This window comes from Anomaloglossus baeobatrachus, chromosome 8 (genome assembly GCF_048569485.1).
Source record: "Anomaloglossus baeobatrachus isolate aAnoBae1 chromosome 8, aAnoBae1.hap1, whole genome shotgun sequence".
Classification (NCBI taxonomy): Eukaryota; Metazoa; Chordata; class Amphibia; order Anura; family Aromobatidae; genus Anomaloglossus; species Anomaloglossus baeobatrachus.
Window position 1 is genome coordinate 242,630,508 of NC_134360.1, and position 72,089 is coordinate 242,702,596.

A 72,089-nucleotide genomic window follows, 5' to 3' on the forward strand; every position below is an offset into this window, starting at 1 on the left:
AGTATATAATCACCATATTAGGTTCTGAGTAACCACTGTGATACGGATTGGGGGCTTTTTACCATCTTTTCCTTCCTTCCCAACCATCCATCTATGGTTTCACCGGATTGAGCACCCTGTTGTATGCTTGTCACTGTGCCTTATGTAATGCTCACAATAAATATTTATTATTGGTACTGGAAGTCTGATCGCTTCTTTTCTTGTGTATATATATATATATATATATATAACTAGAACTCTTGACCTGAAGAGGCTGGTGTACTTACTGTGAACATACCGATCCTAATTACTCTTTAATAGTTATATTAAAATGAGCATCAAGATCTGTCACCAGACTTTATAATACAAACTATATATTTTTAGCTAGAACTCTTGACCTGAAGAGGCTGGTGTACTTACTATGAAAATACCTATTCTAATTACTGTATAATATTTATATTAAAATGAGCATGCAGATCTGTCACCAGATTTTATAATACAAACTGGATATATTGTTAATTATAACTCTTGACCTGAAGAGGCTAGCGTACTTACTGTGAAAATACCTATCCTAATTACTGTATAATATTTATATTAAAATGAGCATCCAGATCTGTCATCAGATTTTATAATACAAATTATATATTTTTAACTAGAACTCTTGACCTGAAGAGGCTGGTGTACTTACTATGAAAATACCTATTCTAATTAATGTATAATAGTTATATTAAAATGAGCATGAAGATCTGTCACCAGATTTTATAATACAAACTGTATATATTTTAGCTAGAACTCTTGATCTAAAGAGGCTGGTGTACTTACTGTGAAAATACCGATCCTAATTACGGTATAATATTTATATTAAAATGAGCATGAAGATCTGTCACCAGATTTTATAATGCAAACTGTATATATATATATATTATATATATATATATATATATATATATATATATATATATATATATATATATATAAAACTAGAACTCTTGACCTGAAGAGGCTGGTGTACTTACTGTGAACATACCGATCCTAATTACTCTTTAATAGTTATATTAAAATGAGCATCAAGATCTGTCACCAGACTTTATAATACAAACTATATATTTTTAGCTAGAACTCTTGACCTGAAGAGGCTGGTGTACTTACTATGAAAATACCTATTCTAATTACTGTATAATATTTATATTAAAATGAGCATGCAGATCTGTCACCAGATTTTATAATACAAACTGGATATATTGTTAATTATAACTCTTGACCTGAAGAGGCTAGCGTACTTACTGTGAAAATACCTATCCTAATTACTGTATAATATTTATATTAAAATGAGCATCCAGATCTGTCATCAGATTTTATAATACAAATTATATATTTTTAACTAGAACTCTTGACCTGAAGAGGCTGGTGTACTTACTATGAAAATACCTATTCTAATTAATGTATAATAGTTATATTAAAATGAGCATGAAGATCTGTCACCAGATTTTATAATACAAACTGTATATATTTTAGCTAGAACTCTTGATCTAAAGAGGCTGGTGTACTTACTGTGAAAATACCGATCCTAATTACGGTATAATATTTATATTAAAATGAGCATGAAGATCTGTCACCAGATTTTATAATGCAAACTGTATATATATATATATTATATATATATATATATATATATATATATATATATATATATATATATATATATATATATATATATATAAAACTAGAACTCTTGACCTGAAGAGGCTGGTGTACTTACTGTGAACATACCGATCCTAATTACTCTTTAATAGTTATATTAAAATGAGCATCAAGATCTGTCACCAGACTTTATAATACAAACTATATATTTTTAGCTAGAACTCTTGACCTGAAGAGGCTGGTGTACTTACTATGAAAATACCTATTCTAATTACTGTATAATATTTATATTAAAATGAGCATGCAGATCTGTCACCAGATTTTATAATACAAACTGGATATATTTTTAATTATAACTCTTGACCTGAAGAGGCTAGCGTACTTACTGTGAAAATACCTATCCTAATTACTGTATAATATTTATATTAAAATGAGCATCCAGATCTGTCATCAGATTTTATAATACAAATTATATATTTTTAACTAGAACTCTTGACCTGAAGAGGCTGGTGTACTTACTATGAAAATACCTATTCTAATTAATGTATAATAGTTATATTAAAATGAGCATGCAGATCTGTCACCAGATTTTATAATGCAAACTGTATATACTTTTAACTAGTAATCTTGACCTGAAGAGGCTGGTGTACTTACTGTGAAAATACCTATCCCAATTACTGTATAATATTTATATTAAAATGAGCATGCAGATCTGTCACCAGACTTTATAACACAAACTGTATATATTTTTTAACTAGAACTCTTGACCTGAAGAGGCTGGTATACTTACTGTGAACATCCTTATCAAAATTAATGTATAATATTTATATTAAAATGAGCATTTTAAGAGCCAGCTAATTTGTGAAATATCTTGAAAGGCTCACTCAGCCGACAATCCAGTGTGAATTGGGGTCCCCTGGCTGTACCCTAACAGATGATGTTGGGGGACATAACGATCTGGCATGTCAGATTTCAGACTCTGCCCATCATTTTGTCCTCGGCAAGATAGGCTGCCACTAGAAATATCTGTCAGCAGCCCCCTGTGTAGATAATACAGGAGCATTTTTGAGAGCGAACGTTCCTGTGTATGGGAGAGTCAAGGAAGATAGTTGCTGGGAAATTGATCAGCCAAACCATCATTCGGCTATCTATTGTGTATGGGACACCTAAGTGTATTCAGTCTCCAGCCCACTCAACTTGACTCACATTTACAGCTTATGCTAAGCAGTGTGAGATTTCAGCTGCAGCAGCAGGGAGGAGGGACACTGAGGAGCTGTCAATCAGGCTAGTTGGGTATAGATTCAACAGCTGCAGGGAGGAGGCACACTAAGGAGCTGTCAATCAGGCTAGTGGGGTGGAGATTCAACAGCTGCAGGGAGGAGGCACACTAAGGAGCTGTCAATAAGGCTAGTGGGGTGGAGATTCAACAGCTGCAGGGAGGAGGCACACTAAGGAGCTGTCAATAAGGCTAGTGGGGTGGAGATTCAACAGCCGCAGGGAGGAGGGACACTAAGGAGCTGTCAATCAGGTTAGTTGGGTGGAGATTCAACAGCCACAGGGAGGAGGTACACTGAGGAACTGTTAATCAGGCTGGTGGGGTGGAGATTCAACAGCTGCAGTGAGGAGGGACACTAAGGAGCTGTCAATCAGGTTAGTTGGGTGGAGATTCAACAGCCACAGGGAGGAGGTACACTGAGGAACTGTTAATCAGGCTAGTGGGGTGGAGATTCAACAGCCACATGGAGGAGGTACACTGAGGAACTGTTAATCAGGCTAGTGGGGTGGAGATTCAACAGCTGCAGTGAGGTGGGACACTGAGGAACTGTTAATCAGGCTAGTGGGGTGGAGATTCAACAGCTGCAGTGAGGAGGGACACTAAGGAGCTGTCAATCAGGTTAGTTGGGTGGAGATTCAACAGCCACAGGGAGGAGGTACACTGAGGAACTGTTAATCAGGCTAGTGGGGTGGAGATTCAACAGCTGCAGTGAGGAGGGACACTGAGGAACTGTTAATCAGAATAGGCAGAGGTTGTATTTAACGATGCAGCAGAGAAGGTCCTGCACCACCGCCAGTTACCTGCGGTATCACCTGCGTCCAGGTGGAGAGCTGGAAGAGCCATGTGTCCAGAAGCCGGGTGCTCGTCAGACTAAGAAATCCATAGGTAGTAAGGTGAGAGCAATGAAAGACCGCACTCCGTCCGCTGTGCTGGATATCTTTATTCACATACGTGCAGGGTAAAAGGCTGAAGGCGCACTGTGAGCTGGCTCCTCAAAGGGGGACGACGGCCGTTTCGCTTACTGATTAGGCTTCCACGGGTCCACATGTGGAGCTACGGCAACACCCCTTATTTAAAGGTTGTATTTAAACTTCAAAAAAATAATAATATAGCCATTCCTATACAGATCTTCAAAGTAAGTTTACCAGCCTCATCAGGTCTAAGAGATCTACTGTATTTAATAACGTATGAAGTTGCATTGTGGAAGCTAGTGCCAGATCTCCTTTAGTGCCTTAACATTGTAACACTTCCTTTTGCTGTCAGTAAAATGAATGTTCCTGATGAGATGAGAAACTAACTTTATAGAAAGAAATCTGATACTTTATAACCTGATCACACGCTCTCTTTCCTGCTCTGAAGATTCCCCCAGAGATATCAGTCTGGAGCTTGGACAGGATTTCTCCAGACTGGATACAACTGTGACAAACCTTCAGCTGTGAGAGGCATTACATCTGTAGGGGATACTTTTATGGACCAAGTTACATTAAGAACCATTGACAGCAAGCAGAGGTCTACAAAATAAGGAGAAATAGAGAATATACTATTTGTAAATACACTCCAACTCTATGATGCTCTCTACTATTTTTTTCTAAGAATTCAACAATTTATTCATGATTCAATTAAGAAAGTTTTACATTAGGATGGGGGGAGATTGGGGGGGGGTTCTAGGGGGGGATGGGGGAGGTTAATGAATTCCATGTCAGGAGTTTTCAGTATGAAGCACTGTACATTATACATAGTTCCTCGGTGAGAACATCTGTAGGAGATCTTGGCCTGCGTCCCATCGTGTCGCCCACCTCCACCATTGTGCATTGTGAATGCGTCCTCTGTGCTGCCATCCTCCACCAGGAATATCAGATGGGAAGACTTTTATTTAACCCAACTTTCTACATTTTACCGTTTTGTTCTACTCTTTTTGGAATCCCACTGCATTACTTCTGGTTGCACATTCAGATGTAGGTTTTTAGGTCTGATGACAGAATCTGGATAAGGCTACTTTCACACATCAGTTTTCTGTATTCAGGCACAGTCCTTTTTTTTGCCGTATCCAACGTTTCCGTTTTTGTTGTGCAAACCGGAGCAAACCGGACCTACCGGATCCGTTTTTAAGCGGATCCGTTTAGGACGGATCCGTTAAAAAACGGATCCGGTAGGTCCGGTTTGCATCCGTTTTGCATCCGTTATGTCCGTTTTTTGACGGATCCGTTTTTTAAACACTAAACAAACAATTAACGAGTTCCGTATTCTGATTGGCTATTGGGAACATATAGTATATATACAGTATTTTGAAGCACATATGACAGAATGAAGACAGAGGCAAGCAGAAACCATGGATGCTATTCTTGCAAATTACACAAAGATCGCTGCAGATTTTATATTTGAGGCAAATCGCTTGGCTATCATCGTCAGAGAAAAGGAGCGACAGCGACTGAGGCGTCAGCGACATCGACGCTTTTGGATCCATCCCCTGACTGCACAGAGACTGACACGTGGGGTGTTTTCAACCCTATACCTGGAGCTCCGTGGAAACCATGAAAAATTCACAAGCTATGTCCGGATGTCAGTGATTAATTTTGACGTCCTCCTTGGCCTTGTTGCGGACAACATCCGTAAAACGGACACCTACAGCCGGTTCTCTATAACACCCGAGGAGCGTTTGCTGGTTACGCTTAGGTAAGTTTTTTTTTTTTAAATTGTATCCTCCTGTAAATTGACTTTTAACTGTAATGTGTTTGCTATTATTTTTTGATAATTATTGTCTTTCCTTTACAGATTCCTTGCAACTGGAGAGTCGCTTTCATCCCTCGACTACCAGTTTCGACTAGGAATTTCCACCATCTCGGGAATCATTAGAGACACTTGCCAAGCCTTGTGGGATTGCCTCCATGATGATTTCATCCCCCAGCCCACCAGGGACAGATGGCTTGCAATTGCTGAACAATACTATAACATTTGTCAGTTTCCAAATTGCCTTGGCTCAGTGGACGGCAAACATATAAGAATTGTGAAACCAGCTGCTTCGGGGTCAGAATACTACAATTATAAAAAGTATTTCTTAATTGTCCTAATGGCAATAACGGATGCGGACTACAAATTCATCTCAGTGGACATTGGCGCATATGGGAGATCCAATGACTCTCAGGTCTTTAAAATGTCCCCAATGGGGCGGCGAATCTATGGGAATACTTTTGATTTCCCTCCTGCAAGACCTCTTCCTGGCACATGTGAGCCCCCAATGCCCTTTGTTTTTGTGGCCGACGAAGCCTTTCAACTCTCCCAACATCTATTGAAGCCATATGCAAGCCGTGGATTGACGCAAACACAAAAAATATATAATTACAGATTATCCAGAGCCAGAAGAATGGTGGAATGCTCCTTTGGGATACTAACCAGCAAATGGCGAGTGTTGTTAACAGCCATTAATTTAAACATTGAAACTGTGGATGAAATTGTGAAAGCATGTGTGGTACTGCACAATTTTGTTTTAACAAAGGAACCTTTGTCCTTGGATGACCAGAGTTTGGAATCCACCGCTTTGTCTGACTACACCAGTCCTGGATTTAGGAGTAGTGTTGCCTGTTCAACAATCCGTGACAAATATGCTGACTATTTTGTGTCCCCAGAAGGTAGAGTAGATTGGCAAGATCAAATGGTGTAAGATTTTTGTTTAGTTTTATAACAAATAAAAATAGTTAAAAATAAATTAAAAAATATCTTGTTAACCTTGTTAATTTTAAGCTTTCACTCGCTTTAAAAATTTGTAATTTTTACACCGTCAAATTACAACATGTTATGTTTTTGTATTACCTTTTTATTTACTTAACTTGCAAAATAATATTCCCCCCCCAAAAAAAACAAGAACAAATAAATACTTTTCAACAAAAAACTTTTATTTTTATTACAAACATAAGTTATAAATTGGTATATCTTGGGCTTGGGGTGGAGATAGTACTGGAGGGGCTGACAGGTGGGAACACACGCACAGTTGGAGTATTGAGGGTGGAAAGTGGTGTTGGTGGTGGTGGTGGGGAAGTAACAGAAGGTGAAGGTGTGCTTGAGAAACCAAGAGGGAAACCAGGAGATGGGATGGGATTTGGTAAGGATTGAGGGGTGGAGTGGAGGGATTGGGAGACAGAAGAGGTGGCTGGTGAATTAGTGGCTTGAGTTGTGGTCATGATGGGTGTGGAAGGCGAGATGTGGTAGTGGGTAGGAAGTGTAGGGGCAGATGTGGTTGGGAGCTGGTACTGGGCCGCAGGCTGGTACTGGGCTGCAGGCTGGTACTGGGCAGCAGGCTGGTACTGGGCAGCAGGCTGGTACTGGGCAGTAGGGGGAGTAGGGACAATGGCTGGAGGGGGTCAGGTGGTCTTGGAGGGGTGGGTGGAGGTGGTTGGGAGTCAACCTGCGCCAGAGCCTGCCGTGTGGCTTGCATTACATGCATCTGATGGTCAAGAGATAGCTTTTCCATGCGCTCTAGTACGGCTTGAAAAAAACAATGATTGGGTGATTTACTTGCATCTAAATGCAGCCTGTCCAGACGCGTGCACAATTCGTGCGTATTTTTTTCCATATTGGCATTTATGAAGCTAAAAGATGAACGATTTTGTTCGGCTAATAATTGAATGGCGTTCTGGAAGGCTGCATTTAGATGCAAGAACTCGGGCGCATAGCTCTTTTCCTGACCCCTATGACGCTGACGCCCAGAACCCAAAGGTGTTCTACTGAGGGCAGCAGTGTCAGAGGGGTGGGGTAGGGGAAAAGCTATCTCATCACCAGCAGCTTCAGGTAATGAAGTCTCACGGGAAGCTCCAGCGCAGGTGGATGGGACAGATGTAGATGGAAGGGAAGGTTCAGATGGGTGGGGTCTGTGCATGTGTTCCCCAGTGGCGGACTGTTCAGGGATCGCTCCTGTCGGGTTCGATGCAGGCTCCTGAGTGCTGCAGACGGTGCTGTTAAAAAGAGGAAAAACAAAACAATAATTAATTTAATTGCTATACATTGGCACTGACTAAAAAAAAAAGGCAAAAAAAATCAGACATAAAATATTATACTTTGTACATATTGTGTGGAATATTTACCTTCTGCACACCATAGTTGTCCGGAGGAACGACAACGCTCGAAAGTAACGGTATTTCGATCTGCGTCCTCCGGATCCACTCGGGGCCTGCATCTCTTGATTCAACTCCTTCTTGAAGCGATCCCTGATAGACCGCCACCGCTTCTGAAGTTTGTCACCTGAAAGTGGAAAGCAGAAAGTGGTTAGTATACAACACATTACATCCTGCAGCATAACCTACTGAACTGTGAATACTTACGCGCTTTCTTCTGGCCACGAGAATTGAGCTCCCCCCAACCTTCTACCGCTGCGTGGCATACCTCGTCCCAGAGTCGACGGGTTACGATCGAATCAGCGTGGCGGCGGTCAGCCATGTTCCACAGCGGCTCCCTTTCTCTAACTTCATCGATGAGGAGGTCGATGTTGATAAATCCGGCCTCCTCACCGTCAGAATCGGGAGCACGCTGTGATGCCTGTTCAAAGAAACAAAAAAGAAATTAAAAAAAAAAATAGACAAAAATTCACACTGACATGACCAAAAAAAAAAAAAAAAAAAAACTTACACTATGACCACCGCCACCTCGACGACGACCCTGGGACGGTCTTGGGGGAGCTCTATCGTGAGCCCTAGAAGTTGAAGCCTTTAGTGAAGAAAAAAAAAAAAACATTATTTACTTATGTGTTTGGTGTGCTGTGGTAAACAATTCCTGTATGAAACTTACACTCTGACCGCCCGCTCCGTGTATTTCTCCACCCCTTCCGTCCTCTTCTGGCAGCATCTCCTGTGATGTTTCGGCCACCTGTGTAAATGTCGTTTATTTAAAAAATTTTTTTTTTTTTTTTTAAAAATATAACACCAAAAAAAATAAAATACCTCAGTTTGTGAACCGAAGGACGGGCTACCAGAAGACGACATATTTTTTTTATTACAGGCCACGCACAACAACTTGATGGGCCAAACGTTAACGGCAACACTGCACCTGCAAAAAAAGAAAAAAAAATGTCTAAGTACATGTACGCAGCTCACAGCAGTGATCTGTGGACAGTACTGTGGACATTACCTCTTCCCTGGAGCACTGGACTGGAGGACAGCAGAAGTTGAAGTCAGGATCCGGCAGGAAGTGTGTAGAATGTGCTGGATCCTTTTATAAGTTTTGTGATGATGAAAAAAAAAATTTGCGCATGCTCTGTTTACCAAACCGGATGCGGTCACCGCATCCGGTTTAAACCGCATTGCGCCGGATCCGGCATGCATAGACACCCATTGTATACAATGCCGTATTGCGCCGGATCCGGCAGAATGCGGTTTTTTTAAGGGGACAAAAAACGTTACATGATACGTTCTATCCGGCCGCCGCATTCAATTATTTTGCCGCATCCGGAAAAAAACGGATGCAACGCAAAGCCATCCGGTACAATCCGGCAACAATGCAAGTCTATGGGGAAAAACCGGATGCGGTACCGGATCCGTTTTACCCGTTTTTTTCCGGATTGAACCTGATGGCAAAAAACTGATGTGTGAAAGTAGCCTAACTGTGGTCTGTGTTCAAGGGAAACCGGCAACTTCTTGAATGCAGCTCTGGATGTAACTGGAGTAGAAGACAATTCAAATCAAAACTACAAAAACAGATTGAATATATTGTTACCAATGCTTCCTCAAAGGGGTTCTCTAGTGAAGACAAGTGACAGGTCGTCATTTATTGATCTTTTGGTTTTCTAACGCTGAGCCTCACACTGATGGGTTGAAAGGGGAATTATGATCCTCGATGTGGACGTTTATGCCTGTTTGGGTACGGTTCCACATGCACATAGCTTCCCATGAGAAGCGATATGCTAATGACCCTCTGCTGCGGGTGTCAGTTGAGGGCCATGCGACTGTGATGTGATTTTGCGATCGGATCACAGCTGCAGAGAAGAGGGAAGGAGCACTTTCTCCCATCTGCTCCGCTGCCTGTCTCTATGTACATCACACTGCGGTCTGATGACATGAGAGTGCAGTGCGATGTTTTATCGGATTGCACTCAGCCATGTTAATCACAAGTGGAACCGAGCCCTTAGAATGGCGTTTTTATACCCGGCTGCGACTCTATTCAATTCTACACAGAGGTGTAGGCAAGAGCCATACGCAGCAGTCAACAGCCCCATAGGGAACAAGTGGAACAGCAGTTGAAGTGCACTACGCTCAGTTCTAAGGGATAAAAGTGCCCCTTTTTACCAATCAGTGCGGGAGCAAGTGGGACCCCCCTGATCAGTAAATTATCACATTCTATGGTTAACTTATAACTTGTTTTCATTGGAGAGCAGTTGGCTGACAATTTTCTCTCCAGAATCCCCAAAGGCCAGGCGCTCCTTTGTTCTCTTCAGGAGGGTCTTTAAGAGTCCTCCTTGTGTCTTCCAGACTCCTTCTTTTGTCCTCCAGACTCTTTTGCAACCTCTAGACTTCTCTGCATTCTCCAACTCCCCTGTGTCCTCCAGACTCCTCTTTTTCCTCAGAATTCCTTTGTTTCATCCGGACCCCTCTGTATCCTCCAGACTCCGACTACACTATATCCTCAGGACCCCTCTGTATTCTCCAGGTTCCTCTATGTCCTCAGGACACCTCTGTGTCCTCCAGACTCCTAGATGTCTCCAGACTCATCTGTGCCCTCCAGACTCTTCTGTGCCATCCAGACTCTTCTGCACCCTCCAGACTCTTCTGTGCCCTCCAGACTCTTCTGCGCCCTCCAGACTCTTCTGCACCCTCCAGACTCTTCTGTGCCCTCCAGACTCTTCTGCGCCCTCCAGACTCTTCTGCGCCCTCCAGACTCTTCTGCGCCCTCCAGACTCTTCTGCGCCCTCCAGACTCTTCTGCACCCTCCAGACTCTTCTGTGCCCTCCAGACTCTTCTGCGCCCTCCAGACTCTTCTGCGCCCTCCAGAGTCCTCTGCATCCTCCAGACTCCTCCTGTGTCCTCCAGACTTTTCTATGTCCTCCAGACTCCTCTGTGTTCTCCAGACTCTTCTATGTCCTCCAGACTCTTCTGTGCCCTTCAGACTCATCTGCGCCCTCCAGACTCCTCTGCGCCCTCCAGACTCCTCTGTGCCCTCCAGACTCTTCTGTGCCCTCCAGACTCTTCTGTGCCCTCCAGACTTTTCTGTGCCCTCCAGACTCCTCTGCACCCTTCAGACTCCTCTGCGCCCTCCAGACTCTTCTGCGCCCTCCAGACTAATCTGTGCCCTTCAGACTCTTCTGTGCCCTCCAGACTGCTCTACACCCTCCAGACTCCTCTGCACCCTCCAGACTCCTCTGCGTCTTCCAGACTCCTCTGCACCCTCCAGACTCCTCTGCGCCCTCCATACTCCTCTGCGCCCTCCAGTCTCCTCTGCGCCCTCCAGACTTCTCTGCATCCTCCGGACTCCTCTGCGCCCTCCAGACTTCTCTGCGCCCTCCAGTCTCCTCTGCGCCCTCCAGACTTCTCTGCATCCTCCGGACTCCTCTGCGCCCTCCAGACTCCTCTGCGCCCTCCAGACTCCTCTGCATCCTCCGGACTCCTCTGCGCCTTCTGGACTCCTCTGTTTAGTTTTTGGTTGTTATGAATGGACGCTCATCACTGAGCTCCTGTAAATTAACACAGGAACAGGGGGAAGGTGAAATTCAAAGGAAAAGTCAGCAACAAACTGAACAAGCAGTGCTGCAGGGTAAAGCATGTGGAGAGATTATTTTAACCCAATTTGCATGATCAGAGAAATAAGTAGTAAACATAATACAAGGGGGTACATGTTCCACTGCAGAACCTATCATATACATCACTCAGGAGCCTGGGAAAGCTGGATGACAGTCCCAGAATTACACCAGCTTTCCTCTGAATCAGATTACATTGTCCATTAAACATGAAGGATAATTAATCAGACCTATGGGATAAGCGGCCGCCTCGTTGTTCTGGTCATCTGGGAAAAAGAAAAAGAAGGAAAAAATAAAAGTATTAGACAGGAAAAGTAACGTAAAACAAATAAACCTGCGGCACATTTTCATTAAAGTGTGGGGCCAACCACAATATTATATAAGGGTATTGAGCCCACACCTACTCCAATAATTATAGGAAAAATTGAGTTTTAAAGGTGCAAAATTTAAAATACAATTTTATTATAGCATATTTTTTAAAAGATTATATAGTAAAGTGCAAGTTAAACATGACACGACATATTATAATTTTATAATGTAAATGTACAAAGATATAGAAGCACAGTGGGTAGGCATGGAGTGGTAGCTGGAAATACACCCTTTCCTGGCACAACCCAAATCACAAAAAGCACATTGGCGTTAAATACTGGGAAGGGGTTTTGGAGCTAGCAGGATTATTGCCTAAGGTGCCAGTACACACAGCTTGCTGGTGGAAGGAGAGCTCCGCGTGGAGGACCCGACGTACGTTTCGCAAAGGATTATGGTCACTTATTCATGGGTAGGTCTATATCTTTGTATATTTACTTTGTAAAACTATAATATGTCGTGTCATGTTTAACTTGCACTTTACTATGTAATCTTTTAAAAAATATGCTATCATAAAATTGTATTTTAAATTTTGCACCTTTAAAACTCCATTGTTCCTCCTTTGTTCTTAGGAAAAGTAATGTGTCCATTTTCTGTTTCTGCAGACTCGACTGTCCCAGCATTGCTACAATTGGGGGGGATCATCTTTACGGACCCATATGAGTAATATCCGCTCTCGATAATAACCCCTGATGCCTCGGATCCTGCTTTTTCCTGTAAATACTCACGGGTGTCTCCGCCGCCGCCGATCGCAGCCACAAGATTACAAGTTTGATTAACCCATTTCCGTGATTGACATGACAGTAAGCTGAAAATTGAAGAAATAATTGCCGTTCTCCGGAGCGCTTACTTTGATATACGGAGCTCATCGTTTTTGTGACGGCGCAGTTTGGGGTTTTTTACGGTTTCCACAATTAACTATTTACTGTCTCGCTGTGAAATGACAATGACTTCTGTTTTATCTCTTCGAGGCGTTGCGTGTGCGGCGCGGCCGTGATTAGGCGGTTATTTTATCTAGATTTCTTTATGTGCGTATTATATGGGTTTTATCATGACACTTTACTACGGGCCCTTACTTCATTACGCTTTTGCTCGGATTTCTCATTATGGCCGCGTTGCTGTTTGGCCGGAGCTTCATCCCGTCAGAGGCCATTTTCCTGTGGTTTAACGTGCGCTATTTCAATTTATTGCATCTAGTAAAATTGCTCGGTGCACGGCTCCCGCCTGCACTTGTATATATGAGCTCCTCACCTTCCACAAGCCTGTGGCTTTACACTCAATTTAGCCGGATTTAATGATAGGTGAAGTTTCCTCTTAAAGCAGCGCTAATGTGCGATGGGAGGCGCCGTGTTAACGTTTTAGTGATTGTCAGCAGGGGTGACGCTGAGCAAATACTTCAGGCTCTCACTTCTGCTCAGTGGTGGTCTTCCTGCTACGTCCGTGCGACAGACAAAGCTAATTCTTTTACTCACTTTGAGAAAATGTTCTGCGAAGTGACAAAGTGTCATTCTACTGATATTCAGAAACGAAATAGCCGTCACTTTATAGACGTCCAATAGTCGTTACCGAAAAATAAAAAAGGAAAGTGTTACTAAAATCTACTGTATCATTTACTCTGTTACTATGAAACCGCAAAGTATCAAGACAAAGTGTCAGAAAGTCTACAATGGAGACAGCTGGAAAAATCTGCCAGAACTCAGCGCTCGGAATCTATGGGTTTACTAACTGCGAAAATCATAATATTTATTGTATATATAGAATGTAAGTAAATGATGATCAGTAATGTAATGTATGTATATAGTGACTGCAACAGCAGAATAGTGAGTGCAGCTCTGGAGTATAATGCAGGATGTAACTCAGGATCAGTACAGAATAAGTAATGTAATGTATGTACACAGTGACTGCACCAGCAGAATAGTGAGTTCAGCTCTGGAGTATAATACAGGAGGTAACTCAGGATCAGTACAGGATAAGTAATATAATGTATGTATATAGTGACTGCACCAGCAGAATAGTGAGTGCAGCTCTGGAGTATAATGCAGGAGGTAACTCAGGATCAGTACAGAATAAGTAATGTAATGTATGTACACAGTGACTGCACCAGCAGAATAGTGAGTGCAGCTCTAGAGTATAATACAGGAGGTAACTCAGGATCAGAACAGGATAAGTAATGTAATGTATGTACATAGTGACTGCACCAGCAGAATAGTGAGTGCAGCTCTGGAGTATAATACAGAATGTAACTCAGGATCAGTACAGGATAAGTAATGTAATGTATGTATATAGTGACTGCACCAGCAGAATAGTGAGTTCAGCTCTAGAGTATAATACAGGAGGTAACTCAGGATCAGTACAGGATAAGTAATGTAATGTATGTACATAGTGACTGCACCAGCAGAATAGTGAGTGCAGCTCTGGAGTATAATACAGGAGGTAACTCAGGATCAGTACAGGATAAGTAATGTAATGTATGTACACAGTGACTGCACCAGCAGAATAGTGAGTGCAGCTCTGGAGTATAATACAAGATGTAACTCAGGATCAGTACAGGATCAGTAATGTAATGTATGTACACAGTGACTGCACCAGCAGAATAGTGAGTGCAGCTCTAGAGTATAATACAGGAGGTAACTCAGGATCAGAACAGGATAAGTAATGTAATGTATGTACATAGTGACTGCACCAGCAGAATAGTGAGTGCAGCTCTGGAGTATAATAGAGAATGTAACTCAGGATCAGTACAGGATAAGTAATGTAATGTATGTATATAGTGACTGCACCAGCAGAATAGTGAGTTCAGCTCTAGAGTATAATACAGGAGGTAACTCAGGATCAGTACAGGATAAGTAATGTAATGTATGTACATAGTGACTGCACCAGCAGAATAGTGAGTGCAGCTCTGGAGTATAATACAGGAGGTAACTCAGAATCAGTACAGGATAAGTAATGTAATGTATGTACACAGTGACTGCACCAGCAGAATAGTGAGTGCAGCTCTGGAGTATAATACAAGATGTAACTCAGGATCAGTACAGGATCAGTAATGTAATGTATGTACACAGTGACTGCACCAGCAGAATAGTGAGTACAGCTCAGCAGTATAATACAGGATGTAACTTAAGGCTGCTTTACACCAGAAGATCTATTGTGCGATAGATCGTCGGGGTCAAGGTTTTTGTGACGCACATCCGGCATTGCTGGCGATGCCGGCCTGTGTGACACCTCCTAGCGACGCAGTATCGCTCACAAATCGTGAGTCGTGTACTGCTCGCTAGGTTCCATAATATCGTTTAATTTAGTTGTTCATCGTTTCCGGGGTAGCACACGTCGCTCCGTGTGACACCCCGGGAACGATGAACAGCAGTTCACCTGCGCCACGCGGCCGCCGCCGGCTATGTGAAGGAAGGAGGGGGGCGGGATGTTTACGTCCCGCTCATCTCCGCCCCTTCAGTTCCATTGGCTGGCGAACGTGTGACGTCGCTGTGACGCCGAAGTCCCTCCCACTCCAGGAAGTGGACGTTCGCCGCCCACAGCGAGGTCGCACGAGAGGTAAGTATGTGTGACGGGGGTTACTGACTTTGTGCGACACGGGCAGCGATTTGCCCGTGACGCAAAAAGGACGGGGGCGGGTACGATCGATTGTGAAATCGCACAACCAGTCGTACCATGTAAAGCAGCCTTTAGGATCAGTACAGGATCAGAAATGTAATGTATGTACACAGTGACTGCACCAGCAGAATAGTGAGTGCAGCTCTGGAGTATAATACAGAATGTAACTCAGGATCCGTACAGGATCAGAAATGTAATGTATGTACACAGTGACTGCACCAGCAGAATAGTGAGTGCAGCTCTGGAGTATAATACAGGATGTAACTCAGGATCAGTACAGGATAAGTAATGTAATGTATGTACACAGTGACTGCACCAGCAGAATAGTGAGTGCAGCTCTGGAGTATAATACAGGATGTAACTCAGGATCAGTACAGGATAAGTAATGTAATGTGTGTACACAGTGACTGCACCAGCAGAATAGTGAGTGCAGCTCTGGAGTATAATACAGGATGTAACTCAGGATCAGTACAGGATAAGTAATGTAATGTATGTACACAGTGACTGCAGCAGCAGAATGGTGAGTGCAGCTCTGGAGTTCAGGGTATGTATTTTATTTAAATGGAACCTGTCAGGTCAAAAAAGCGTTATAAGGCTGCTTTCACACTACATTTTTTTAACATGCGTCATGAACGTTTTTTTGCTGTAAAAGCGGATCCTGCTTTTACAGCAAAAAACGCATGCTAACGCATGTGTTATTTTGCAGGATCCTGTCACTGGATGTTTAGGGGCGGGCATTGGAGTCATGTGATCGGGAATGAGGGGAACTAAACGTGCCAGACTGGGAGCCGGCTTCTTACAACTGCGGAGGTTCATAACCAAGGTAAACATCGGGTAACTTGCTTGGATACCCGATATTTATCTTGGTTATGAGCGTCCGCAGCTCTCAGGTGGGAGAGAGAGACAGGAGAGGGAGGGAGAGGGTGAGAGAAGGAGGAGAGAGAGGGACTGATCACCCGAGGCTGGTTTCTGGGCATGCTCAGTAGACAGGATCCTGTCTATCAGCATGCCAGCGTTCACCTGCGTTTGCGTGCTGTTTAGTCAGGATCCAGCAATTTGCAGTATTTGGACGCAGCTCAAAAACGCTACAAGTAGCGTTTTTGAAAAATGTTAAAAAACTGCAACTCACTGGATCCTCACTATAACGCACGCAAACGCAAGTGAACGCATGTTAACGCGAGTCCATTGCAAATGCATTGAAATGAACACGCATTTGCACTGGATCCGCTTTTGCGTTAAAAAAACGTTCATGACGGATGTTAAAAAAACGTAGTGTGAAAGCAGCCTAACCTGCAACCAGGAGCCTGTGTGAGCTATTAACCCCTTCCTACCCATCCCTTTCTTGTAATATTGTGTAATATGAAAGTAATAAAATACGTAAAATAATAAAATAAAATACACCCCTGTGGGCGTGATAGCATGGATTTACATGAGCGATGTCACGTCAGCTCCTTCCTTATCCTGGTGGCACTGCGCATGCTCAGAAGACTCCTGCGGTTCCGGTCATGCGCAGTGCGCGTCAGAAGCCGACTAGCAATCACCAGGATGAGGCGGCGGCGAGAATGGTAAGCGCGCGAGGTTCTGAAGGAGCAGACGTGACGTCGCTCATGTAAATCCATGGTATCATAGGGAGATGCGACATTCATGGGGCTAGAGACCTATGCTATTTACATAGGGAATATGTAAGTAATAAAACATATTTTATTACTTTCATATTACATAATATTACAAGAAAGGGATGGGTACGAAGGGGTTAATAGCTCACATAGGCTCCTGCTTGTAGGTTATAACGCTTTTTTGACCTGACAGGTTCCCTTTAAAACTTTGTAAAGCAGGCGCCTAATAGTGGTCACTGCAGGCAGGCAGCATTTTAGCTCAATGTTGATGGTATTGCAATATATTGTATACAAGTGATCTATCCATGTTCCTGTCCACTTTGGAGACTAAGGAATGAAAAAAAATATATAGAAATGTAATTCCCCTCTTTTTTCCCCTTTAAAAGTAAAGAAAGAAAAAAGAAAAATGAGAGCACATTTGGTGTTAATGAGTCAGGTTTATAAAAATATAGGAATAATGAATCCAAATGGTAACCTATGTAAAAAGAAGACAATAGAAATGATAGAATTGCTTTTCAACGACACTAAAAAATGCAATTAAAACATTATATGAACCACAAATTGTTATAAAAAATGAGATCACCTTGCCGCTGGGTACTCGGCTCACATGCATTGGCCAATACATAAGCTAAGAATCTCTCTTTTTTTTTTTTCTTAAATATTCCTATAACAGTAAAGAAATTCTAGAGTTCACTTATTCATTGTTAGCATTCTAGAGTGCAGCTGTGTGTTTTTGTAGTTATAAAAAAAAGACATCAGCATTCCATGCTCTATTAATGTAACAATACAAACGTAACAAGAATTAAACACAAATAGCGACACATTGAAGGCAGACATTAAGGCACAGTCTACTATATCTGGCTGTCGGCCTACAATAGGCTAAAAATGATGCAGGACAGAGCAGATGGCGACTCTGTCTGCACCATTGTAGTCAATGGTGCTGTGGTGTATACGTCTGAATCCCGTTTTGCGAGGGTTTGGACATAAGCCCTGAATGTAGGAATGAAAGCGTCATTAGAGAACGAAAACCAGGGCTCCATTGATCATTGTGACCTCGCCAAGATATTAGACCGGGGGAGACTTATGTTTGGAGGCCCAGAAGGTGAGGGGGGGAACTTCTAGCTCCGATAATGATGAGATATTAGACTACAAAGGACCCCTATACTGTTCTTGCACTGGGGCCTCTCCTGTCGGTGTCGGCTCCTTTAAGCATAAGAAGATGATCTTGGAGTCCTGTATTTTCCCTGAATTACTGTAATACATGTCCTCCAACAATCGGAGTATTAAAATAGGTCTAGTCCAGGAGCGGACACCGATGGAAGAAGCCCCTATGCTGGAGCACACAACGACGGAAGAGACCCCTGTGCTGGAATGGACACTGATGGAAGAAGCCCCTATGCTGGAGCGGACAAAAATGGAAGAGAGTGAGACCCCTATGCTGGAGCGGACAACAATGAGAGAGACCCCTGTGCTGGAGCGGACAACAATGAGAGAGACCCCTGTGCTGGAATGGACACTGATGGAAGAAGCCCCTATGCTGGAGTGGACAAAAATGGAAGAGACCCCTATGCTGAAGCGGACAACAACGAGAGAGACCCCTGTGCTGGAGCGGACACAAACGGAAGAGACCCCTGTGCTGGAATGGACACTGATGGAAGAAGCCCCTATGCTGGAGCGGACAAAAATGGAAGAGACCCCTATGCTGGAGCGGACAACAATGAGAGAGACCCCTGTGCTGGAATGGACACTGATGGAAGAAGCCCCTATGCTGGAGTGGACAAAAATGGAAGAGACCCCTATGCTGAAGCGGACAACAACGAGAGAGACCCCTGTGCTGGAGCGGACACAAATGGAAGGGACCCCTGTGCTGGAAGGGACACCGATGGCAGAAGCCCCTGTGCTTGAGCAGACAAATATGGAAGAGAGCCCATTGTAGTCAATGGTGCTGTGGTGTATACGTCCGAATCCCGTTTCGCGAGGGTTTGGACATAAGCCCTGAACGTAGGAATGAAAGCTCCATTAGAGAACGAAAACCAGGGCTCCATTAATCATTGTGACCTCGCCAAGATATTAGACCGGGGGCCGACTTATGGTTGGAGGCCCAGGAGGTGAGGGGGGGCACTTCTGCCTCCAATAATGATGAGATATTGGACTACAAAGGACCCCTATACTGTCCTTGCACTGGGGCCTCTCCTGTCGGTGTCGGCTCCTTTAAGCATAAGAAGAAGATCTTGGAGGAGTACTGTATTTTCCCTGAATCCAGGACATAAAGCAGAATATTCTGTTTCTCGGCCGGCGTTATCTGTGCAGGACATAATGTTGTGGCTGATTCATGGAACAAATCTATTATTTACAGTGTCCTGAAGATGGGGACAGGTGCTAAAGGTGACTGCACGGGGAAGATTTGTGCGGCTGCTCCATCCACCTTATGAATTATTTAAGGATAGAAGTCTCCCGGAAACGAAACACAAGTAAAACTACAGAGAGATATTTATTAGGAGGAAGGATATCGCCCCTAACAATAAGACTGTTACTGTGATTTATCAATCTGCCGATCCGCTACTGAAGCCGCGTCTGTTCTCATCAATCAGCACCTTGTGAGGTTCACGGCCAGGTAATATAACAAGACGTCACTTTATATCTCTTACTGCGCAGAGAATAAGAAATCATTGCAGAGGACATCGCTTTATTGGGAAATGATTGGTCAAAGGGGTTGTTCAGTTCTAGAAGAAACATGTCTGCCTTCTTCCAAAATCAGCATTCACACCAGAGAGGAGAAGGGGTTAACGCCGCGCATCAGCCAAATGAAAGGGTAGAGATGTTGATGAATAAATATCTTTTTTTATTTCATCGGTCTATGCGTTTCGAGGTTGAAACCTCTTCCTCAGGACCAGGATATCAACAAAGCAGCAAAATACAAAATCAGCGCACCCCCGTCTACTGGTTGTGTGGGGTGTTGTAGCCCGGCACCAGTCATTCCACTGGTTCTGAACTGGAAGTACAGGAACCACCTGAAGACAGGAAAGTGTTGCTTCTGGAAGTAGGTATTACTATTCTGCAGAATCCCTTAAATGCACAAAAAGTAAAACTGAAATCAATGTAAATGCATGGCATGGATTAATGGGATTTCTTAAAGGGAACCAACCAGCCGGATTTTCATATATAAAGTAAAGCCAGTGCTAGGATGCTGAATGTAACTATACCTCTTGTTCTGAGACTGGATGTTTTATTTCAGAAATATGTGCAAGTAAAGTTCCAGCAATGCACTGCTATTTGATTGACAGGTGCAACAGGAAGTTAATATATGGGTCGGGTCTTGCTATCTAGTCCCGCCCCTGTCTGCCTGCCTGGCCTTCCTCCTCCTGTTACCCTCATAGATGTTAATTCCGGCACAAGCAGACAATTTAAGGCACGATGAGAATATCAGCTGTGCTCTTCGCTGCTGACCACCTGTGCATCCAAAATCCCACAACACACAACTTTTAATGACCACAATTCACACTTCCATACAGGTTGTGTGACTGCCTAGGTCTGCATTCACTTCTATAGGGATGTCAGAAGAATTCTGTATCACTCTGGCCACTTTCAAGGTAGGGAGATACTGGATTTGAAAATGATACAAGTAAAGGGGGGGGGGGGGGCGCGCCGGGCTGGTCCTTTGCCAATGAGACTCTGTGTGCGGATGTGACTTCGGGTGCGATGTGCGACACTTACTGGTTTCTTCAGGCCGGTGTCCATCACCCCGCTTCCAGTCGTCATCGTAGACAGTCAATAACATGCACAACACCAGAGTTCACTTAGCCAACTAGAACCGCTCATTGTTATTCTTCACACTGTCATGGCAGACATGGTCTTATTTTCCTTCCTTCCTCTTAGTGTGGGGTACTTCTCATCGACCTGTCCCCCCGCTATCTTGGATCTCATCCTTAAGCTCCGGTTTCTGTGTCTCCTTCACCCTCACTCCATTCAACTTTGTCCGATTCTGGCTCTCTAGCCGGACGACTCTCTAAGCCCGTCAGGGTGAGCCATAGGCTCCAGACCGTTCAAGGTTATCTCAGGGTTCCCTGACTGGCCCTGCACCGAGACCAGGTCTTCTCATACTTGAAACCTATTCTCTACTTGTCCCCTTTTGAGCCTTCCCTCCTGTTCTCTTTCCCGTCATCAGTCACTCCTCTTTTCCACTACTTTAACCCTATCTTATCCAACAGCTAATCAAAAGTTGACTCACCTCTAGATGGCATCTACAAGCATCTACACCTTATAGTATTCAACAGTCTATAAATCATGGTAAATGTACATGATGGGCCACAGCCCCCCTGCTACACAAGTCATGACAAAAGTACAATAAAGTGCAACTTTTTTTGCAACCTTTTGCAATTCGCTGCGGAAGTCTCGTCTGGCACCTGAAGAAGTGTCAGAGATGCATCGAAACTCATAAATTGTGAATTCCTTAGCTGCAAATGTCAAGTGACAATTACGTATGTCAATGACATAGATCACAGGTACCCGAGCCTAATACCCACCCACGAATCTGACGAGATGGTAAATAACATCCAAAGAGGCAAAACACAGACGTTTTCTATTGCACCTGCAGAAATTCATTATTGCTACAAAGCCCATTGATATGATCCGTGCCTAAACGGTCGGCGTGACACAAAATGACTCTAATAAAACAGTATTACGGGATATTGCACAAATAGACATTGCAACTCGACAACATTGCGCACTTTGTAGCAGAGTCACATCCCATAATCATTTATTACATAGACTCCTAACAGACATCACTGTCTGCAGCCCGGGATATTGCATAAATTACTTTGCCTCCTAGTTCAGCACATATTGCCTAATATTTTGTCGTCGCTCTCACAGAATATATTTCCATCCGCTATAATCAGATTTTTGATAGGATTTCGAGGCAGACCAGGTGCTGAATAACACAATGCATTCCACCGGAGAGATGTATATTGTTCCAGCCTTATCTCTGTTAACCACTGAAATGTGCAATTCATCAGTTTTCTCTAAAAATGCCAGAACAAAGCTCTCCCTGGAGAATAGCATCTCCACCATGCGCCTGTAATACATGTCCTCCAACAATCGGAGTATTAAAATAGGTCTAGTCCAGGAGCGGACACCGATGGAAGAAGCCCCTGTGCTGGAGAGGACAACGACGGAAGAGACCCCTGTGCTGGAGCGGCCAACGACGGAAGAGACCCCTGTGCTGGAGCGGACACCGACGGAAGAGACCCCTGTGCTGGAGCGGCCAACGACGGAAGAGACCCCTGTGCTGGAGTGGACAATGATGGAAGAGACCCCTGTGCTGGAGCGGACAACGACGGAAGAGACCCCTGTGCTGGAGCGGACAACGACGGAAGAGTCCCCTGTGCTGGAGCAGACAACGAAGGAAGAGACCCCTGTGCTGGAGCGGACAACGACGGAAGAGACCCCTGTGTTGGAGCGGACAACAATGGAAGAGACCCCTGTGCTGGAGCGGACAACGACGGAAGAGACCCCTGTGTTGGAGTGGACAACAATGGAAGAGTCCCCTGTGCTGGAGCGGACAACGACGGAAGAGTCCCCTGTGCTGGAGCGGACAACGACGGAAGAGACCCCTGTGCTGGAGAGGACAACGATGGAAGAGACCCCTGTGCTGGAGCGGACAACGACGGAAGACACCCCTGTGCTGGAGCGGACAACAACAGAAGAGACCCCTGTGCTGGAGCGGACAACAACAGAAGAGACCCCTGTGCTGGAGTGGACAACGACGGAAGAGACCCCTGTGCTGGAGTGGACAACGACGGAAGAGACCCCTGTGCTGGAGCGGACAACAACAGAAGAGACCCCAGTGCTGGAGTGGACAACGACGGAAAAGACCCCTGTGCTGGAGTGGACAACGACGGAAGAGACCCCTGTGCTGGAGCGGACAATGACGGAAGAGACCCCTGTGCTGGAGCGGACAATGACGGAAGAGACCCCTGTGCTGGAGCGGACAATGACGGAAGACACCCCTGTGCTGGAGTGGACAACGACAGAAGAGACCCCTGTGCTAGAGCGGACAACGACGGAAGAGACCCCTACGCTGGAGTGGACAACGACGGAAGAGACCCCTGTGCTGGAGCGGACAATGACGGAAGAGACCCCTGTGCTGGAGTGGACAACGACAGAAGAGACCCCTGTGCTGGAGTGGACAATGATGGAAGAGATCCCTGTGCTGGAGCGGACAACGACGGAAGAGACCATTGTGCTGGAGCGGACAACGATGGAAGAGACCCCTGTGCTGGAGTGGACAATAATGGAAGAGACCCCTGTGCTGGAGCGGACAACGACGGAAGAGACCCTTGTGCTGGAGCGGACAACGACGGAAGAGACCCCTGTGCTGGAGTGGACAATGATGGAAGAGACCCCTGTGCTGGAGTGGACATTGATGGAAAAGACCGCTGTGCTGGAGTGGACAACGACGGAAGAGACCCCTGTGCTGGAGCGGACAACGACGGAAGAGACCCCTGTGCTGGAGCAGACAACGACGGAAGAGACTCCTGTGCTGGAGCGGACAAAGATGGAAGAGACCCCTGTGCTGGATTGGACAACAACGGAAGAGACTCATGTGCTGGAGCGGACATTGACGAAAGAGACCCCTGTGCTGGAGCGGATAACGACGGAAGCGACCCCTATGCTGGAGTGGACAACAACGGAAGAGACCCCTGTGCTGGAGTGGACACTGACGGAAGAGACCCCTGTGCTGGAGCAGAAAATGGGCATTTTACAGTCCAATAACTCATCATAGTGTTCATTTCCATCTGCTTTGGAGGTGGTAGTGGCCCCCTTACTTCTTGGGGCCAACTACACAGGTTGCACCAATGATGTTTCCCCCCCCCTTGTTTAACCCCGCAAACATTGTAGGGAATTATATCTCCCTCTTTTTGCCAGATCCCCAAGTGCCATCCATCCTTCCCTCAATATAGTGACAACTGGTATCCCCACATAAATGGGCTACGCCTGGACAACCTGCTGCTGGAGGGTTTCAGTCACCTTAATCTAGGGTTATTTTTAATTTATCTATTAAAGGTTATATTTTATTGTTCTTTGCTATGTTCTGAGTCTTTATTCAAATAAACTATTTTTTTCTTTGTCTTTTTGTAACTTTACACTTACAGGGTTAGCAATGGGGGTGTCTGAAAAACGCCTCTCCATTACTAACCCCTGGGCATGATGCCAGCTGACATTACACAGCTGATATCAACCCCATTAACCTATGACCTCGATTACCACCACACCAGGGCAATTAGGAGGAGTCGGGCAAAGCGCCAGAATTGGCGCATCTAATGGATGAGCCATTTCAGGGGCAGCTGCGGGCTGCTATTTGTAGGCAGGGAAGGACCAAATAACTATGGGCCCCCCAGCTTTCTGCTTTACCTTGGCTGGTGATAAAAAATGGGGGGAGCCCATGCTGTTTTCTTTAATTATTTATAAATAAATAATTTAAAAAACCAGCGTGGGGGGTCTCTTCTATTTTTGATAATCGGCCAAGGTAAAGCAGACATGTCTGGTTATCAAAAATAAGGGGACTTCACTTTTTTTTTTTTTTAATTATTTAATTTGTAACTTACCAGCAGTGACCTGGGAGTCAGAGATCCGTCCATGGGTCTTCCTCATGCTATTCATAATCCTTTGGAGCGCTGTTTCCATCCATATCAGCTATTTTCCTGCCCCCCCAGCCCTGCCGGATTACGCTCTAGTTCCCCATAGACTTTCATTATATTCATTACTCAAATCGAACGGGTCTGAGCTTCCGACCTGCTTGACTCGAGTAACGAGCACTCCAGCACTTTAGCGCTCGCTCATCACTAATCAGGATGGAGCAGTTGGAGCATCTGGCATGACTGCACTCCGCTATACAATGTATCCCGCAGAATGCAGGCTGCTAATTTATGCCATGTGTTCCCTTTTATTGACTTGCGTTCTAACATCTTAATCTGCATTTCTTAACTTGTCTTGGGCATCTATCACAGTGATGGGGCCTGGCTGAGTGATTTAGGTTCACAGCCTGCACAATAACTGTGAGGAAGTGGGACTTCACCCGTCAACGGTTCCCCCACCGCCTATAAAATGACGACTTGGTTACAATCAATTACCGTAATGAGTAACGAGATGATGTAACTGATTGCTATTCCATGTAGATCGCGGCTTCCACCGCCCTCCGAGCAGGAGATGGAATCGCACTTGTGACGCTGGACTCACATGAAAAGCCAAGAACCGGTCAGCGGGGGGGATTGTCCTTTTGATTGGGATATTTATTGGCTGCTATTGTACTGCGCTCCGTCCCTGGGGCCCCTCAGATTCTCATAGAAGACGGCAGAAAAAGATCCATATTGATGAATAGACTTGTATTCAGACGTCAAAGGTGCAGAAAAACTGCAAAATCCCCAGTCAGCGTGAGACCTTGAGTCGTCCTCTTCTGCAAAACTCTCAGGCTACATTTCCACGGAGCATCTTCACCGCGGTAAATGCCTCGAGGATCGGGGGAGACGCACGTTTCACCCCGTGCACTGAAACGGGAGAAATTCTTACCTACATCCGCAGCATAAAATCACACGAAGTGGATCTCAATCCCGCAGCTCCTGTGGATTTATTTCTTAATATCTTATGCTGTAAAATGCAATGGATTTTCTGCAAGTGAATATATACACTGGAGATCAAAATTAGAGGACAATGTCTGATCACTGGCTTTTTATAGAAATAATGTAATCTACATTGATGAACATGTGAAGGTTTTTTGTAAGGGGTGTGTGGCACCCCTGTGTACATCAGGGTGCCACAGGGTACTGCATCGTTACTCAGGGTGCAGGGCCTACCCCCCATGGTTCCAGGTTCCTAAGAAATCGGTGTCACTACTATCAGCACCACAAATCCCAATCAACACCTCACATCATGACCTGTCAGACACACCAGTGGGTTGGTCTAGCTGGAAAAGGGCCACCCACCTAGGGGTCAGGCAGACTGGTGGGAGGGAAGAAGCAAGAGAAGAGTGAGAGCCCTCAAAGAGAGAGGAGCTGTGGAGAGTGAGCTCCCGGGGAGCTAGGCTGAGGTTGGGTCATAGACGGTGGTCCGGGACCAGAGGAGTTGGGGACCGGTGGCAGTAACATTGGAAAGGGTGCGACGGACATAGTCTAGGAGGAATTTCGGCACCAGCAAGCCCAAAAGAAACTAACCGGTACCGAGCATGATGGGGTACAGGGCCCTAGGTCAGGAGCCGATTCAACGTCCTGACAATTAACCTGCAGATTAAGGAGACCTTCAGGGACCTTCCCACAGAGCTCAGAGATTGGGGGCATTAGCACAACGCGGGGGACAGGGTTTTCCAGCCAAAAGAAGCCCACTAAAGTCCCAAGTGCCAGCCCTCAAGAGCACAGTTACACTTCACAAAGTGAGTGGGGCCCTAACAGCTTCAAGCCACAGGGCCACAAACAGACAATTCAATTGTGCACGGAGGTAGGCTCCGGATTGCCAAGTGACACCGGTGGGAGCGGATACCTGGACGGGCTCCGCGCAGTGACTGTGGCACACAGAGAACTTGGTTTACATGCAGCGTGTGTGTCGCCTTTATAATCCTCATCCAGCACCACGACTACCCACAGTGAGTACCCTGAGCCTTGCACCCTGCTCTCCCAAGCCACCACCAACACCCCTGAGCCCGGGGCCATCCCTACCTGTGGAGGGACTAACATCAGGCTGCTTAACTCCATCTGCCCCGGTACTCCTTACAGCAGCGGCAGTACTCCCATTATCACAACCCACAGGTGGCGTCACCAACTTCTCCCCTGTAAAAAAAACCTTTTCACGGATCAAAGTGTCCGCCAACCCGGGTCTGGGCCCCTCGAGCCACCACGATCTCAGATCCGAGCAGCCCGACCAACATCGGGGCTGTACAGGTGCACCATGCCACTAGAACAGGGTAAGGGGTGCACCATGCCACTAGAACAGGGTAAGGGGTGCACCATGCCACTAGAACAGGGTAAGGGGTGCACCATGCCACTAGAACAGTGTTAAACAAAAGATCCAAACTTTATCAACATAAACCTTTATTAGAAAGATTAAGTAAATTTTCTGAAGGTAACAACAATCACAATCAGTAGGACCTGCACAGACCCTCGCTGTGAATGACTTCAGCATATCTGCAGCCACAGGACATCACTAGCCTCTCACACTGCTCTGGTGTGATTTTGGCCCACTCTTCTTACAGCCTCTTCCACAGTTATTTGACTGTTGGGGGTTTCTTGGCCATAACTTTGTCACCAAGGATTTTCCAGAGATTTTCTTTTGGGTTTAGATCAGGACTCTGGGCTGTGGCCATTTCATTGTTTCAATGTTTTCTGTTTCAAGGAACGTCTTTCCCCGTTTTGCTGTGTGACAGGGGGCATTGTTCTGCATGAAAGTTGCTGCTGATTGAGTGAAGAACACAAGTAAGGAACCACGTGTTGTGAAGAAGGTTCTGATCCACACTTGCATTCACTCTGCCATGTAGCTGTATGAGAGGTCCAACTCCTGCTGCAGAAAACATTCCCCAAATCATGACACTTCCTCCACCACCTTTCACTGACTTCTTAACACATTTTAGGCTCAGTCTTTCCCCAGTTCGTCGACGAACATAATGTTTCCCATCAGACCCAAATAAATTAAACTTAAGAATTACTAAAATGAACTATGGACCACACTCCTCGGTCGACACAACATGCTCCTCACCAAAGGTGATTCTAGCCTTTTGATTCTTTCTGCTAATGAGCGGTTTTGTCACTGCAAAGTGGGCTTTCAGTCCAAATGCTCTTAAACGTTGTGACACTATGATGAGATAGATCCTTACCTTGTTCAGAGCTGAACTGCAAGCAATTCCAGCTGCAGTGGTGAAACAATTACCCATGGAGATTCTCCGCATGATCCTGTCCTCTCTTGCATTTGTCTTTCGAGGGTGACCAGCCTTCTTGGGGGACTTGAGTTTGTGATGTAAAAATGCAATATTTATGAAATCACAGACTTGGAAAGACCAACTTCTCTTGCTGTGATTGATAGGGTCACCCCTTTTGCCTTGATCTGTTCAACCTGCTGCCGGAGGGTTTCAGTCAGTTCAGAACGGCACACCATTTTTGCAAAGTCAGTGCAAACTGGAAAGTTAGGCTGAAGATTACATAGTGTTTGTCGGATAGTTAAGGAAATTAGCACCAGGTGCCAATAACTTGCAGGTATCTGAAACTGTTCTCTAATTTTGATCAGTGTTCTTTTACATTTATCTCATTTACACTTTTATTATCTGCTTTACAATAAATTCAATTTATGAAATAAGAAAATCCTGCGAGTTTTCTCATGAGAGGATATAATCACATAGGACGACACAGTGACCACAACATTTATGAAATTGTGTGTTGTTCTCTAATTTTGATCTCCTGTGTAGTTTTCTGGTTATATCCTTTTCTGGGAATCCTAAGTGAATATTAATATTGGAGCCATTAAATCTCCCTCTGGAGTTGTCACTTTGCTTTTGAAAACCTGGAAGGGAGGTAGGGACGTTATTCACACATGCACTTATGTGTATACACTCGGATTTTAACTCCCTTCTAGGTCTAGTAAAGCAAAATGACATCCCCAGTGGGAGGTGTAATATTAATATTCACCCAGGCGTCTCAGAAAAGGATATAACAAGAGAACTAAAGAACAGGGATCTTTTATCATGTAGAAATGTGTGTGCGTGTGTATATATATATATGTATATATATATATATATATATATATATATATATATACACATACAGTGCAGTCCAAACGTTTCGATACACCTTCTCATTCAAACAGTTTTCTTTATTTTCATGACTCTGAAAATTGTAGATTCACATTGAAGGCATCAAAACTATGAATTAACACATGTGGCATGAAATACTTAACAAAATAGTGTGAAACAACTGAAAATATGTCTTATATTCTAGGTTCCTCAAAGTAGCCACCTTTTGCTTTGATTACTGCTTTGCACACTCTTGGCATTCTCTTGATGAGCTTCACGAGGTAGTCACCAGAAATGGTCTTCACTTCACAGATGTGCCCTGTCAGGTTTAATAAGTGGGATTTCTTGCCTTATAAATTGGGTTGGGACCATCAGTTGTGTTGTGCAGAAGTCTGGTGGATACAGAGCTGATAGTCCTACTGAATAGACTGTTAGAATTTGTATTATGGCAAGAAAAATGCAGCTAAGTAAAGTAAAATGAGTGGCCATCATTACTTTAAGAAATGAAGGTCAGTCAGTCCGAAAAATTGGGAAAACTTTGAAAGTGTCCCCAAGTGCAGTGGCAAAAACCATCAAACACTACTCAGAAACTGGCTCACATGAGGACCGCCCCAGGAAAGAAAGACCAAGAGTCACCTCTGCTGCGGAGGATAAGTTTATCCGAGTCACCAACCTCAGAAATCGCAGGTCAACAGCAGCTCAGATTAGAGACCAGGTTAATGCCACACAGAGGTCTAGCAGCAGACACATCTCTAGAACAACTGTTAAGAGGAGGCTTTGTGCCTGTAGCAGGCCTTCATGGTAAAATGGCTGCTAGGAAACCACTGCTAAGGACAGGCAACAAGCAGAAGAGACTTGTTTGGGCTAAATAACACAAGGAATGGACATTAGACCAGTGGAAATCTGTGCTTTGGTCTGATGAGTCCAAATATTAAATCTTTGGATCCAACCACCGTGTGTTTGTGCAACGCAGAAAAGGTGAACGGATGGACTCTACATGGCTGGTTCCCACCGTGAAGCATGGAGGAGGAGGTGTGATAGTGTGGGGGGGGGCTTTGCTGGTGACACTGTTGGAGATTTATTCAAAATTGAAGGCATACTGAACCAGCATGGCTACCACAGCATCTTGCAGCGGCGTGCTATTCCATCTGGTTTGCGTTTAGTTGGACCATCATTTCTTTTTCAACAGGACAATGACCCCAAACACACCTCCAGGCTGTGTAAGGGCTATTTGACTAAGAAGGAGAGTGATGGGGTGCTACGCCAGATGACCTGGCCTCCACAATCACCAGACCTAAACCCAGTCGAGATGGTTTGGGGTGAGCTGGACCGCAGAGTGAAGGCAAAAGGGCCAACAACTGCTAAGCATCTCTGGAAACTCCTTCAAGACTGTTGGAAAACCATTTCCGGTGACTACCTCTTAAAGCTCATCAAGAGAATGCCAAGAGTGTGCAAAGCAGTAATCAAAGCAAAAGATGGCTACTTTGACGAACCTAAAATATAAGACATACTTTCAGTTTCACACTTTTTTGTTAAGTATTTCATTCCACATGTGTTAATTCATAGTTTTGATGCCTTCAATGTGAATCCACAATTTTCAGAGTCATGAAGATAAAGAAAACTCCTTGAATGAGAAGATGTGTCCAAACTTTTGGTCTGTACTGTGTATATATATATATATATATATATATATATATATATATATATATATATATATATATATATATATATATATATATATATATATATATATATATAAATAAAATAACTTGCTTATGGTTGCTTATTGCTATGTGTTGGATAACTTGTAGGGTCCGCACTAAGAGTATTTGGTTTAGTAACTTCTACATCTATTGGCAGCAAAAACGTGCATTTTTAATGTATTTTTTAATGCATTTTTGATGCAGATTTTCCCCTACTCATTAGTATGGGTGACATTGAAAGAATTGATATGCAGCAGACTTAAATCTGCACCAAACCTGCAAGGAGAAAATATTCAATGTGACCATGAGACTTCAGGATTCTCATTCACTTTCCTGGTATCAGGAAACCCTTCAGGGGACAAATCTGCGCTGAAAAATGCAACAAATCTGCATCATGTGCTCACAGCCTTATTCTCAGCAATGGGGTCGTTTCAACTCTAAGGGCGGCTTTGCACACTACGATATCGCAGGTGCGATGTCGGTGGGGTCAAATCGAAAGTGACGCACATCCGGCGTCACTTGCGATGTCGTAGTGTGTAAATCCTAGATGATACGATTAACGAGCGCAAAAGCGTCGTTATCGTATCATCGGTGCAGGCTCCGACATTTCCATAATGCCGGTGCCGCGACAGGTACGATGTAGTTCCTCGCTCCTGCGGCAGCACACATCGCTGTGTGTGAAGCCGCAGGAGCGAGGAACATCTCCTACCTGCCGCCGCCGGCTATATGGAAGGAAGGAGGTGGGCGGGATGTTTACGTCCCGCTCATCTCCGCCCCTCCGCTTCTATTGGCCGACTGCCGTGTGACGTCGCTGTGACGCCGCAAGACCCGCCCCTTAGGAAGGAGGCGGGTCGCTGGCCAGAGCGACGGTCGCAGGGCAGGTGAGTGCATGTGAAGCTGGCGTAGCGATAATTATCACTACGGCAGCTATCACAAGATATCGTACCTGCGACAGGGGCGGGGACTATCGCGTGCGACATCGCAGCATCGGCTTGCGATGTCGCAACGTGCAAAGCCCGCCTAAGAATTGGGCTCTGTAGTTCTGTCCTGAATGGAGATGAGAAAGTTCGGGGTTCCTATCTAACAGCGGGTGTTCGGGTCTGTGAAAGTCTGTGTCTGAGTTCGGGTGCTGTTCATATGCTAATAAAGTTTGTTGAAAGGCTGCAGCGGAGAGTAAGAGACAGGGAGAAACAGACTATTTTACAGCACAGAAGTTTAGGTCCCCATTGACTTATATGGGGTTTGGGGTCGGGGGTCAAGTCTGGGTCCTGAACCAAACTTTTAACTAAATTATGGCTGAGCCGAGTGAACCCAAACTTCCATGGTCTGCTCATCTCCAGTCCCTAGTGGTCCGCATCCTCTGCTCCATTCTTGGTGATCTTGGGATCGCTGAGAGCCCTAGTGGTCAAATCCACAGCAATGTGTAGGGAATAACTTGTATCTTGGGGAATAACCCTTTAAAAGCATTTTTCAGGATTAAAAAAAAACATGGCTGCCTTTTGCCAAAATAGTATACAGGTTGAGTTTAGTATCACAGATCAGCCCCATTGAGGTGAATGGTGCGGAGCTGCAAAACCCATATACAAGCTTGGTAGCAGGCAGCTCTGCTTTTCTTATCCGGGACAGACATCGTTTTCTTAGCTACTGACTTTGCTTTGCTCAGTAATTATCTCCCATAAGATTGGCGCTGAGCTGCAGTACCAGATTCCGCCTATGGATAAAGGGGGCGCTGTAAAGGATATATTTTGGATAAGGTAATATTTCCTCACTATAACACGACCCAATTAATATTAATGATCAAAGGCAGAATAAAGACTGTTAAAGGAGTTAGGGAGACTTGGAGGTAAAAGAAGGAAATCTTTTGAGAGTCATTAGCTCTTTAATAAATATTCCATATCCATTATTCAATAAATGTCAAATTAAACAGCAGGCGGAATAGGAAAGAGCGATCAGCGGCGCCCGCCATGAAATATACATGTCCCGTAATGTGTCCATTCATACTGCTTTATAGAAACACTTATTGAGGTATTGCTGGATCTCGCTGCATTTTTATTAAGATTCATTCACTTGTGATTAGGTTTTATTGTTTGTGAAGTCGCGGCGGCCCCTTTATCTCCCTCATGGTAATTCAGCGTGACGCTCGCCTCCGGTGTGTAGGTGCCACCATCGCCGTCACTCTGTAATGTGGCCTCTCGCAATCCTGCAAAGAGACGACGACGCAGAACCTCCGATATTTATAAACAATACCGAGAAAAATCACTCAAAATCAGGGAAGGGAGTGCCAAGCGGGGGGATGACGAGGGAACACAGCCGCTGACAAAGGGATAATATATACAGTATATACCCAAGTGTGCAACATTGTTTCAGTTTGTGTCACAAACTATAAGAAAACCAAAAAAAAGTGTATATATAGTTGAAACCAGAGGTTTCCCTCCGCTATCTATACAGACACATCTGCAGGTTTTTCCCTTCACTCGCTATACAGACACATCTGCAGGTTTTTCCCTTCACTCGCTATACAGACACATCTGCAGGTTTTTCCGTCCACTCTCTATACAGACACATCTGCATGTTTTTCCGTCCACTCTCTATACAGACACATCTGCAGGTTTTTCCCTCCACTCTCTATACAGACACATCTGAAGGTTTTTCCATCTGCTCTCTATATAGACACATCTGCAGGTTTTTCCCCTCCAACCTCTATAAAGACACATCTGCAGGTTTTTCCCTCCACTCTCTATACAGACACATCTGCAGGTTTTTCCCTCCGCTCTCTATACAGACACATCTGCAGGTTTTTCCCTCCGCTCTCTATACAGACACATCTGCAGGTTTTTCCCTCCGCTCTCTATACAGACACATCTGCAGGTTTTCCCTCCACTCTCTATAAAGACACATCTGCAGGTTTTTCCCTCCGCTCTCTATACAAACACATCTGCAGGTTTTTCCCTCCGCTCTCTATACAGACACATCTGCAGGTTTTTCCCTCCGCTCTCTATAAAGACATATCTCCATGTTTTTCTCACTACATGACATCAAATCAGAATAAGCCTTTCCCGTTTTAGGTCAATTATTTCTAATTGCCAAATGGCAGAATAATGAGAGAGAGAGAGAATGTTATAAGGCATTTTTATTTATTTCTGCAAAGTCAAAAGTTTCCATACACAAAAGGCCCTGTCACAAACACAGATAAATCTGTGGCAGATCTGTGGTTGCAGTGAAATTGTGGACAATCAGTGCCAGGTTTGTGGCTGTGTACACATGGAACAATATGTCCATGATTTCACTGCAACCACAGATCTGCCAAAGATTTATCTCTGTGTGTGACAGGACCTTAAGAGTACTACGACTTTAAAAATATGAGACAGCCCATATGATGATGTCATGTCTTTGGAAGTTTCTGATATGTTTATCTGATTTAATTAGAGACACACCTGTGGATCTATTTTAATGCACACTTGAAACACACGGCTTCTTTGTGTAGCATCATAGGAAAGTCAACAGAAATCATCCAAGATCTCAGGAAGAGAATTGTGGATTTGCACAAGTCTGGTTCATCCTTGGGTGCAATTTCCAGATTCCTGAAGGTGCCTCATTCATCTGTACAAACAATTATACGCAAGTACAAACAAGATGGGAATGTCCAGGCATCATACCGCTCAGGAAGGAGATGGGTTCTGTGTATCAGAGATGAACATGCTTTGGTCAGACATGTGCATATCAACCCTAGAACAAAAGCAAAACACCTTGTGAAGATGCTGGCGGAAGCTGGTAAGATTGTGTCATTATCCACAGTGAAACGAGTACTGTATCAACATGGGCTGAAAGCCACTCTGCCAGGAAGAAGCCAATTCTCCAAAAGAAACATAAAAAAAGCCAGATTAATGTTTGCAAATGCACACAGGAACACAGACCTTAATGTTTGGAGACGTCCTGTGGTCTGATGAAACTAAAACTAAATTTTAACTGTTTGGCCATAATGACCATCGTTATGTTTGGTGGAAAATATCCACTGCTTCCCAGGACTGCCGGTGGCGAGGGAAGCAGTGAATATGGATGAGCAATAATGAGTGGCCCGGAAGCAGTTACAGTTGCATCGTAGACTCAGTAAGTATTGCGCGCTTGCTTTATTATTATTTTTCCTTTTTTTTTATTTCCAGAATTGCCAGACCCTGATAATTACCAGGAATTTCCTGAGAATTCCGGGCCCGGGACTGGCACCCGGATACTTTTGAAACCGCGCTGATCCGGACTTTTTCAGTCTGGGTCCGCTGATCACTACTTGTAACGGATCCTGTAAGAAAACAACGGATCTGTTACTAATGGAAGAAAAACAGACGACTAAATTGCAATCAGTTAAAAAAAAAAAAAAACAAAAACAAAAACAAACAGATTCGGCAGTAATCAGTTAGTTAACAACGGACAAAAAAAGTTGTATTTGCAGAACTGTTTACCAATGGATCTCTACAGGATCTGTTCTACCGGATAATTACAGGACATGTGAACTCAGCCTTAGGCCTCTTTCACACGTACGTGCCTCCGGTACGTGTATGGTCCATTTCCTCACGTACCGGAGGCACATACACACGTAGACATATGTCTTCCTATGGTGTCGGACACACGTATGTATTTTCGCACGGAACGTGTGTCCGTTCCGTACATACGAGGGTCCGTTTATTTCTCACGCCGACATGTCCGTTTTCTCTCCGGCATCACGGGTGTCTCACGGAACGCAAACGTGTCACACATAACACACACGGACCACACGGATGTGTTCCATGTGACACCCATCAGAGAAAAGACATGTGTCTGCGAGAAAAAAAGCAAAAGATTACTCACCTTCTCCAGCCCTGCAGTCTCTGCCGCTGCTGTCACTTGCTGCTGACGGCCGCTCATTATGCTCATTGCATATTCACTTCACTGCGGCTGGAAGCTGCAGCAGCGGGGAGTCGCAGGACCGGAGACCGAAGATCAGCACCAGGGACAGTGACGCCAGGGACAGGTGAGCAGAAAGTTCCCATTCTCCGTGTGTTATCACGGATAGCACACAAAGAACACAGAGGTGCCATACACACGGCTCACCGAGGGCAATACGCACCTTTGACATGTCTGTGAAACGTGCGTGATTTTCACGGACGTGTGAAAGAGGCCTTCCAGAGTCTACAGAAGGCGAACGGTGATACATTTTTAATGAAACCCAATTGCAAAAAGTGACATTTTTGGCCAAAAAAATGCATTTAAATAAGAAAAAGAAAAGTGTCCACAAAGTTGGACAACTCGAGTTCCTAAAATGTCACTTGTGCAGTGTAATTCTATTGCCTATAGGGCTGGGTCACTAATTTTGAGATCTATTGGAGCTCCAGATCTCTGCCCAAAAGCTCTCGCCACCTACACTGCCCCCTAGTGGTTATAGGCTATACATGCATCTGATATTTTATAAGGAGGCTTCAGGCTCCAAATAAGCCAAGGAAAATATCCTTAGAAGGAATAAGTGTATTTTAATGGCTCAGCCTCATCCTCTGACCTTTGCTTCTGCAGCTGGAGCTGGTGAAGGTGGATATAGAGCATAATCGGGGGCTTTGCTCAGGATCTGATCCGTTTTGTGTGGAGCAGAGAAATCTGCTGATGCTGAAGCAGGGCAGGGTGAGACAGAGTGGCTGCGGAGCGGAGATAGCATCAGTCAGGCGCACACCGGATTTGTATGCTGCATTGAAACTGCATCATCTCATGTTAATGAAATCACGTCCTTCTCCATCCCGGTACCTGACATGCATCTGAACTCCGGCACAAAGCGCCGCCATTCAACCAGATGGAAAAGAAAAAAAATTAGAGGGTCAAATTGACTCCCTGTAGTCAAACCCGGAGGACACAAAGTGTCGTAGATTTATGAGCGCTGGCATCGCCGCTGATTCCATCACCTAATAATAAACATTTTTATTCCCATTTTGCAAAGCGGAAGGTTCTGAAAAATGATCCCACAAAAATGTAAAGTGTCTGCGGAGTTGCAGATTGGAGGCTGGCCCGGCAGAACATCACGCTAGCCCCCCGGCCCGGCAGAACATCACGCTAGCCCCCCGGCCCGGCAGAACATCACACTAGCCCCCCCGGCCCGGCAGAACATCACGCTAGCCCGCCGGCCCGGCAGAACATCACACTAGCCCCCCCGGCCCGGCAGAACATCACGCTAGCCCCCCGGCCCGGCAGAACATCACGCTAGCCCCCCGGCCCGGCAGAACATCACACTAGCCCCCCCAGCCCGGCAGAACATTAGACTAGCCCCCCGGCCCGGCAGAACATTACACTAGCCCGCCGGCCCGGCAGAACATCACACTAGCCCCCCGGCCCGACAGAACATTACACTAGCCTCCTGGCCCGGCAGAACATCACACTAGCCCCCCGGCCCGGCAGAACATTACACTAGCCCACCGGCCCGGCAGAACATCACACTAGCCCCCCGACCCGGCAGAACATCACACTAGCCCCCCGGCCCGGCTGAACATCACACTAGCCTCCTGGCCCGGCAGAACATCACACTAGCCCCCCGGCCCGGCAGAACATCGCACTAGAACCCCCGGCCCGGCAGAACATTACACTAGCCCCCCGGCCCGGCAGAACATCACACTAGCCCCCCGGCCCAGCAGAACATCACACTAGCCCCCCGGCCAGGCAGAACATCACACTAGCCCCCTGGCCCGGCAGAACATCACACTAACCCCCCCCCCCCCCGGCTCGGCAGAACATCACACTAGCCCCCCGTCCCGGCAGAATATCACACTAGCCCCCCGGCCCGGCAGAACATCACACTAGCCCCCCGGCCCGGCAGAACATCGCACTAGCCGCCCTGCCTGGCAGAACATCACACTAGCCTCCCGGCCCGGCAGAACATCACACTAGCCCCCCGGCCCGGCAGAACATCACACCAGCCCCCTGGCCTGGCAGAACATTACACTAGCCCCCCGGCTCGGCAGAACATCACACTAGCCCCCCCCCCGGCCCGGCAGAACATTACACTAGCCCCCCGGCCCGGCAGAACATCACACTAGCCCCCCAGCCCGGCAGAACATCACACTAACCCCCCGGCCCGGCAGAACATCATACTAGCCCCCCGGCCCGGCAGAACATCACACTAGCCCCCCGGCCCGGCAGGACATCACACTAGCCCCCCGGCCCGGCAGAACATCACACTAGCCCCCCGGCCCGGCAGAACATCACACTAGCCCCCCGGCCCAGCAGAACATCACACTAGCCCCCCGGCCAGGCAGAACATCACACTAGCCCCCCGGCCCGGCAGAACACCACACTAGCCCCCCCGGCCCAGCAGAGCATCACACTAGCCCCCCGGCCCGACAGAACATCACACTAGCCCCCCGGCCCGGCAGAACATGACACTAGCCCCCCGGCCCGGCAGAACATCACACTAGCCCCCCAGCCCGGCAGAACATCACACTAGCCCCTCGGCCCAGCAGAGCATCACACTAGCCCCCCGGCCCGGCAGGACATCACACTAGCCCCCCGGCCCGGCAGAACATCACACTAGCCCCCCGGCCCGGCAGAACATCACACTAGCCCCCCGGCCCAGCAGAACATCACACTAGCCCCCCGGCCAGGCAGAACATCACACTAGCCCCCCGGCCCGGCAGAACACCACACTAGCCCCCCGGCCCAGCAGAGCATCACACTAGCCCCCCGGCCCGACAGAACATCACACTAGCCCCCCGGCCCGGCAGAACATTACACTAGCCCCCCGGCCCGGCAGAACATCACACTAGCCCCCCAGCCCGGCAGAACATCACACTAGCCCCTCGGCCCAGCAGAGCATCACACTAGCCCCCCGGCCCGGCAGAACATTACACTAGCCCCCCGGCCCGGCAGAACATCACACTAGCCCCCCGGCCCGGCAGAACATCACACTAGCCCCTCGGCCCAGCAGAGCATCACACTAGCCCCCCGGCCCGGCAGAACATCACACTAGCCCCCCGGCCCGGCAGAACATTACACTAGCCCCCCGGCCCGGCAGAACATCACACTAGCCCCCCAGCCCGGCAGAACATCACACCAGCCCCCTGGCCTGGCAGAACATCACACTAGCCCCCCGGCCCGGCAGAACATCACACTAGCCCCCCCAGCCCCCCGGCCCGGCAGAACATCACACTAGCCCCCCGGCCCGGCAAAACATCACACTAGCCCCCCAGCCCGGGAGAGCATCACACTAGCCCCCCAGCCCGGGAGAGCATCACACTAGCCCCCCGGCCCGGGAGAGCATCACACTAGCCCCCCGGCCCGGGAGAGCATCACACTAGCCCCCCGGGATCAGCTTCATACATAGCATTTAGCATGAAGTGTGATCAGGAAGAGAAAGAGCTGCAGCCTCCAACACCTCAAGAGGCAAGAAATGCTGCAGGGGAAGGGAGCAGAACCCACCTGTGCCATCCCCACCACAGCACTGATCACATCATACACAACGCATAGACCGTACTACAAATGTAGCAGAGCTGAGAGTGACAGTAGCTTTTCCTGCAGTCCTATGTAACACCATAGATGACACAGTGCTGAGTACAGATAATGTAGTAGATGTCACCTGCAGTCCTATGTAGCACCATAGATGACACAGTGATAACTGAGTACAGATACTGTAGTAGATGTTACCTGCAGTCCTATGTAACACCACAGATAACACAGTGGTAACTCTCTTAGTACAGATAATGTAGTAGATGTCCCCTGCAGTCCTATGTAACCCCCCCCCCAGATAACACAGTGGTAACTCTCTTAGTACAGATAATGTAGTAGATGTCCCCTGCAGTCCTATGTAACCCCCCCCCAGATAACACAGTGGTAACTCTCTTAGTACAGATAATGTGGTAGATGTCACCTGCAGTCCTATGTAACACCACAGATAACACAGTGATAACTCGCTGTGTACAGATAATGTAGTAGATGTCACCTGCAGTCCCATGTAATGCCACCACTTGGCCATCTCATGTTGTGCTCACAGAATTCAATGGTTTTTTTTTTATAGCAGAGACAAAGCTTAGTGCAAGAAGATAAATACTGCAGAGAATGGTGGTGATAATAATGATGATGGTAATTAATGAGGATGATGATGATGATGATGATGATTCTTCCTTTTCCTCCATCGCTCCTTATCGTCAGTGCCAGCAGTAACCTCTAAGGTGGCGTTCTCCTTATTGATATCCTGAGTAGTGATGGTGCAGATAGCGGCCGCCGCAGTCACCGGGTGTCACATTAATTCTCGCCCTGGCCCTGGTCCTGGCCGCGTCTGAACTTCCACAAATGAAGATTTATCGGCTTCTCGCTTTTCCAATATCTCGTGCTATTTTTGGTAAGAAAAGCGTTAATGATAAATTAAATTATCCTCCATTTGTATATTTGTCCGAGGAGTGAAATAAAATGATACAATTGTAATTATCTCTAATTAGAGCCCCGGAGGGTAGAGCGCTGCTAATTGCCGGCAGGTTCAGCCTCGGCTGCGGGCCGGGTCTTAGGTCGCTGCCTCCAATACTGAGAGGCTGGAATTATGTACAGAGAGAAAAAAGTTCTGAAAATCAGGCGACAACTCACAAATTAGTCACTAACTAACCGCTAATCATGTGGAATGGAAGCATTTATCCCAATATTCACCATGTGTGTTACATGAGGCGGCTCATGTAGTGACGATGGATCCACCAAGGCTTCCGGTCCGGGAGGACACACAGGCAGCGGCGCAGAAGAAAGGTGGAGCAGGCGGAATATGGGGGTAAAGGGCAAAAATAATCATTTAATAAAGTCCAGGACATGGAAAACCAACAGGTAGCAGGAATTCTGACCAAAAACCGACAAATGACCTGAACAGCTTGAGCAGCGATACAGACAACTGTAAACCAGGGTGCTGGAGGCCGCTGGCAGACAGCAGAGTTACTGACGAGTGCCGACAGGTACCAAGATGACTGAAGACCGATGGAAGACAGGTACCAAGATGACACAAGATGTCTGGAGACCAATGGAAGACAAGTACCAAGGTTACACAAGAGGACTTGGGACCACTGGCAGACAGCTGCCAAGATGACCCAAGATGTCAGAAGACCACTGGTAGATGGGCACCAAGATGACACAAGAGGACTGAAGACCGCTGGAAACATGTACCAATGTGACACAAGATGACTGGAGACCACTGGCAGATGGATATCAAGATGACTGGAGACAGCTGGTAGAAAGATACCAAGACGGCACAAGATGACTGAAGACCACTGGTAAACAGCTACCATGATGACACAAGATGTCTGGAGACCACTGGCAGATAGGAGCCAAGATGACACAAGATGACTGGAGACTACTGGCAGATAGGAACCAAGATGACACAAGATGACTGGAGACTACTGGCAGATAGGAGCCAAGATGACACAAGATGTCTGGAGACCACTGGCAGATAGGAGCCAAGATGACACAAGATGTCTGGAGACTACTGGCAGATAGGAGCCAAGATGACACAAGATGTCTGGAGTCCACTGGCAGATAGGAGCCAAGATGACACAAGATGTCTGGAGATCGCTGGCAGATAGGAGCCAAGATGACACAAGATGTCTGGAGACCACTGGCAGATAGGAACCAAGATGACTCAAGATGCCTGGAGACCACTGGTAGATAGGAGCCAAGATGACACAAGATGTCTGGAGACCACTGGCAGATAGGAGCCAAGATGACACAAGATGTCTGGAGATCGCTGGCAGATAGGAGCCAAGATGACACAAGATGTCTGGAGACCACTGGCAGATAGGAACCAAGATGACTCAAGATGTCTGGAGACCACTGGCAGATAGGAACCAAGATGACACAAGATGTCTGGAGACCACTGGCAGATAGGAGCCAAGATGACACAAGATGACTGGAAACTACTGGCAGATAGGAGCCAAGATGACACAAGATGTCTGGAGACCACTGGCAGATAGGAACCAAGATGACACAAGATGTCTGGAGACCACTGGCAGATAGGAGCCAAGATGACACAAGATGACTGGAAACTACTGGCAGATAGGAGCCAAGATGACACAAGATGTCTGGAGACCACTGGCAGATAGGAACCAAGATGACACAAGATGACTGGAGACCACTGGCAGATAGGAACCAAGATGACACAAGATGTCTGGAGACCACTGGCAGATAGGAACCAAGATGACACAAGATGACTGGAGACTACTGGCAGATAGGAACCAAGATGACACAAGATGTCTGGAGACCACTGGCAGATAGGAGCCAAGATGACACAAGATGACTGGAAACTACTGGCAGATAGGAGCCAAGATGACACAAGATGACTGGAGACTACTGGCAGATAGGAACCAAGATGACACAAGATGACTGGAGACTACTGGCAGATAGGAACCAAGATGACACAAGATGTCTGGAGACCACTGGCAGATAGGAGCCAAGATGACACAAGATGACTGGAAACTACTGGCAGATAGGAGCCAAGATGACACAAGATGACTGGAAACTACTGGCAGATAGGAGCCAAGATGACACAAGATGACTGGAGACTACTGGCAGATAGGAATCAAGATGACACAAGATGTCTGGAGATCGCTGGCAGATAGGAACCAAGATGACACAAGATGTCTGGAGACTACTGGCAGAAAGGTAGCAAGATGTAGTAAGATGACTGGAGACTGATGGAAGATAGGTACCAAGATGACACAAGATGACTAGAGATTGCTGGCAGATGGGTAGCAAGATGACACAAGATAACTGGAGACCGCTAGCAGACAGGTACCAAGATCACACAAGATGTCTGGAGACCATTGGCAGACAGGTATGAAGATGACACAAGATGTCTGGAGACCACTGGAAGAAAGGAACCAATATGACACAAGAGGTCTGGAGACCGCTGGCAGACATATACCAGGATGACGTAAGATGTCTAGTGAATGGTGACCACTAACAGATACCAGGATGATACAAGATGTCTGGAGACCACTGACAGAAGTGATTTTCGGGGTGTGCCCCAGCCCTTCGCTCATTATCATTGTGGTTGCTGCTCGTTTCCTTTCTCCTGTGACGAGTAAATTGCACATTCGTTAGAGAATCTTCATCGCTGGTGACGTGATCCGGGGTCTGTGTAGATGAAGCCGCCATTTTTCCCGTCTCCCCCGGATGCTGCAGCACTTGCACTTTTCTCTGTTGCTTCGGTTATAAATGATCTGACAAGTACATATCAAGCAGGAACACGCGTGCGGGCTGTCAGCGGCGGCAGCGAGACCAGCGTCCCTGATCCTTTGGTCAATATTGAGGCAGTGATAATGTCGACTTGTAAACAAAGCGCAGAAATGACTCTTAGTTTCAGCAAGAAATCCCAATCTAAAGAGACAGCCAATAACAGAGCGATCCATCATCCCTCCGCCACTTGCCGCACAACCGATTACGGATCAGCTGACGCCGACTATTGTGCTCCTCCGCTGGTCAGGAAAGCAGGAGACGGGGAGATTAATGCTCCGAGCGAGGAACGAGAGGAAAGTGTCAGGACGATGAGGAGGGAGCTCTGCTACAACTGCGAGGACACAAGGGCATCTCAATAAATTAGAATTTCATCAAAAAGTTAATTTTTTTAGTAATTCAATGCAAAAAGGGAAACACACATATATAGATATAGAAAAAACAAAAAAAAATGCTCACCACTGCAGAGACAAGCCTGAATACATCCTCCTGTTGATATCCAATGGTCCGGCACGGATTGCGGTAGCAAGCCGAGAAGATAATAGGACAGAGCAATGGGAAAAATCCAGCTGGACTCCAAAGGATAAATAAAAATTCTTCTTTATTTATTTCAACTTGATAAAAAAAAAATCCATTTTGCAAGTAAATGTCGCGGGCGGAGGAGGGAACGCTGCGCTCTCCCACTGCTCGGGTCCGGCTGCCGCTGCTGCTGCGGCTGCTGCTGCTCGGTGGCTCGAGCGATGGGCCGGATCCCGGGGACTCGAGCGGCGCTCCTCGCCCGTGAGTGAAAAGGGGATTGGTTTTGGGGATTTATTGTTCGTGACGCCACCCACGGTTGTGGTGATTTTTGGTAACACCACCGCTGCTCTGTATGGGGATCCCGGGAGCGGTGACAGGGAGCAGCAGAGTTGTTGGTTCTCCCCTCCGTGGGTAGGGGTTGGTTGTCCTGGGGCCCAGTGATGGGGTGGAGGATGACGGATGGCAGGCCAGGTGCGGGGCCTGGTGAGGTGCAGGGTCGCGGGGGCAGCGCTGTGCCGCACGGCACGGTGGTACTCACTCAGCCTGAGACGGTGACACAGTTCTCGGTAAAACACACGGCTGGAAAGACGGTTCCCACGGACGGCTGCTGTTGCTTTTCCCCGGTAGTTAACGGTGACTGTCTCTTTCCCTGCACCTTGTGTAATGTTGGTAGCGATGGATTCCCACCGGTAACCCGCTCCCCGACTTGGATATGGGCCGGAGGAGCCCCTCTTTGCCCGCAGGCGCTGGTCCTGAGAAACTGGTGCCTTGGCGGTGGCGGTGTCTCTCTCATACGGTTGGACTGTTGCCTTCAATCGGGACTTAGTTGTTTGGAAACCCGGAGGTCCCCTTAACTGACGGACTTGGCAAACTTACGGCGACACCTAGCCTTGCCGGGATCCGAAATGCCCCTGCCAATGGTGCTGGCTTCTCCTTGTGTACCGGTCCGGTACCGCCGGGTCACCACCCGTCCATGGTCCTCACGGCACCTCCGATAGGCCACTCCTGCAGACGGTCACCGCCGTCTGCTAACCTTGCTGTCTCCGTCCGGGGCACACACCCGGACCAACTTCAGGCTCTTTGCTGTCACTTTTCTCCTCTCACTTGCTCCTCTACCACTCAACTCCTCTCCCTAACTTCACTCTAACTCCTCTGCCCTCAAGCTCTGCCTGAGTTCAACTCTCAACTCTAACTGCCTGTATTTTCCCTCCTCCAGGACTGTGAACTCCTTGGTGGGTGGAGACCAACCGCCTGGCTCCACCCCCTGGTGTGGACATCAGCCCCTGGGGAGGGCAACAAGGATTTCTGGTCTAGCTTTGATGTGCCTAACCGGGGTGTAGGGTGTGGTGATCTCATTACCTGTGACCCTTGGCTTGTCCAGGGCGTCACATAAAGACACCGGCTTGTGCACACTGATGAATGGCAGATGTATACCACAACGCGACCTGAGGAAGGCGTTTCGCTGATCTATTTCTATATATGATATAGAGTCATTACACACAGAGGGATCTATTCCTATATATTATTTAGAGTCATTACACACAGAGGGATCTATTCCTATATATTATATAGAGTCATTACACACAGAGTGATCTATTAACAGGAATAAACACGTGAAATAGATCCCTCTGTGCGTGATGACTCTATGTAATATATAATAAACACTGCGGTTATCCCGGTTGCTTGTGCACCTTTTTCTACCACACTTTTTCCTTCCACTCTACTTTCCATTAATATGTTTGGATACAGCACTCTGTGAACAGCCAGCTTTTGTGGCTTACCCTCCTTGTGGAGTGTGTCAATGACTGCCTTCTGGACATCAGTCAAGTCAGCAGTCTTCCCTGTAATTGTGTAGCCTACTGAACCAGACTAAGGGACCTTTTTAAATGCTTAGGAAGCCTTTGCAGGTGTTTGTGGTAATTATTCTAATTTTCTGAGATAATTACCTTTGGGTTTTCATTAGCTGTAAGCCATAATCATCAACATTAACAGAAATAAACACTTGAACTAGATCACTCTGTGTGTAATGACTCTATATAATATATAGGAATAGATCCCTCTGTATAATGACTCTATATAATATATAGGAATAGATCCCTCTGTGTAATGACTCTATATAATATATAGGAATAGATCCATCTGTGTGTAATGACTCTGTATAATATATAGGAATAGATCCCTCTGTGTGTAATGACTCTATATAATATATAGGAATAGATCCCTCTGTGTGTAATGACTCTGTATAATATATAGGAATAGATCCCTCTGTGTGTAATGACTCTATATAATATATAGGAATAGATCCCTCTGTGTGTAATGACTCTATATAATATACCGTATGTTTTTCCCTTTTTGTTTTGCATTACTAAAATATATTAACTTTTTGATGATATTCTAATTTATTGAGATGCCCTTGTACTGCCAAATGGATCCAAGTACATAGATGGCAGGGAAGGTGGAGGTGTACTGGTTATATGGAGGGGAAATGGTTATATACTGGTTATATAGAGGTGCACGGGTTATATACTGGTTTCATGGAGGAAAACTGTTTATATACTGGCTATATTGAGGGGTACTGGTTATATACTGCTTATATGGTGGTGTAATGGTTATGTACTAGTTATATGGAGGGGTACTGGTTACGGTATACACTAGTTATTTGGAGGTATTCTGGTTATATACTGGTTAGATGGAGGGGTACTTTTTATCCACTGGTTATGTACTGGTTATATTGACAGGTACTGCTTATACAAAGGTGTACTGGTTACGGTTATGTGGCACCCTATGGAGCATAAGATAGGAGCTTAAATCCGTACCTTGTATACCCGTCGCCAGGCCAGTGGTTTGTAGAAGACGTGGCCTGTCCGGTTCCATGGCCCCGTGATGCACAGTAAAAGGGGGTTAGCAAGGACTGTCCCTGGAGAGGTTGTTGTCGCGGGCGTCGGGGCGCTGCGCTCGCCAACGCTCGGGTCCGGCGCTGCTGCTGCTGCTGCTGCTCGGTGGCTCGAGCAGTGGGCCGGATCCGGGGACTCAAGCGGCGCTCCTCGCCCGTGAGTGAAAAGGGGATGGTTTGGTTTGGGGATGTTGTCCGTGATGCCACCCACGGTTGTGGTGAGGTTGGGACACCACCGCTGCTCTGGACGGGGATCCCGGGAGCGATGACAGGGAGCAGCCGAGATGTTTTTCTCTCCCCTCCGTGGGTAGGGGGATTTGGTGGTCCTGGGGCCCGATGATGGTGACTGAAAGGTGCATGGCGGGGTTTGGTGAGGTGCAGGGTCGCGGGGGCAGCGCGGTGCCAGACGGCACGGTGGTACTCACTCAGCCAATGACGTAGACGGAGTCTCTGGTAAAACAAATGGCTGGATGGACGGGTCCCGCACCCGGCTGTGATGGTCACTCCTGGTAGGTTGGCGGTGACTGTCTCTCCCTGCACGTGTGATGTGTTGTCGGCTCCGATGGCTTCCCACCGGTAACCCACTCCCCAGTGGTGTATTTGCCAGAGGAGCCCCTTTATGCCCGCAGGCTCTGGCCCTGGGAACTCTAGCTGTGGCGGTAGCTGTATTTCCCTTCACGGTTGAGCGGTTGCCTTCAGTCGGGTCTTTGCTGCTGGGAAACCCCAGAGGTTCCCGTCGCTGACGGATTTGACCGGTTTAATGGCGACTCCAAGCCTGGTCGGTGTCCGTAGGCCCTGCCGAATGGTGCTGGCTTCTCTTCGCTCCCCGGTCCGGTACCGGCGGGCCACCGCCCGTCCCCGGTCCTTACGGTTGTGCGTCAATCGGCCTCGCCTGCAGACGGTCACCACCGTCTGCCAACCTTGCTGTTTGTGCCCGGGCCACGTACCCGGACACGGTCAGTCTGCTCCACTACCACTTCACTCCTTCCACTTCACTCTCCCTCACTCGACTCCCTTCCTTTCCCGCCTCCAGGACTGTGAACTCCTTGGTGGGTGGAGCCAACCGCCTGGCTCCACCCCACCTGGTGTGGACATCAGCCCCTGGAGGGAGGCAACAAGGATTTGTGTGTGTGACTGATGTGCCTATCCGGGGTGTGGGGTGTGTTGTTGTAGTACCTGTGATGTCCTGGCTTGTCCAGGGCGCCACATTGTCACCGGTTACAGTGGTGACTGGGGTCCCGGCCTGCACCGCTGCGGACCATTCCTCCAACCTTTCCCCCTCCAGGAGTGTAACTGATGATGTCGACTACACCACCTGTGGTGTGCGGCCAGGGATAAGGCCGCCGCTGCAGGGTAACTTGTGTCACGCTCCCCGACGGTGCTCCTTACTCACCGCCCCGGCCTCCGGCCCTCCTCTCCGAGCTCACCCTGCTCCCTCTCCTTCTCCTGCGTCCTCCATGGGTCCTGTTCCTCGCTCCAGGCGCTCCTCTGCGACGCTAGACTCACTGCCGGGCACTCCTGCTTCCCCTGCACCGCTCCCCGCTCTGGCCGCTGGGACCCGGGCCTCGTGCATGCGCATTAGGGCGCCCGCGCGGTCATTGACATTCTCTTAAAGGGCCAGCGTCCAGAAACAGGATATTGCCTATGCAGGTACTGGGTATAAGAGGATCTTCCTTCCAGGTGGGCGGGGCCTGTTCTACGTGTTTAGTAAGCTAGGAGTTCAGGTCCCCCTTTGCATTGTCCGGTATTAACCTTGTCTGTCTCACAGAGCCTGTCCTGCTATGCCAACCGGTCCTGTCCACAGCTGTCCCAGGACTCTTGTCGGTTACTGTCGTCTGAGGATTCCACCACCTCCTCAGTCCCACCTGTCCCGATCCCCGGTTCCGTTGGGTGACCTGCCCTCTCGCTCAGCTGGTTCCAGATTCCGCCTGACGTCACAGCCCGGCATCTGAACCTGAGTCTCGTCCTCCGGACTACTTTCAGGAACTCTGTGACCTCAGAGACATCTACTTCCAGTTCCCTGAACGGACCATCCTGCTATCAGTAGTGCTTCGGCTGCCGTGCATCAGGGCCCTCTGGCGGGGTGACCGGTCTGGTTGCCTCACTGGGGCAGTCCGGTGTACGGTCCAGTGTTTCCACCACCAGGACCTAACAACTTGCCAGGTAAATGTTGGAGTGCAGCCGGGATGATATCGTTCCCCACAGGCGGAGCGGTCCCTGGGAGGGAGAACGGGGGACTGGGAATTGACGGATCACAAAGTGATGACAAATGAGTCAGAGTCACTGGGTTGCGGGTTTCAGGTTTATTTACTTACAGGTCTTGGTGTCTCACCCAGGATGCTGGCTTTTACTGTGCTGACTCCGGTCGTTCCCAGGCAAGGCAGAGGTCAAAGTCTGGTATGGAAGCCTGTGGGCTTTCTCCTTCTGTACTCTCGTGTGGTGGTCCCCTCCTGGTCTCTGGAGCTCTTGGGACCCGCTACTCTGCCACCCGAAGCTGCACTGGTTCGAGGGGGCAACAAAATCCTCCCCTCTGTAACCCTCTTCTCTTCCATGCCACATGACTACTGGTCTCAGGCTCTCAACTTCTTCCTGGCTAAGCCACCTCTCCCATTCCAAGTCTCTGCTGGCTAATAGACCTGGAGCCTCCTAACTGGCATCTTTCTTAGCTTGGGGATCCTCAGCCATACACTCGCCTGGTCCCAGGTAAGGAAAGGGTGCATGAACCGGTCTGGAACTGGTAGTTCCTCTACTCTGCCTCCCTGAGAGAGCTCTCAGGTAGCTGATCACTGTGTGGCCTCTCTCACTGGTTTCTCAAACGTTCTGAAGTAAACTGAAACTAAACTGTCTGTTTTGTAACTCCCTCCTGCACATGCCCCCACATGAGGCATGTTCCCTCTATCTGTGTGTGTGATCCTGTGTGAACAGAAACGAAACTTACCACGCTTTTAACCTCTGCCTGCCCAGGGTGGACGGACATTATAAAATACAAAAAAATACATAAAATACAATACCCTGTAGCACCCAGTCTCAGGGGCGCTACAGTTACATAGTTTTATATAGGCATACTTATTTTACACTGGTTATATGGGGTTATATTTTTAATTTACTCATTACATGGATGTGAACTGGTTATTTACTGGTTCAATGAGGTATACTGGTTATATGGGATAGTATACTGGTTATATAAGGATATACTTCTTATATGGGGATATACTGATTATAAGGAGAAAATTATGATTTAGTATATGAGCATATAGTGGTAACACAGGGGTATAATTGGTTATATAGGAATATACTGGTAATACAGAGGTTTATTGATTATATAGGGGTACACTGATTATACAGTGATATACTGGTAATACAGGGTTATACTGGTAATACAGGGATCTAGTAGTAATGCAGGGGTACTGTGGTAATACTGGGTTATACTGGTAATAGGGGACTATACTGGTAATGCAGGGGTATAGTGGTCGGGACACAGGGTCAGGCGGTGGTAATGGGGTAAATTGATGTCAGTATCCAGAGATCAAAGCTGTTACACACTATGTGATTTTTGGGTTTTCTGGTTGGGAATAAATGACCAGAGCCGGGTCGTGTGAATAACTGGACAAATGTAAATATTGGGATTTACCATCCGGATCCGACAATAGGATGTAAATTCAATGCAAATCAATACAAATCCTCTGCGGTGCGATCTCGCTGCTCCATATGCTCCAGACGATGCGGCTTCTCATCATGTAAATGATACCGGAGCAGGGATGTAACGCTGACGTCCGCCTGTATAATCTCTGGGGACGCCACATTGTTACATGTACACACTAATTCCCGATACACGGCCTCCGCACACATCTACTGGATTACACAATGATTGCTACAGATGAAGGAGAATGTCCCGGAATCTGGAAGCGCTATATGTGTTATATGTGTTACAGTATATGGGCGCTGTATGTGTTATATGGACGCTATATGTGTTATATGTGTTACAGTATATGGGCGCTGTATGTGCTATATGGGCGCTATATGTGTTATATGGGCGCTATATGTGCTATATGGGCGCTATATGTGTTATATGGGCGCTATATGTGCTATATGGGCGCTATATGTGTTATATGGGCGCTATATGTGCTATATGGGCGCTATATGTGTTATATGGGCGCTATATGTGCTATATGGGCGCTATATGTGTTATATGGGTGCTATATGTGTTATATCGGCGCTATATGTGTTATATGAACTTTGCAAAGGCATTTGATACTGTACCACATAATAGCCTTATACTAAAGCTCCAGAAGCAAGGACTAGGGGACACAATATGCAACTGGGTAAGGAATTGGCTAAAAGATAGGAAACAAAGAGTAGTCATAAATGGTACATTCTCTAAATGGGCTATAGTCAGCAGTGGGGTGCCGCAGGGATCTGTGCTTGGACCGATTCTTTTTACTCTCTTTATTAATGACCTTGTGGATGGGATTGATAGTAAAGTGTCAGTCTTTGCCGATGACACCAAACTATGTAGGATATTAAAAACTGACCTGGATAGTACAATATTACAAAAAGATCTGGATAAGATGTCAGAATGGGCAGATACTTGGCAAATGAGATTTAATGTTGATAAATGTAAAGTAATGCACCTAGGACGGAGTAATCCTATAGCTGCGTATACATTAAATGGAAGTAAACTCGGGACTACAGAACAGGAGAAGGACTTGGGGATTCTCATTACAAATAAGCTGAGCAGCAGCTCTCAATGTCAGGCAGCAGCTGCAAAAGCAAACAAGATTTTAGGGTGTATAAAAAGAGAGATTAGATCCCGTGATCCCAACGTATTGTTACCCCTCTATAAATCACTTGTAAGGCCACATCTGGAATACGGGATCCAGTTTTGGGCTCCACATTTTAAAAAGGACATTCAGAAGTTAGAGTCAGTTCAAAGGCGGCAACTAGACTATTACAAGGAATGGAGGCCGCCCGTATGATGAGTAATGGAGGCCGCCCGTGTGATGAGTAATGGAGGCCGCCCGTATGATGAGTAATGGAGGCTGCCCGTATGATGAGTAATGGAGGCTGCCCGTATGATGAGTAATGGAGGCCTCCCGTATGATGAGTAATGGAGGCTGCCCGTATGATGAGTAATGGAGGCTGCCCGTATGATGAGTAATGGAGGCTGCCCGTATGATGAGTAATGGAGGCCGCCCGTATGATGAGTAATGGAGGCTGCCCGTATGATGAGTAATGGAGGCTGCCCGTATGATGAGTAATGGAGACCGCCCGTATGATGAGGAATGGAGGCCGCCCGTGTGATGAGAGGTTGAAAAAGTTAGATATGTTTAGCTTAGAAAAAAGACGTCTCAGAGGAGATCTCATTTATATGTATAAATACATGTGTGGTCAATATTAAGGACTGGCACATGACTTATTCCTTCCAAAGACAGTACTAAGGACCAGGGGGCACTCACTGCGAGTGGAAGAAAAGCGATTCCGGCAGCTAAATAGGAAAGGGTTCTTTACAGTTAGAGCAGTCAGACTGTGGAATGCGACCACAAGAGGTAGTAATGGCAGACACTATAACAGCTTTATATCAGGGCTGGAGGATTTCCTCACTACACAAAACATTGTTGCTTATAAATGACTTAGTGACTAAATGTAGAACTGGTGGAGGAAGGTTGAACTAGATGGACCTAGGTCTTTTTTCAACCTAAGTAACTATGTAACTATGTAACTATATATGAGCGCTATATGAGATTATATTATTTGGGTGCTATATGTGTTATACGGGCACTATATGTGTTATATGGGCGCTATATGTGTTATATGGGCGCTATATGTGCTATATGGGCGCTATATGTGTTATATGGGTGCTATATGTGCCATATGGGCGCTATATGTGTTATATCGGCACTATATGTGTTATATGAGCGCTATATGAGATTATATTATTTGGGTGCTATATGTGTTATACGGGCACTATATGTGTTATATGGGCGCTATATGTGTTATATCGGCGCTATATGTGTTATATGAGCGCTATATGAGATTATATTATTTGGGTGCTATATGTGTTATACGGGCACTATATGTGTTATATGGGCGCTATATGTGTTATATTATTTGGGTGCTATATGTGTTATATGGGCGCTATATGATTATATTATTTAAGTGCTATATGTGTTATGCGGGCACTATATGTGTTATATGGGTGCTATATGTGTTATATTATTTCGGTGCTTGCTATATGTGTTATATGGGCGCTATATGTGTTATATGGGCGCTATATGATTATATTATTTGGGTGCTATATGGTATATATGGGCACTATATGTGTTATATGGGTGCTATATGTGTTATATGGGCGCTATATGATTATATTATTTGGGTGCTATATGTGTTATACGGGCACTATATGTGTTATATGGGCGCTATATGTGTTATATTACTTGGGTGCTATATGTGTTATATGGGCGCTATATGATTATATTATTTAAGTGCTATATGTGTTATATGGGCGCTATATGTGTTATATTATTTGGGTGCTATATGTGTTATATGGGCACTATATGTGTTATATGGGTGCTATATGTGTTATATGGGCGCTATATGATTATATTATTTGGATGCTATATGTGTTATATTATTTGGGTGCTATATGTGTTATATGGGCGCTATATTTGTTATATTGGCGCTATATGTGTTATATAGGCGCTATATGATTATATAATTTGGGTGCTATATGTGTTATATTATTTGGGTGCTATATGATTATATTATTTGGGTGCTATATGTGATATATGGGCACTATATGTGTTATATGGGTGCTATATGTGTTATATTATTTGGCTGCTATATGGGCACTATATGTGTTATATGCGTGCTATATGTGTTATATAGGCGCTATATGATTATATAATTTGGGTGCTATATGTGTTATATTATTTGGATGCTATATGTGTTATATTATTTGGGTGCTATATGTGTTATATTATTTGGGTGCTATATGTGTTATATGGGTGCTATATGTGTTATATTATTTGGGTGCTATATGTGTTATATTATTTGGGTGCTATATGTGTTATATTATTTGGGTGCTATATGTGTTATATTATTTGGGTGCTATATGTGTTATATGGGCGCTATATGATTATATTATTTGGATGCTATATGTGTTATATTATTTGGGTGCTATATGTGTTATATTATTTGGGTGCTATATGTGTTATATGGGTGCTATATGTGTTATATTATTTGGGTGCTATATGTGTTATATGGGTGCTATATGTGTTATATTATTTGGGTGCTATATGTGTTATATGGGTGCTATATGTGTTATATTATTTGGGTGCTATATGTGTTATATGGGTACTATATGTGTTATATGGGTGCTATATGTGTTATATTATTTGGGTGCTATATGTGTTATATGGGTGCTATATGTGTTATATTATTTGGGTGCTATATGTGTTATATGGGTGCTATATGTGTTATATTATTTGGGTGCTATATGTGTTATATGGGTGCTATATGTGTTATATTATTTGGGTGCTATATGTGTTATATTATTTGGATGCTATATGTGTTATATTATTTGGGTGCTATATGTGTTATATGGGTGCTATATGTGTTATATTATTTGGGTGCTATATGTGTTATATTATTTGGGTGCTATATGTGTTATATTATTTGGGTGCTATATGTGTTATATTATTTGGGTGCTATATGTGTTATATTATTTGGATGCTATACGTGTTATATTATTTGGGTGCTATATGTGTTATATTATTTGGGTGCTATATGGTGCAGCATAAAAATGTGCAGCATAGGGGACAAGCCGAATTGTGACCTTCCCGAATCTCAGCACTGCAGAAGGTGCCCCCTGATTTAAGGGGACAATGATACAGTAAGTGCCCGTTACCATATTTTTTGTGTTCCCCCCTTTTTGGAGAAACAGTTCCTAGTTTTGAGCGTAAGTCCTTTTGCTGCTTTTGCTCATTATATATCCCAGATGCAGCGAATGTTACAATAGTGACTGGCACAGACACCACCAGCAAATGTGTGGTGCACCGAGCGTTCCTTGGATAAAGACTATATCAAGCAAAAGAGCAGCTGCACAACGCGCCATGTGCTGCAACAGCATGGATGGAGCCAGAGACTATCGCTTTGGTGTCATACAGTCCAATAGACTCATTTACTGCAATTTGGATGCTAAAAATTTCTAGATTCAGATGATTTTAATAATAAAAAAAGAAGGAAAAGTTAAGAGGTAAAATATGCAGACACAGATTTTTTTGCATCAACACCTATACTAAGCTCAATTCATATTAAAGCTCCACTGGGGGGAGGGGGTGTTAGTGCTGGAGTGGTGTCACAGATGGCAGACAGTCATGTGGTTTCTGGCAATAGAAGGTCACAGCGTTTGGCTGCATAAAATGCTCCCTGACATTCTATTGTTCCTGCTGTTAGTATTCATTGATTTAGGAAGCTTTCCTGCTGGATTTTAATCTCTCTCCCTTTAAGATCCAGTGGAGCTCTCCTTCCATCCATCTGGTCATTATCAGTTTTCCCCTTGTGCTTAAATACTCCCATCTTCCTTGGACTGGTGCTGATGATAGTATTCAGTTCATTCAGCTCTGGTTGCAAGCAGGTGGTTTGTACTCATATGTGGTATCGTTGCTGTAACTTTACTGAACTCCTGCCTGTCTCATCTGTGGATAAGTAGTTCATGCATTGACTTGTGTCTTCTATAGCGTTTAGTGGGTTTGATGAAGAGCTCATTCCATCTGCTCCCCATTTAGGGCCCAGCACTAGGGATACCTAGGGTCAGGTATCCGGCTTGGCACATAGGTGCGGAACCTATCTAGGGTGTTGAGTGACCCCAGAGCCAGTGATAGGTTTGGTCAGGGGTCACCATCCCCCCCTTGCCTAGACACAGAATTTCCCTTCCCTTTCGCTGTTCGCTTGGTACTTCCCCATACCTGGTGTGACATCACTCTAATGGTGACTGTATAAATCTGTATGCAGTGATCTCACACTAGGATTGGCTGTTTGAATGTGTAGTGAGCTCCTCCAAGTGATGGATGTATAAATCTGTATGCAGTGAGCTCCCTCTAGTGGTGGCTGTATAAATCTGTATGTAGTGAGCTCCCTCTAGTGGTGGCTGTATAAATCTGTATGTAGTGAGCTCCTCCAAGTGATGGATGTATAAATCTGTATGTAATGAGCTCCCTCTAATGATGGCTGTATAAATCTGTATGTAGTGAGCTCCCTCTAGTGATGGCTGTATAAATCTGTATGTAGTGAGCTCCCTCTAGTGGTGGCTGTATAAATCTGTATGTAGTGAGCTCCCTCTAGTGATGGCTGTATAAATCTGTATGTAATGATCTCCCTCTAGTGGTGGCTGTGTAAATCTGTATGTAGTGAGCTCCCTCTAGTGGTGGCTGTATAAATCTGTATGTAGTGAGCTCCCTCTAGTGGTGACTGTATAAATCTGTATGTAGTGAGCTCTCTCTAGTGATGGCTGTATAAATCTGTATGTAGTGAGCTCCCTCTAGTGGTGGCTGTATAAATCTGTATGTAGTGAGCTCCCTCTAGTGATGGCTGTATAAATCTGTATGTAGTGAGCTCCCTCTAGTGATGGCTGTATAAATCTGTATGTAATGATCTCCCTCTAGTGGTGGCTGTGTAAATCTGTATGTAGTGAGCTCCCTCTAGTGGTGGCTGTATAAATATGTATGTGTGAGCTCCCCCTAGTGGTGACTGTTTAAATCTGTATGTAGTGAGCTCCCTCTAGTGGTGGCTGTATAAATCTGTATGTGTGAGCTCCCTCTAGTGGTGACTGTATAAATCTGTATGCAGTCAGCTCCCTCTAGTGGTGGCTGTATAAATATGTATGCAGTGCTCTCACACTGGGAGTGGCTGTAATATACTCACATTCCACCTTCTCCAGTCCTGAGGCGCCATCTTGTGCCCATAATGTCTGACTCGCCAGATGTCAAAAGTTACATCACAAGTCTATGAGAGCCAGAACAAGGCTCTCATAGACTTGTATTGATTTATGACCTTTGGTGCCCTCCATGAATCACTGTAGCTACTGTCAGGTCACAAATCTCCAGAGACAAACCGGACAAAGATGAAGATGGCGGCAGGTGAGTATAAGACATGGGGCAGAGGACTTAGATTTATAGCACCATTATGGATGTGAAATTAAAAAAAAACGCTGGAGTGGTGCTTCAAAATGAAATACCCTTGAATATGTTACTTGTGGTTCATGCTTTCAGGCCCCAATTAGTTTCCAAAATAAAGGGGGAACAAAAATTTGCAAATGTGCAGAAATGGGTGCCTAGACCTGAGTGCAGTCAATGAATATTCTTGCTACAGTTTCTTGGGATAGGGCAGCAATGATTGTGTCTATGGAGGGTCTCGGTGCCTTCTCTACCACAAACCCCCAGCAGTTCATACAGTACTTTACAAGGAAAAAAAAAAGTCCCCATGCCTTGTTTCCTTCAGTACCCTAAAGGACAAGGTGGACCAGCACTGCAGGGGTTAAGTCGTTAATGAAAACGAATGTTACCGATGATGAGCAGCGAATTCCCCCTTAAGGCAAATGGATATTTCATTTGTTACAATGTAATTACCAGAAATGAAGATCATGCTAACATTAATGACCAGATATAACGGATCTGCCACATCTAATTACATCTTGTCCTCCTTAATGAATACATTTATTTTATCCATTTCATCATGGAGGGTCCATGGCTTCAACGTGGGAGGTTTCCAGATACAATGGATGATATTCATCAGTGAGACCCGACCGGAAGCTCCACAGCGAAGAGGAAATCAAGTGCCTGGGAAGATGATGTCTCTGAAGTCTGAGGACACTGGACATTATGGGGGGACCCCAGCCAAGACCTCCCCTCTTCTTTAATTTCTATGGGATTTAGCAGATCAAGGAAAGTGAGACCAATGGAAAATTGGATGAAAAGAAAAATAAAGGGTTAAAATACTCCAAAACTTGCAGCTAAAATAATAAAAAGCTTTTCATGCTCTGATACTTGAGAAGAGCTCAATTTAAAGAGGATTTGTCACCAGGTCGAAAGTGTCCGGGCGTTGCTCTTATTTTATTCCTGCTGGTTCCCTGAGTATTCTGCTTTATATATTTTTTAAATCCACCTCACGGTTCCAGAGATATGGGCCTTTTATTTAGTACTAATATTTATAGTCTTTAGTAAAAGGGCGTGGCTCAAAGGATCCTCTAGGGCGTGTCTGCTGCTCTGCATAATTAGCCTGTGAACCACGCCCACTTTTAAAGACCATAAAAATTAGCACTAAATAAACAGGCCCATTTCTTGGGAGCCAAATGTCATGATGTGACTGTAGGACATCGAGGGACAAGAGATCCTATGCTCAGGGTTACTCCTAGTGGTGGATATTCCTGAGTCCCGTGCTTGGCTAAGCTCCTGACCAGAACTGATCTGCTTTTCCCTTCCCACCAGGGAAGAAAGGGGCAGGAAAAATGGAAACACAAGTAAAGACAGACAGGGGAAAACCAAAACTCTGACACACTGCAAGCACACAGGAACAAATAGTGAGAGTCTCAGGAGAAAAGGAAGAGCAGGAAGGTAGCGACAAAAAGACAGCAAGGATTAACTCCACAATCGCACACAGCAACAAGTACTACAACCACCAGTTAGTCTGAATCACAACACTTTACCAGACCAGCTAAGATAAACTATAGCTAGCACTAATGGAAGTGTCTAGCCAGCATATATAGGAGGGGAGCAGATGTGATTGGCTCCCCACAGAATGTGATCAAAGGAGACTAACAAGCAGACTAGCAGAGATTAACTCTTCCTAGCCTGCCTATGAACTACCAATCTGTTGGTCGATCCCCGAGTCAGCATGTGCTGATTACAGACCTCAGAGAAGTTATCAGGCAGATTGTCAGAATCAGTAGTCTGAACAGATCCCTATGCTACCATAACAGTCGGCAATGTTTGTAAAAACCTCTGTGAGACACCAAATGGTGGATTTAAAAAAAAAAAAAAAATTCTCTGCTGAAATATAATCAGGTAATAAAATAAGAATGGCCACTTTTGAACGGTGACAGGTCGCCTGTAAGTTTTGCGGTCTCTGGCTCCTTAGACAGCCTAAAGTGGCCTTGGGGTATTTAGATAGCAAGATTGCAGTGAGAGCTATCCCCATAGGAAAGCTCAAATTGGGTGTGGGGTTTTCACCATCCAGGACACAAATATTCGTCTTCACTTCATCCACTTTTTCACCGAGCCAATTTTTCACCTCCTTACAGTATCTACTAATTGAGAGGAACGATCCACAGCCCCATAGAAACCACGTGTGTGATCACTCACTGTCCCCATTGGGGTTAATAATGTATGGAAAGCGCTGTGGAATATGTTAGCACTATACAAGCAAGCGTGATAAATAACATAAATACTTAGAAACATTTGAATAGCCAATATCAGGAAATGTAAGCCTCAAGCTGTGGGAATATCACCCAAAAACAACATGAAAGGCTACAAAATAGAAATTATGAGCAGGTTTACTTAAGGTTTTTGCAGGATAGTCCTAGCAAAATCAGGACTGTTGGTAAGTGTAATGCTCGCGGTCGGTGTAGGGGCAACGAGCGAGATTAGTGAACCCACTGGACCGGGGGGGACCCAGGATTACCCTTTAATGGGAAGGGCTTAACTAAGCACCTACTACAGGACAGATGCAGGTACCACTCCCAGGGCAGCTACCAGGACTTTGGCAGCTGACCCCCAGGGCAGGCGACGGACTCAGGAATAGACAGGTACAGGTGGGGTGACTGGCGGATATGGACAGAAATGGTGGGCATGGCAGGGGCACACAGGTGTAGGAAGACAGGTACCGGGTGATGGGACCTAACAACCAGCTAGGTAGCAGACTGAACAACTGACTATCTAGGAGCTTTACGCAGGCACCTCCCCTAATGGGAGGGTGCCTTAAATACAAAGTGCCCCTCAGCCATATGCTGAGAGGCAATTCCGGTAAACTCCCGGGAACCCTATGCGGCATATACAGGGCCCGGGAGGGGAGGCAGGCAGGAGAACATGTGGGAGGCCCGTGCTGCAGCATTGGAGAGAGGGCAGTAAGTTGGCGTCTCTACAGGGGCACCGGCCCTACAATAAGTATACTATGCTGCTAAGTCTTTGCTTAAGAAGCTGACAGCTGATATAGCTGCCATTTAGGAACCTCAGACCACGGTGAGAGCAGCAATGGCGGCCATGCTGATGAAGATATATGATAATAGACTGAAGCTTTACTGGGAATGCTTCTAATATATTCCACAATATATTTAGCCAAAATAACCCTATAAATATACATAAGAATTATTCCAAGATCCCTGTAAATGAGGCATCTTAGACACGGCCATCGGATCTGCCTCCGGTAACCTCAGTCCTGTCTGACCGCATCATTCAGAGGAGCAACAGGGGAAATTAGAAAGATATTAAATAGCAAAGAAATCAATAAATCCTAATGAGATGGGGACTAATCCTGTGCGCTCTGCTACGCGTATCATTCCCTGCTCCTCCATGCCGTGACTAAGACCGGGAATAATCAGGATCAGGGGCCGCAGGAGTCAATGTATAATCACGAAGGAGACCGCGCCATTCCTTATGCATATAGACATCTGATACACATACAGTATATGGCTCCAGGAGACTCGGAGGAAATCCATAATTCTGCTCTTGTAATCATTAATGAAGATGTTCATATCGGGCCGGACCTCTCACGGGATTGGAGCTGGACTCAGGTTTCCAATGTTGAATGTTGAATATTAAAAAAAAGAAATTGGAAAGAAGGAAAAAATTAATACAGGTAAAATCACAAACGTGTAGCCCCAAATTCTGAAAAAAAACCCATTGTAGATCAGATTGACGAATCCGATGTAGCAGAGATGAGTTTGATGCTTGGCTCAGTCCATTGTGACGTCATAAAATGATTAGAAAGCCCAAGGGAAATTCTATAGGGACTGAGTCCTTTACTTTCCGACCTTTAGAGTCTTCTCAATATATTCCCTTGGCTATGCTGTAACTCTTGCATCCACCTCAATGAGTGGGTGCCCATTGAATCAGGATTATACAAGATAGGGCAGAGAAGGGGTTAATGCTGCGCATCAGCCAAATGAAGACGTATAATGTTGTTGATGCACTGGTCCTGAGGAAGAGGTTTCACCTCGAAACGCGTAGACCAATGAAATAAAAGAATACTCATCTTCATCAACATTATACGTCTTCATTTGGCTGATGCGCAGCATTAACCCCTTCTCTGCCCTATCTTGTATGCTCATCCACGTGGGGCTGCAGCAGACGCCATTATCTCATGCGCACTAGTGGTTGTGACTGTCACAACTGATTCAGGTGAGTGTATATTTTCCAGGTATACCCCACTGATCACTTTGGTGTTACACTATCAGCGCTCCTTATTTTCAGATCTATACATTGAATCATGATTAGCTGTTTTATGACATTGACTCCAGCTTAGCTGCATTGTATAATATAAGCTAAGGTAGCCGAAACCAGTGGCAAAACTAGTGTTCGATGGGCCCCGATGCAAAGTTTTGATCTGAGCTCCCCCCCAACGCTTGTTGGTCAGATGTATTGAAACATGAAGTGTTCGAAATAAAAGTTGCCCTCCCCATATTATGCAGTAAGGTTTCATCCTGAGAAATGTACCCTGGTATATATGTCCCCATCCTGGTATATATGTCCCAACCTGGGACCATCCTGGTATATATGTCCCCATCCTGGGCTCCTCCTGGTGTATGTCCTCATCCTGGGTCCCTGCTGGTATATATGTCCCCATACTGGTGTATATGTCCCAACCTGAGCCCCTCCTGGTATATATGTCCCCATCCTGGTATGTATGTCCCAACCTGGGCCCCTCCGGGTATATGTCCCCATCCTGGGCTCCTCATGTTATATGTCCTTATCCTGGGTCACTGCTGGTATATATATCCCCATCATGTTGTATATGTCCCAACCTGAGCCCCTCCTGGTATATATGTCCTTCTTCTGGTATATATATCCCCAACCTGAGCCCCTCCTGGTATATATGTCCTCCTCCTGGTATATATATCCCCATCCTGGTCTCCTCCTGGTATATATGTCTCCCAACTAGTAAACATGTCCCCCTCCTGGTATATATGACCCCCTCCTGGTATATTTATCCCCCTCTTAAGCCCTCTTAAGCCCCTCCTAGTATATATCTCCCCTTCCTTGTATATATGTACCCCTCCTGGTCAATATGTCTCCATTCTGTCTCTCCCCACCTAAAGAAAAATCCAAACACTTTTCTCATCCTCCTCGGCTCCCATGTTGCGCGGCGTCCATCTCTGTAGCGAGCGCGCAGTGGTTGGCAGGTGTCCGTACTATGTCATGTGCCACCTTCAATCATGGGGATGCCATTGTCAGCTGCCAGTCAGCCACTGTTTGGCCAGCAGCGTGTATCTCAGTGCTGGGACCCAAGGGGTCTCTGCATCATGATGCATTTCAGCTGGATGTGCGCCCTCGGATGCACATCCAGCTGAAGCAGGGGCTGGTGCCAGCGGACTCCCTGCAACCCTGGACCCAGTCGCAATCCCTGCGACCACGATCATTCTGCCCCTGGCCAAAACCTTGCTCCTATCTAATGAAGACCCAGATTGCCATTTTCCATACTTACATATCCCCACCCCCATACTTTACAGTGTTGCTCTGCTCTATTAGGACATAGCTATGCTTAGCGACTCTTGTTTAGCTACATTGCATATTGGAGGTAGCTATAAACCCACCTACTGTCTCATCAGTGGCTCAGATTGCTGTTTTTCTGCCACCCTGCTTTACAGTACAGCCTTGCTCTATTAGATGACAGTTATAATCAGCTGATACAGTTTAGCTGCATTATCTTTTGGAGTCACCTTACTTAGAAATTCATTATTTGTCTCATCGGAGGTTCAGTATGCTATTTGGGTTTTTTCCATGCTTTACACTGCATCTCTGCTTTTCCGGAAACTATAAAAACGAGTGGAGAGCGGCAGTAATAGGAGAATGAAAAACCGCCATATAGTTCCCATGTTGTTTCCTTGGTGCCCGCAGTAGATCTCTCATTATGTGATTATTCTGTACGTGAGAAGCGATGCAGCCGCCCTGCCGTGTACTCAGGAGTTTTCCTTGTAATGGGAGGAATCTATAAAGCTGCGCGCTGATCTCGACACGTTTATTAATACACGGCCATTTGTATCCATACAAGACGTAGCTTTGTAAAATATTTATGTCCGCTCGCGTAGCCCTGCTGCATCTGCAGACGTCTGAGCGATGCCGTCTGAGGCTGGACGCCTGCCACGTACATCAGACCATCCTGAGTACAAAGCGCGCCCGGCCATCGCCGCCCGCTCCGTGCTGGAAAGCTTGGAGGGAGCGGACGGGGCAGGAGAGCCAAAGCTGTTACATTTTATGTTATTATATTTCAACAAGCCAATAAATATGGGGGAGAGAAAAGTCGGCGCCGCCTGATATCGAATTTAATTCACTTTATTGGAGAGAACAGGATTTCATTTTATTTCCCAGTAACTGCTGGAGGAATCTATAACGGGAGCGTGCGAGACATCCGTATGACGAGCCGTAAAAGCCAAGTGTCCATGAGTCCGCCTGGTTATAGCAGAGCTGTGCAATGGGGGAAGCAATCACTGCAGAAGTCATCACATTGTATCATCCCCAAATCACAGCGAAAATTCAATTTACAGGGGTCTTCCATTTACAAACAAAAAATCATCAGGTCCCATGCCCTCCGCACGAAGAAGACTACGGCACAAAGCAAGCACTGGTAAACCAAGGCTGGACATTCAGCTACAAAATGCAGCCCCTTCATAGGTGCCACAATGGTCCCCCAATAGACAGCTTAGTGATTGACAGGACACTCACATTGCTTTATAGAGCACAGTGATTGACAGGTCCTCCTTAATTTCTATTACACAGTTATGTGAATAACCATTGCTCCTTCATTTTCCATTATACAGCCCAGTGATTGACAGGTGCTCCCTACTCTCTATTATACAGTCCAGTGATTGACAGGTGCTCCCTATTGTTTAATATACAATCCAGTGATTGACAGGTGCTCCCTTATTCTACATTATACAGTCCAGTGATTGACAGGTGCTCTGCCATTCTCCATTATACAGTCCGGTGATTTACAGGTGCTCCCTTATTCTACATTATACAGTCCAGTGATTGACAGGTGCTCCCTTATTCTCCATTATACAGTCCAGTGATTGACAGGTGCTCTGCCATTCTCCATTATGCAGTCCGGTGATTGACAGGTGCTCCCCCATTCTCCATTATACAGTCCTGTGATTGACAAGTGCTCCCCTATTCTCCATTATACAGTCCAGTGATTGACAGGTGCTCCCTATTCTCCATTATACAGTCCAGTGATTGACAGGTGCTCCGCCATTCTCCATTATACAGTCTGGTGATTGACAGGTGCTCCCTTATTCTACATTATACAGTCCAGTGATTGACAGGTGCTCTGCCATTCTCCATTATACAGATAAATGATTGACAGGTCCTCCCCTATTCTCCATTATACAGTCCAGTGATTGACAGGTGCTCCGCCATTCTCCATTATACAGTCCAGTGATTGACAGGTGCTCTGCCATTCTCCATTATGCAGTCCGGTGATTGACAGGTGCTCCCCCATTCTCCATTATACAGTCCTGTGATTGACAAGTGCTCCCCTATTCTCCATTATACAGTCCAGTGATTGACAGGTGCTCCCTATTCTCCATTATACAGTGCAGTGATTGACAGGTGCTCCGCCATTCTCCATTATATAGTCCGGTGATTGACAGGTGCTCCCTTATTCTCCATTATACAGTCCAGTGATTGACAGGTGCTCCCGATTCTCCATTATATAGTCCAGTGGTTGACAGGTGTTCCCTATTCTAAATTATACAGTCCAGTGGTTGGCAGGTGCTCAATATTCTCCATTATACAGTCCAGTGATTGACAGGTGCTCCCTATTCTCCATTATATAGTCCAGTGGTTGACAGGTGTTCCCTATTCTAAATTATACAGTCCAGTGGTTGGCAGGTGCTCCATATTGTCCATTATATAGTCTTATGATTGACAGGTGCTCCCTATTCTCCATTATACAGTCCAGTGATTGACAGTCACTCCCCTATTCTCCATTATATAGTCTTGTGATTGACAGGTGCTCCCTATTCTCCATTATATATTCTTATGATTGACAGGTGCTCACCTATTCTCTATTACAGAGGTTCCCAACTCCAGTCCTCAAGGCACACCAACAGTGCATGTTTTCAGGATTTCTTTAGCATTGCATGGGTGTTGGATTCAGCACCTTTGCAGGTGATTAAATTATCACCTGTGCAATACTAAGGAAATCCTGAAAACATGCACTGTTGGTGTGCCTTGAGGACTGGAGTTGGCAACCTCTGCTCTATTATACAGTCCAGTGATTGACAGGCGCTCCCCTATTCTCCATTATACAGTCCTGTGGTTGACAGGTGCTCCCTATTCTTCATTATATAGTCTTCTGCTTGACAGGTGCTCCCCTATTCTCCATTATAAAGTCCAGTGATTGACAGGCGCTCCCCTATTCTCCATTATAAAGTCCAGTGATTGACAGGCGCTCCCCTATTCTCTATTATATAGTCTTGTGATTGATAGGTGCTCCCTATTCTCCATTATATAGTCTTATGATTGACAGGTGCTCCCTATTCTCCATTATATAGTCTTGTGATTGACAGGTGCTCCCCTATTCTCCATTATATAGTCTTGTGAGTGACAGATGCTCCCCTCTTCTCCATTATATAGTCTTGTGATTGACAGGTTCTCTCATATTCTCCTTTATACAGTCCAGTAATTTACAGGTGCTCCTCTATTCTCAATTTACAGTCTTCTAATTGACGCATGCTCCCGTATTCTCCATTCACAATCTAGTGATTGACAGATGCTGCCATATTCTCTTTTACACAATGCAGTGATTCACAGGTGCTCCACTATTCTCCATTATACAGTTGTTTGATTGACTGGTGCTCCCTAATCTTCATTCAGTCCATTAATTGACCGATGTTCCCTATTCTCCATTATACAGTTCAAGGATTAAAAGGTGCTCCCATATTCTCGATTACAAAGTCCAGTGATTGACAGGTACTACCCCATTATCCATTATATAGTTTTGTGATTGACAGATGTTCCCCCATTCTCCATTATACAGTCTTGTGATTTACAGGTGCTCCCCCATTTTCCATTATACAGTCAGTGATTGACAGATGCTGCCCATTCTCCATTATACAGTCAGTGATTGACAGGTACTCCCCCATTCTCCATTATATAGTCCAGTGATTGACAGGTGCTCCCCTATTCTCCATTATACAGTCCAGTGATTGACAGGTGCTCCCCTATTCTCCATTATACAGTCCAGTGATTGACAGGTGCTCTGCCATTCTCCATTATACAATCCAGTGATTGACAGGTGCTCCCCTATTCTCCATTATACAGTCCGGTGATTGACAGGTGCTCTGCCATTCTCCATTATACAGTCCAGTGATTGACAGGTGCTCCCCTATTCTCCATTATACAGTCCAGTGATTGACAGCTGCACTGTGATTCTCCATTATACAGTCCGGTGATTGACAGGTGCTCCCTTATTCTCCATTATACAGTCCGGTGATTGACAGGTGCTCCCCCATTCTCCATTATACAGTCCAGTGATTGACAAGTGCTCCCCTATTCTCCATTATACAGTCCAGTGATTGACAAGTGCTTCCTATTCTCCATTATACAGTCCAGTGATTGACAGGTGCTCCCGTGTTCTCCATTATACAATCCATTGATTGACAGGTGCTCCCTATTTTCCATTATACAGTCAATGATTGACAGGTGCTCCCTCATTCTTCATCATTTACACTCTTGTGATTGACAGGTGCTCCGCCATTCTCCATTATATAGTCCAGTGATTGACAGGTGCTCCCCTATTCTCCATCATGTACACTCTTGTGATTGACAGGTGCTCCCTCATTTAGACAGCATAAATCTGATAACATGTCCCTTTAATACTTCTCTCTACAAAGCAAACATGGAGACTTACTACAATTACATATTGAATGCTTCATATCATATTTTATGGAATGTTTAAATATTAACAAAAATTACATGATTAAAAAATACTTTTATTGCTCTCATTAAGATAAATTAAAATAATCATCTTGTAATTGTTATGGCTCTTAATGGCTAACGGAAATGAGAGAAGTAATGTTAAAGACGACGTCCTGCATCTCTTTATCTGGCATGGTATAACATAAGCATCTAAAGTGATAGGAAAAGGGGAAAGTCTGAACCTCTCACTGACTGTGGAGGAAACAGTCCCTTGTCTGCCATATAACTCCTCCCAGCCTGGGCCAATCACAACTGTTAACCCTACATGTGCCCAACTAAATACATGTAATTTTCCTAACATATATAACACATTTAAAATAGTGCATTGCAGAACATCACATTTTCTTAAAAGGGGGTGTGGGCAGCACTTCCCCTTTCTTACATACAGTATGTAATCTCTGGGGGTGCCATGATACTCTGTGGGGAACTGTGGTGGCCATAATTCTGTCTGCGGGAATTCATACCATCTGTGGGGGCCGCCATTCTATGAGTGAGGGTCTGTGGTTGCCATCATATTGTACTGAGGATCTGTGGGAGCCATTATTCTGACAGTGAGGGGCAGTGGGAAATATCATACTGCGTGGGTGGCTATGGGGGTCATCATACTTTGTGGGTGCATACTATTGTTTGTTGTGGACTGCAGCGTGTATTATACTATGTGGGAGGCACCATATTATATGGAGGTGTTGTGGGGGCATTATGCTGTGTTTAGGGACTACTCGGGGACCATCATACTGTGTAAGGGAATGTGGGGGGTATAATACTGTGTGGGGGGCTGTGGGCGCCATCATACTTTGTAGGTGCATAATATTTTGTTGGGGACTGCAAGGTGTATCACACCATGTGGGAGGCACTGTACTATGTGAAGTTGTTGTGGGGGTATTATATTATGTGTGGGGACTACTCTGGGACCATCATACTGTGTAAGGGAATGTGGGGGGTTAAATACTGTGTGGGGGGCTGTGGGGGCCATCATACTTTGTAGGTGTATAATAATATTTGTTAGGCATTGCAAGGTATATCATACTATGTGGGAGGCACCATACTATGTGGAGTTGTTGTGGGGGCATTATGCTGTGTGTGGGCATTACTCTAGGACCATCATACTGTATAAGGGAATGTGGGGGGTATAATACTGTGTGGGGGTCTGTAAGGGCCATCATATTTTGTAGGTGCATAATAATATTTGTTAGGGACTGCAAGGTGTATCAAACTATGTGGGAGGTACCATACTATGTGGAGTTGTTGTGGGGGCATTATGCTGTGTGTGGGCACTACTGTGGGACCGTCATACTGTATAAGGGAATATGGGGGGGTAAAATACTGTGTGGGGGCTATGAAGACTATGTGGGGGGGGGGATGTAGGGGCCATTATACTGTGGGGAGTCACTATGGAAACATCATAATTTATGTGGGGCACTGTGGTGGCATCAAACATTGCGTGGGCATTGTGGGGGTCATCAAATTCTGTTAGCGGAGGTACTGTCTGGATATTATACTGTACATAGGAGCATTTTTGGAGGCATTACACATTATGGGGGCCATGAAGGGGGGTATCACAGTGGGTAACATCAGTGAGGGGATTCAGCTATGGTAAAATTACAGTGTATGTGCTGCAATATATGTGTCTTTAATAGTTGGCAGGTATACCCTTTCCTGACTGCGCTGTTACCCCACCTACCTCATCATTTTCTGGGGGGAGGGGGGAGGGGTGAAATTAATTAGGCCATTTGCTATGGGGCCCATGATTTCTATTATTTCTGTGGACTAGTTATATCCTTTAGTAGTCCACCATGGTGGTACTAAAGCATTTTTTCTTTTTGACTATGGAGCCTTCCACCCGGCTGTGGACTAATCACCCTGATTTACGTCTTCCATGTTACTGTCATTTCAGAACCCAACGTCCCGGTCACTTTTATCCTCGCACGCAGCTAATGTGATGATTTTTGGCTTCCGGCCATCACTGGATGTTTGTACTTATTCCAGATAAACCTAACACATTCAATTCATCGCTGGAATCAATACATAATGGATTCCGGCAGCTTCGATTCGTTGACTCCGCGCCTACTCAGAGATCCAATGATCCGGAGCCGCTGACATGTGCTCATTCTTCTTGTGCGGGTTACAGTGCGCGGACCTGACTCTCACATATTATCGTATGTCCTATTGAACGGCAATTTTACCCAGTGGCTATTTGTAAATGAAGGCAATTAGCTTCCTTGTGTGGAGGCAGCTTTAGAGGCAATTATAGGATTCTCCAACATGCTTTGTCCATGGTCCCGATAGAAATGTATCATGAATGCTTTGCAACAAAACTTCAGATTAATACATCTCATTACCTGTGGAGACCAACACCTAACGTGGGGAATCTCTGCTTCTATAAACTGAGATCTGGGGTCTTGAGCACTGCAAAGGCTTAGCGACCCCATAACGCAGAGCTGTAGAAACACTCTACACAACTACACAATGTCACAATGTGACTGTAGGGTAGCAAGGGATAGGTGGCTTCTATACTGTCCTGCATGAAGACCACTAACCCAAACCTCAGGGTTACACCTAATGGTGGAGATGCCTGAGTCTCGTGCCTAGCTATTCTCCTAATCAGAACTAATTTGTCCCCCTCACAGGGAAGGAAGAGGCAGGAATGTGACGGCAAGATAGATAAGACAGACAGGGAAAAAACAAAACTCAGACATACGGCAAACTCACAGGAACAAACAGTAAGAGATTAAAGCCCCCGTCACACATAGCAATATCGCTGGTGAGATCGCTGAAACGTCACAGGTTTTGTGATGTATCAGCGACCTCGCCAGAGACGTCGCTGTGAGTGACACTAAGCAGCAACCTGGCCCCTGCTGCGAGGTCGCTGATCGTTACAAAACGATCAGGACCATTTTTTTGCTTGTTGGTCTCGCGCTGTGCAGCACACATCGGCGTGTTTGATGGCAGGAGACCAACGAGCTCCGACTCGTGTAAGTAGCGTACGCTGGTAACCAGGGTAAATATCGGGTGACTAAGCAAAGCTCTTTGCTTGGTTACCCAATATTTACCCTGGTTACCAGCATACAACGCTTACAGTCGGCCAGCGCTGGCTCCCTGCACACATAGCCAGGGTAAATATCGGGTAACTAAGCAAAGCGCTTTGCTTAGTAACCCGATGTGTACCCTAGCTATGTATACAGGGAGCCAGCACTGGGTCAACTGTAAGCGTTGTACGTTGGTAACCAGGGTAAATATCGGGTAACTAAGCAAAGCACTTTGCTTAGTTACCCGATATTTACCCTGGTTACCAAGTGCAGCATCGTTACACGGGTCGCTGGTCGCTGTGGAGATCTGCCTGATTGACAGCTCACCAGCGACCATGTAGCGACGCACTAACAATCCCTGCCAGGTCGGATCGCTGGTGGGATCATTGGTACGTCGCTACGTGTGACGGAACCCTAAGGAGAAAAGAAAGAGAAGTAAGGCAGCAACAAAAGGACAACAAGGGTTAACACCACAACCGCTCACAGCAATAAAGTAATAAACCACAAACAAGTCTGGATCACAACAAATCACCAGACCAGTATAGACTAGCTATAGCTGGCAATAATGGAATTGTCCAGCCAGCATATATATAGGAGGGGAGCAAAAGTGTCTGGCTCCCATACAGCGTGTGATTAAAGGAGATTAACAAGCAGTCTAGCAGGGATTAACTCTTGCTAACCTGCCTATGAATTACAATTCTGTGGATCGAGGCCCGAGTCTCCCTGCGCTGATCACAGACATCAGGGAAGTTAGCAGGTAGAGTGCCAAAATCTGTAGTCTCCACAGGTGCACCATGACAGTCCGCGATATTTGTAAAAACTTATTTGTGACATGTAGGATCTGTACATACATCTTTACTATGTGAATGAAAAAATATGGTAGGAAAGCAAGCTCCCTCCTGTGGGTGACCGCGCTGGAGTCGACCCCACTATCCTAGATGAGTTGTAGTTGTATGAAACATTGTGAAACACTTTGAAAAACTATTTAGCACAAATACCAGCAATGCAGCCTCCAGAAAAAAAAAATTGTTTTACCTGTAAGGGTATGTGCACTTAACAACTTTACAAAGTGTGGTTTTCAAGCGGAATATACAAATTACTGCTTCATGGATGAAGAGGACCTGATCTTTAGAGCCACCTATTGGAAGTAGCAATCCTAAAAGTCAATATGGACTCTTTAATGCACTTTGTTACATGACTTAGGATAAAAGCCAAATCAGGGTCTCTATTTACAGACACATGTTTCTGAACATTGCCCCTCATAAGTGCAAAGCAAGAGATCTGATTTGGCTGTATAAGAGGCTTATGTCTGTGATCTAGGGTGTAACATCTCTCCTTATAGAGAGTAACGTGCCTTACATGCGTTCACGTGTAAGGAGACTTATAGGCCATGCAATGCTCCTTTGGGAAATTAAATGCAAATTGCCTCTTCAGAGGAAAGAAGACTTGAACTCTAGCGCTATCTCTCGGAATTAGCAATCCTAAAAGTCAATATCAACTCTTCACTGAGCCTTTCACTCTCCACAAGGAAAAACTGTTACGTTAGGTACAGGATAAGTACCAAGCAAACGGCAAAAGGGAAGGGAAACCCTGTGTCTAGGGAAGGGAGAGATGGTGACCCCTGACCAAACCTACCATTGGTCCCTGGGGTCCCTCACTACCCTAGATAGCTTCCACACCTATGCCCCGAGCTGGATACCTGACCATAGGATGACCCTAGAGCTGGGCCCTAAATAGGGAATGGGTGGGATGGGCTCTTCATCAACCCCACTAAACACTAAAGAAGACACAGGGAGCACACACATGGCGAACATCTCAGGAAGAGGTTCAGCAAAGAGCAGCAACGATCCTATAGATGAGTGCAAGCCACCTGCTTGCATCCCAAGCTTGGGAAGGAACTGAATATCACAAGCGCAAGTCTAGGGAAAATGAGAGTATTTAAACCCAAGGTGAAATACAGATGATTAGCATCTGAAGGGAAGAAGAGCTCAGCAGGGTCCTAGAGGGAAAGGAATGAAAACCCTGCAGTGGAGATACCTGGTACACTGAATACTTACAGTATGAATAATAGAAAGTCAGGGAGTATTTTGTGTAGCCAAACGTTGTGACCTTCTATTGCTGGACACCACAGGACTAACCGAAGGTGAAATACAGATGATCAGCATCTGATGGGGGAGAGGAGCTCCGCAGGGTCCTAAAGGGAAAAGGATGAAAACCCAAGAGAGGAGATACCTACCACACTGAATACTAACTGCAGGATTAATGGAAAGTCAGGGAGTATTTTGTGCAGCAAAACGATGTGACCTTCTATTGCCGGACACCACAGGACTAAAGCGGGCTTTACACGCTACGACATCAAAGTCGTTGGGGTCACGGAATTGGTGACGCACATCCGGCCGCATTAGCGATGCCGTTGCGTGTGACACCTATGAGCGATTTTGCATCGTCGCAAAAACGTGCAAAATTGCCCATCGGTGACATGGGGGTCCATTCTCGAATATCGTTGGAGCTGCAGGTACGAAGTAGTTCGTCGCTCCTGCGGCAGCACACATCGCTCCGTGTGGCGCCGCAGGAACGAGGAACCTCTCCTT

General features: G+C 45.9%; 1 protein-coding gene across 1 annotated transcript; it reads right to left on the reverse strand.

The window, feature by feature from the left end:
- Positions 1-7,967: 7,967 nt before the first annotated feature.
- On the reverse strand, positions 7,968-12,844 carry LOC142250092 (uncharacterized). Its single transcript, XM_075322156.1, has 6 exons — positions 12,826-12,844; positions 11,805-11,875; positions 8,672-8,749; positions 8,513-8,590; positions 8,209-8,422; positions 7,968-8,128 (listed from the first exon to the last, which is right to left on the reverse strand). Exons 1-6 carry the CDS (start codon positions 12,842-12,844, stop codon positions 7,968-7,970), a joined length of 621 nt encoding a protein of 206 aa, XP_075178271.1.
- Positions 12,845-72,089: the final 59,245 nt, after the last annotated feature.

Excerpts from the sequence above, each read along its gene's own strand:
- LOC142250092 (XM_075322156.1), bottom strand. Across the intron at positions 8,750-11,804 it reads CTTCATGTTTAATGGACAAT|GTGGCCGAAACATCACAGGA; the intron begins GTAATCTGATTC and ends ACATTTACACAG. Across the intron at positions 8,129-8,208 it reads TCGTGGCCAGAAGAAAGCGC|GTGACAAACTTCAGAAGCGG; the intron begins GTAAGTATTCAC and ends TTCCACTTTCAG.